Here is a 70,677-nt window from a genome sequence, read left to right on the forward strand (position 1 = left end):
AGCACATTTGTACATATGTTATCATCATCATTCTTAAAACATTTGCTTTCTACTTGAGTTCTTGGTATCAGCTCCTCACTTTTTCCCCTCCCTCCCTGCCCCACTGAGGCAGTTAGGTTATTGTGCCAACCTGGCTGATAAACACATGTGGGGTTAATTGAATGGTGGACAGATAAATAGCTCAGTGAGCCTCACCTTTCTAGTTCTCGGGTCTCTTGGTTTCTGATGGTCAGACCAGGGTGCAGCTGCCTTAGCCATTTCCCTGCTTTAGCTGGCAAGGCTCATTTCCTGCAAGACATCCCCAAGGAGAAGCCGCATGGACCTACCTTGATGCAGCCCTGGGTGCTGGAGCAGCCGTGTGGAGACCCCTGCCAGCGCTGAGATGATTACACGTTCACTGACTAGGCTTTCCTCCTGCAGTTGGCATCATTGCGTTTGTTTTGTGAGATGGAGGAGGACTTTGTGGATTGGTGTCGGGCACATGGGTAAATGTTGGACTTGTGGGCTTGGGCAGCACTGGGTTGGGATGTTTTCTTGATGTGCACTTACCCTTTACATAAAACTCTGTCTTATACATGAGTTTCTATGGATTTGTTTTTCTAAAGTACCATACTAACACACACCCCTCCCTCATGAAGCCTTTATAAATTATTATTTGTTTATGTCTTACACTGTCCGATGTCTCCCTTTACCCACTTTTCTGTTGTCTGTCCCCAAGGGAGGGGGGTTATATGTAGATCCTTGTAATCAGTTCCCCCTTTCTCCCCCACCTTCCCTCCACCCTCCCGGTATCGCCACTCTCCCCACTGGTCCTGAAGGGTTCATCTGTCCTGAATTCCCTGTGTTTCTGGTTCCTATCTGTACCAGTGTCCATCCTCTGGTCTACTGGCTGGACTTCTTCCAAGACAGATTTACTTGTTCTTTTGTCACTCTATGCCACTCTTTTCCCTAACCAATTTTATTGGCATATAATTCACCTATCGTACAATTCACTAGTTCAGCCACATCAAGAAGAGTTGTGCAGCTATCACCACAATCTGTTTCAGAAAGTACTTTCAGTGTTCACCAGCACCTTAATTCAAATGCGTGGATTCTTCCGTGGTCTTCCTTTTTCAATGTCCAACTTTCAGATGCAATAAAAAATGCCACGGCTTGGGTCAGGTTCATCTTAGTCCTCAAATGGACAGTCTTCCTTTTCAACACCAAAAGAGGTCCCATGCGGCAGATTTACCCAATGCAGCCCATCCTTTGATATCTTGTCTACTACTTCCACGAGCATTGATTCTGGATCCAAGCAAGACAGAAATCCTTGACAACTTCACCTTTCCCCCATTATCATGATGTTACCTACTGGCCCCATTGTGAGGATTTTGGTCTTATTTACACTCAGTTGTCATCTGTGCTGAAGTCTGATCTCATTAACAAGTGCTTCAAGTCCTCCTCACATTCAGCAAGCAAGATTTGTCATCTGCCCATCACAGTACGGTCCCCTCCCGTCCCTATACCACATTCTTCTTCATAGAACCCAGCTATTCTGATGATTTGCGCAGCATCCAGAGTGAAGAAGTAAGGTGAGAGGATACAACCCTGACACACAACTTTTCCTGATTTTAAACCATTCAGCATTCTCTTGTTCCGTTCACGCAATTGCGTCTGGATCCATGGACAATTCCACATAAACACAGCGAAGTGTTCAGCATTCTCATTCCTGTCCAGGCTCTCCACAGTTTGTTGTGATCCACACAGCCCAATGCCTTTGCGTAGTTAATGAAACACAAGGCAACAGCTTCCTGGCATTCTCTGCTTTCAGCCAAGATCCATCTGACATCAGTAATGACAGCCCTTGCTCCATGTCCTCTTCTGAATTCAGTTCCTTGACAATGTACTGCTGCAACTGTTGTTGAATTATCTTCAGCAAAATTGGTATGCATGATATTGTTGTATAATCTCTATGTCCTGTTGGGTCACCTTTCTTTGGAATGGGTATAAGTAGGGATCATTTCCAGTCAGTTGGCCAAGTAAGCTGCCTTCCCCGTCCTGGGATAGAAGATTCTAGTCACTAGAATCTAGTGCTTCCTCAAATTGTTGAAACATTGCAATCCTCAATTCCTGGAACCTTGCTTTTGGCTAATGCTTTCGGTGCGCCTTGAACGTCTTCCTTCAGTGCCACTGGTTCTTGTTCCTGTGCTGCCTCTTGAGATAGTGCCGTGCCCACTAGTTCTTTTGGTTCAGTGACCCCGTCTATTCTTTCTACCTTCCTTTGATGCTTCCTGAATCATTCAATATTTTTCACATAAAATCTTTCAATAGTTTAACTCCAGGCTTGAAGTTTTTCTTGAGTTCTTTTCAGTTTAAGATGTGCGAGCGCCTTCTTCCTTTGGTTTTTCCAACTCCAAGTCTTCGCACATTTCATTTTATACTTGGCTTTGTCTTCTCAAGCTGCTCTTTGAATTTTTCTATTTCTCCTTTTTTTTAGAAGTCATTTATAGTATTTATTTTTTAAATTATTTTCTTCTTTTTTTTAACAATTTATTGGGGCTCATACAATTCTTTTCACAGTTCATACATATACATACATCAATTGTATAAAGCACATCTGTACAGTCTTTGCCCTAATCATTTTTTTCTCCTCTTTTCTTCTTTTACATTTTAATAGGGACTCAAACAACTCTTATCACCATCCATACATATACATACATCAATTGTATAAAGCACATCCATACATTCCCCGCCCCAATCATTCTCAAGGCCTATTTCTCCTTTTGACGTCATCATTTCTTCCATTTGCCTTAGCTACACTGTGATGAAGAGCAGTTTCAGAGTCTCTTATGACATCTACTTTTCTTTATTTCTTGTCTTTTTAATGACTTGCTTTCTTTATGAATGATATTATCTATATACATATCATAAATCATTTTATAGGGGGCTTTTACAGTTCTTATAACAATCCATACATCAACGGTGTCAAATAATTTGTACATATGCTGCCATCATCATTTCCAAAATATATTCTTTCTACTTGAGCTCTTGGTATCAGGTCCTTTTCCGCCCCCCTCCCATCCTAATGAACCCTTGATAATTTGTAAATTATTATTTTTATATTTTACACCATTTGCTGTCTCCCTACACCCATGTTCCTGTTATTCGTCCCCCTGAAGGGGGGTGGGGTTGTACGTCGATCCCTTCTCCACCCCCCCCCCTTTCCTGGATTCTGTGTGTTGACAGCTCTTCTCTGTACCCGTGCACATGCTCTGGTCTAGAGGATTTGTAAGGTAGAACTGGGATCATGATAGTGGGGAGGAAGCATTCAAGAACTAGAGGAAGGCTGTGTGTTTCCTCGGTGTTACACTGCACCCTGGCTGTGCGAAGGTCAGGGGTCTTGCAAAGTCCTACCATGTGATCTCCAGCTTCGTGTCTATCTCCAAGACCATATTTTAATATTTCATTTCTATCACCAACACTGTCTTTTCCAACTACTGCTCCTTTCTTTCCAGCAATGGACACTTCCCTCCTTAGACAGCTGCCTCCTACAAAGCAGATCGGATCCACCTCTGCACGCCTGGTTCTTGGGTGATTTACTTACTTTCTCTTCCCCACTGTTTCCTTCTCTGTAAAATGGAGTAAGCACTTCCTGCTCTAACCTAACTTCTACGCATTTGTGAGTCAATTTAAGCTTCTTGTAAGAAAATCACTACATGCATTTGATGTAGCATCAATATCACAGTTTTCTCTAATAATATTCTGCTACTAACCCTGTTTCCTGGAAGGACATTTATAAGAATTTCATGTTCATTTATAACACATTCTTTTCTTTTCCTGCACTTATCAATTTGAAGGGAATAAAAAAAAATCCCCCAAAAGCCAATAAATTCTTTCTCATGAACATTGCATAAAGGCCTTTTATTTTTTTTAATTTTTTTTATTTTTTTTATTTTAACAATTTATTGGGGCTGATACAATTCTTTTCACAGTTCATACATATACATACATCAATTGTATAAAGCACATTTGTACAGTCTTTGCCCTAATCATTTTTTTCTCTTTTCTTCTTTTACATTTTATTAGGGACTCCAACAACTCTTACCACAATCCATACATATACATACATCAATTGTATAAAGCACATCCACACATTCCCTGCCCCAATCACTCTCAAAGCATTCGCCCTCCACTTAAGCCCCTTGCATCAGGTCCTCTTTTTTCCCCCCCTCCCTCCCCATTCCCCCCTCCCTCATATGCCCTTGGTAATTTATACATCGTTATTTTGTCATATCTTGCCCTGCATAAAGGCCTTTTAAACTAAAAAATAAAAAGCCAGGAATATCATTAAAACAGTATATAAAACAAAAACAAATGATAGCTTACTCTTAGTTAAAGAATATTACTACACACACACACACTCACACACACTCACAACTCACACACACACACACACACTCACAACTCACACACACACTCACACACACACCCCCACACACCCACACTCACACACACACCCACACTCACACACACACTCCTCACACACTCATACTCACACTCACACACACATATACACACACACACACACTCACAAACACTCACACACACACATACACACACACAGAAGAAACGCAAGGAAAGGCCAGCCCCAGAATAAGCTACAAGAACACTAACCAGCTTGCCAGGAGCAGTAGCTGGGGCTCTGGCTCACTGTCTCCTCCTAACCAGAGATGTGTGAATTTGACTTAGGAAATGTTCACTGGATTTGAACATAAAATATGAAACTGTTACAGACACACAAGTTTGTTTGATGGGCGTGTGTAAGAGCAGCACTTTCTTGACTTCAAACATTTTCATTAAAAGTACTCTACAGCGTCCTTCTCTCCTCTGGGTGCCAGCAAAGCCAAACCTAGAGGCTCTGGGCTGGGATGGGAGGGAGGGACCCCGCACAAGCCTGTGCACAGGTGCACATCTGATAGGGTGCTTCTGACAGCATTCTAATGCAGCTGTACATTCATCGGATTTCCTGCACAGCAGTAATGTGAGCGTCGATGGCACTTTCAATATTTATCCCGTCTTTCTATTAAAGGAAAGCAAATCTCTCGACATTGAAAGCTCTTCTTCCAAGGACACCAATGAAAGACATGTTTTTGGAAGCTGAGTTCAGGTTCGTAGACTAGGCAAGGGTCTTTGGTGGCACGTTGGTCAGGTGCTCAGCAGTGAACAGAACTACTGGATTTTGAAGCCACCAGCTGCTCCATGGGAAAGAGACCACAGTCTGTTTCCATGAACACTAAAGCCTTGGGAATCCGATGAAGGCAGTTCCACACTGTCCTCTAGATCGCCAGCAGTGGGGATCGACCTGGCAGCAGTGGGGCGGTTTCTTGGTGTATTAGAATCTAATAATCTGGTCATTCGATAACGGCACAGACTCTTTTAGACAGGAAGGGAATGACAACTGTTCCCCTCCAGGGGAGCCACTGACTCAACAGACGTTCCGAGTTGTATCCGTGCAAAGAGCATGTACAGTGGGAGAAACAGAAGAACTGCAGAGACGATTAGGAGTTAGCGGACTATGGAATAGTCCGGATCAGCCTTGGAGAAGTGCACCCATCACTTTCATTGTTTTCTACCCTGGAAATGTGCTAGCACTTATGCAGAGGGCAGGCAGAGGCTCAGAGCTGAACAGGTGGGGGTGCAGGGATGCCGTGTCCTTGCTGCGTGACTGGCAGATCTGGCTCCTTTGAGCCGCAGTTTCCCATCTGCCCAGTGTGAATCATGTAAGTCCAGTACTTCTCTCAGAGAATCTTGGGAGGATTCGATGAGCTAATACACAACAGTGCATACACAGAGCTGGTGGCTATGAAATTTTAATCCCTCAATTGTACAGACAAAGAGTCTAAAGCCCGGGAAGGCAAGCTAGCTGCCCACAGCACACAGCTTCTTGTCCTGAGTCACAGCTTAGTCACTTGTCCTACAGTGTTATGTACATTTGCCCTCATTTTGAAAGGATTGAACAGGTAACAAATTCTTCAACATAATCGCCTTTTGCTTGCTGTGCCGGCAACTTTCTGAATGATTGGGAACAATCTAAGCCTTTTCTTGTGCTAAAGGCAGGCCCAGTGAGAGGCGCCCACTCTGACTTACAGATCCCACTGAAAGACACACTCAGGAAAGGATCTCATCCATAACCCGGGGACAGACTGTATCATTTCAGCCTTCATGCTTGACCTTCTGTAAAGAAACCCATGCCAATGTAATGCAATATCATGGAATAAGGAAAAGGAAACAAATGTGCTACTTTGGGGAATTGGGGTGAAGGGAAAGATTATTAGTTCTTTTGTGATAAAATTATTGCATTTTGATGGCAAAACTTTCTAACAGGGGGGACCGAACATGAAATGAGAACCTCAGCTGTTGCTGTCCCAGTCCCCAGAGGTCAGCTGTTAATAAGCTTTCGTGCCTGCTCCCAGAATTTTCTATGCATATAAAGTACTTCACGTTTTGCATTAATTGGTTACTGCTGTCTGTAACATTATATAACTAGCTTTTTTTTCAGTGTGTGTGTGTGTGGAGGACAGCATATTTCCACAAGTTGCTAATTTGTAGATCTACTCCTTAGTTTTAGAAGCTGGACAAAATATGATTATGTGGATCTACTATCTTCGGCCAGCCTTTTTGATGGGCATTTGGTTGTTTCTGGATTTGGGTTGTTGGAAAGAGGCTGACATGAGCCCCCTTGCATTTGTCTCATTATATGAAGGTGTGTCAAAAGGCATTGCTATAAATCATAGAAACCTTTATTAAACAAAAGTATCAAAATGTGAAGCGATTCTTTCTCAAGGTCACCTTCATCTGCGTCTATACCAGTGGTTCTCCACCTTCCTAACACCGTGACCCTTTCATAGAGTTCCTCATGTTGTGGTGATCTCCCAACCATAAAACTACTTTTGTTGCTACTTCATCTCTGTAGTTTTGCTACTATTATAAATCTGGCAACCCCTGTGAAACGGTCATTCGACCCCCAAAGGGGTCGCAACCCACAGGTGGAGAACCGCTGGTCTATACGCTTCTGTAAGTGGCATTTCCATCTCTCTCATCCTCCCCCAAAGAATCTTTCCATCTTGGATTCGATTCACACTGCCGCAAAGCAGCAATTTTGTCATGTTTATGGGACTCAAATCCCATTCCTTTTCAATGTTCTTTTGTGCTTAGGGACTGGAAAGAGGTCCTAAGGGGCAAGATCAAGGATGTAGGGTGGATTCAGTGGGATTTCCCAATGGAATTCTCATAGGACAGCCTTTGCTGCCCAGGAAGAACAGGCAGGATCATTGCTGCGCTGGCCCGAATCCCTCCGTTTTCCTGCAGTTGTTCTCCCCTAGCAGTTTCCAGTTTTCTCAAAACCTCTTCTTCATAAGCCCCCATGACAGTCCTGTGTCCTTCAGGGAAACTTGTCCAGATCACCCTTCGAAGTCGAAGAGAGCACCAGCCATCCCCACTGAGCTGACCTTGAATTTAACTGGCCCGGCCGACCCTTCAGAAGGTACTGTTGTCATGGGCTCTTTCACTGGAACTTGTCCTCATGGGGTTGACACACGTGTGTTCCCGGAAGAACTTATCTGCAGCTAGAGACACGTCGAATGGGGTTTGTTCTGGATAGACCTGTACATGTACATGACCTGGAATCCCACTAGCACTCCTTCTTGGCCCACCTTCATGTCTTTCTAAGAAGGTACCTGGAGGAGAAATGCCTATCTGGAAGCAGAATTGCAGAACCTGAACAGATGTACGTGATCAATTTCACAGAGAGTGATGACACACTGTCACCCTGTGAACCTAGGGGCAATGCACACAAGCTTTTTAATATACTGACTGGCCTTGGGCTCCATCAGTCACTTTTATTGTTAACCAGTCTGGTTGGGAAAACACACTGCTGACTTGTTTGGGGTTCGATGCGTTCTACGGCTAGTGTCTTTGTAGAACCTCGGCTCGTGGGAGTTTACTATTTTCTCTCCAGCAACCGCAAGGGGCCTAACCAAATGACCACGGAGCATTTGTATAATCGTGGGATTGCATTGGTCTTAATTTTTACAATACTTGGTCTTAATTTTTACAATACTTTATTTGAAACTAACAAAAGTTGAACGTTCATACTTCTTAAAAACTACGCCTTCTTTATTTAATAGCGGGTGAAATCTTTCCAGAAGGTTGGGTGGGAAATGCCCAATGTTTTTTTTCACATCTATGCTCTGCCTACAAAGGAAAGCTGAATGAAAGACAGCATACTAAAAAATAAAGTCTTTTAAAGTGTTTACCTTTGAGGTGTGTGGGGGAGGTGACCTCTTCCGGCTCAGGTGAGTGGTGGCTGCAGACACTGAAGGACACTGGCCGTGGGATTTGTGACTTCGGCAAGATTGGAATTGTGGCAGGTCCAGAAACTGATACTCATTTCCAGTTCACTGATACTGAAAAATATTTCCACTCTTGAACTCTCACTGATGTAATGAATGGCGTACAGCCACATACAGGGACATTGTTTCACTTGCCCCGTGCTTCAAGTAAGGTCGACAACACTCCGGCTGTGGAAGCATCCAACATGGATTCTCAGCTGGCAAGTCCTCATGCCTGGAGAAGAGACTGTCAACTCACTGTGTGATGCTCAGTTTTATAATAAATTATGAGCCTGAAAAACACCCCAAAACATATTGTCCTTGGCAAAAGCTTAATGACCAATTTACCTACTTGCTTTTAAAAGGATGTAAATCTAACAAGAAATACAAAGCTCTTTATGGATTAAAAAGCATTTAAACAAAAGTTATTTTTAAAAAGGCCTAAATAAATATTACTCAAGACTGTAGATTCCATGAGAACACACGATTTTTTATTATAAATCATTTTATTGGGAGCACTTATAACAAACCATCCATCAATTATATTGAGCAGATTTGTGCATATGTTGTCATCATCATTTTCAAACCATTTTCTTTTTACTTGAGCCCTTGGTATCAGCTTCTTTTCCCCTTCCCTCCCCCACATTCCCACCCTTGTGTGCCCTTGATAATTTAGAAATCATTATTATTTTCATATCTTTAAAATTGTTTCATATCTTACATTGTCCGCTGCCTCCCGTGACCCATCTTTCTGTTGTTCGACCCACTTGGGTGGGTGGGCGGGGGTTATATGTGGATCATAGTGATCGGTTCTCCCTTTCTCTCCCCACCCTCCCCCTACAGTCATGGTAGGGGTACTCTCATTGTCCCTGAGGGGTTTATTTAGAGCACCTGCTTTTAAAGTTGCTGTATCCCTCAGTACTCAGAACAATATGTGAGGTAGTTAGTTTATTGTGCCAACCTGGCCGATAAACACATGCGGGATTAATTGAAGAGCGGAGGGATAAATGGCTCCATGAGTCTCGCCTCTCTTGTCTCTTGCTCTTTGATCATCGGACCAGTGTGTGGCTGCTTTGCTTGTTCCTTGTCTCAACTTGCAAGCTACACTCCCTGTGGGACACCTAACCCGTGAACTATGTCGCTGTAACTCGAGGTTCCTTCAAGACCTGCATCGCCACACAATTGGAATTTACATTTCTTGAGCTGGGGACTGTCAGACCCTGTCATCTGGCTGACTGTTGGTGACCTGCCTTGCTGTTTGCTGCCTGTGCCCGGATAGCCTGAATTGCTCTAAACAGGATTACCTGGGGGCCCTCAAGACTTGAAGGACTTCCAGTTTCTCACAACTGTTTCACAGGAGTGAGTTGCACTGAGCCATTTGTACTGCTTTATAATTTAATTAACTGTTTATTTCTTATGTATGTATGTATCTGTATAAATATGTATCAAATTATTAGCATTCTGGTTTTGTTTCTCTAGAGAACCCTGTCTAACACAATATGTGTACATAAAGGATACTCCAGAAACATATGCTAAATGATTGAGTGCATATATATATATGAAGACTTAATATCATATAGATATTACTTGTCACCAAATTTGTGTGCAAATTGAATGTGATGTTACAGTCTCAATAGGATTTCTCATGGAATAAGACAAATGTTCCAAAATTCATAAAAAAGAGAATAAATATGTAATAACGTTGAAGATTCTTTTGGAAAAGAATGAGGCAGAAATCAAAATATCTTATAAAACTATGCTCATTTCAATAGTGAGGTATGTATCCAGGAACTGACAAAACATCTAGTAGATTAGTCGAATAATCTGGCCCCCGCACATACACACGTTTCTGAGAAATGGTGAACATAAGATCTCCATTCAGTGACAGGATAGTAGATTATTCAGCAAAAGAACTGGGATAGAGGATTATCCACTTGGGGAGCAGTGTGGTTAGATTCCTACCTGGCACCATGTCTTAGTTATCTTGCGCTGCTGGAAGGTAAATCTCCACAGGTGAGTGGTTTTAAAGAACAAATGCTGATTTTCTCACCATGTCAGGGGCTGGGAGACCAAATTCAGGCTCCAGAAGAGGCATCCCCCCATCTCCGTGGGCTCTGCGGGAGGTCCTGGCCATGAACACTAATGACTCTTCCCCCACCTCTGTTTATTTGTGTCCTGGTTTAACCCACTCTTTTATATTTTAAAAAAAGATTGCCTTAAAACATACCCCACACCAACACTGTCGCATTAGCGTAATGAAACACACCCCAAATAGGAGTATAGCTATCAGTGTAGCAACATCCAACCTAGAGAGCCCTCCATTGGCTTTCCAAGATTGTGGCTCTTCACAGGATCAGGCAACTTCTTTCTCCTGTGGAGCAGCTGGTGTGAGGGAACTGGCCTTTCCAATCGATGCCTTACCCCCAGAGCCACCAGGCTCCCTCCACCAGGAATATTGTGTAATGTTTGAAAGCATCCTCTAAGAAAGCCACAGTGGTGTACCGTTTGTGCTGGACTGTGAACACAAAGATTGGCTGTTTGAAGTCACCCAGCAGTGCCATTGACCAGTGATCTGGAAACCTACTTCCCCAAGGTGACAACCAAGACATGGTCCTCACGACAACTGACGGACAGCAGGCAGAGCTCCAAGATATGTTACTGCATGAAAGAAGCATGCTGGCAAACAGTATGTATTATGTGGTGTCATTTGTGAGCAAAGGGGTGGGTGGGAGGAGAACCACATATTTCATATATATATGAATGGATGGAAGGATGGATGTAAAACAAAGCATTTGACAGGTGGACACAAACAGGTAAGAGGAATGTTGCCGTCATGTGTCAGGAGTGGAGGGAGGCACTGGAATTGGGCATGCTGGTATAACCTAATCTATTCACCACCACGGAATCGGTTCCGATGCATGGCGACTTTCTATAACGTTTCCGAGGCTGTAAATCTTTACGAGAGCAGACAGCTACATCTTTCTTCCACAGAGCAGTTGGTGGGTTTGAACTGCCGACCTTGTGGTTGGCAGTTAGGAGCTTTAATTTAATCTGTGATATTTTAATTCTAAACAGAATCCATCCAGTTATTGCCTGTAAAACTCGAAATTCATTGTTAACAAATGTAGGGAGAGAAGACAAGGTTAGGGTCTGGGCACAATTGGCATGCTTGGGGAGTCAGGACCCTCCCCACTCCCCAGTTTCAAGAGCCTGCAGCGGTGCCTCTGTCTCTCCAACATACAGGAAACCTGGCTCTAACGGAATTTTGCCCCAAAGAACATTAAGAAAGAGCAAGTTGTTTGCAATCAGCAGCAGAGAAAACCCGTTGTCCCACCGGATGTCCCGCAGTTGGACTTCACCTTGGGGGTAGGGATGTTTGAGAAGAGTCAGTGGGGTCATGCCCTTCGCGCGGCTATTGACTCTGAGCTGTAACAGTCCTTCCAGTGCCTTCTGGAGGCTGCTTCCAGGAGGAGGAGCTGGAGGGTAGCATGTGGGACAAGCCCTGTCCCATCCCAAAGCCATGTTCTCCTTCTGATTCACAGTCACTGTCCATGGTCACCCACAGCAAGCCCCTGGCACAGCAAGGCTGGAAGGATGGTCGTCTCTCTCATGGGCCCCCGGGCCACCCTTCCCAGCAGGCGATGGCATCCTGGCCACCTTCCTCAGGTGCGGCCTTTCCTTCGGTCCTTGGTCAAGGTGTAGTCTGGGTGTGGGAGGCAGGGGTGAGCAAGGAGAAAGTGGCTGGAGGTGAGAGGTGTGTCTGGGCCAAGACAAGCCTTGGTTGGCATTTGCCCAGCTGCCTGATCGCCCAGGAAGGTAGACGAGCAGCCTCATAGGGCTGGGGTACTTTTCCTGTGTGAGCACAAAAGGCCTTGGCCGGTCCCCTCCCTCCTCTCTTATTTCACAAAGAGCCTCAAGTGAACCCAAATTCTCTCCACCACCCTGATCTGCTTCTAGAGAGGCCCTGGGTTTTGTCATCCGCCTCACCACTAACCACAACCAGCCCTGCTCTGGCCCGTTTGCTGAAATCCAAGAGCAGATGGTGGGATGTGAACACAGCTCCCGATCAAAAACGAAAAAGGGAGGTTGGGTGGGCGAGAGGAAGTTCCCTGGTCCCGAGCCTTGGAGTCCTCCTTCCTGTGAAGCCCAACGGTCTCTTGTCAGATTTCCTGCCCTCGAGCCCTGGATGAAACATGGGGCTGCCCACCGGGGTGGGTCCCCGGCACAGGTTACTGTTGGACAGTGTCCTGCTACTTCTCGGTCATCATCAGTCCTGGCCAGCTACGCAGCCCCACCCCCAGCCCGCCCAGAGGTCCTCCATTCCTCATTATTCCTTAGGCTGCTTTGGTCCCTTTCAAAGACACCCTGGGAGCTCTGTGCACCCAGAATTTGTGAGGACTTTACCTGTTTATAAGAACCTTCGGGGCGCTGGCCCTACTATGAGACATGATGCCCCTCAGTGACCAAGGGCGATACAGGGGACAGCACCGGAGACACAGTGTGGGAATTGCACCTGACCTGATCCCACCACACCGAGGCAAAGCACTGGGGGAGTGCAGGGGAACAGCAAGGGAATGGAGTGGCAAGGTCCCCAGGGAATGCTGAAAGTGGACTTTGGGGCCAGGGCGTGGTGCCCCAACAGACTGGACTGGAAAACACTCTTACGGGCCAGCAAATGATCCTTGAACGAACTACAAGCCTTTCTTTTGTGAAAAAAAAAAAAAAAAAAAAAAAAGAACCTTCGGGGCTAAGCACACAACGGGGAAACCCTGGATTAGGGGAGCTGTGTTCAAAGCCTGGGGACACCTCTAGGGTCTCCTTTCCTGACTCTCCTTCCCCATCTGTGCCTCTCTCTTCGCACCCCAACCCCAGTTGTGCTTGGTTCTGTTTGGTGCCCCAAACGGGGTGAGATTCCATTCATATTGATCCCGTGTAACCTAGTAGACCTGGAGGAGGAGAATTCAGTCCTTGGGGGCGGGTCTTCCTCTGCTCCACCTCCCCTTCCAGCTGGGTAGACATAAAAGCCCAAACTCAGTGGTGAGGTGTGTTAATACCAAGGGAGCTGCAGGTGGGGTTTTTGGGACCGGGTGATTGCAGCTGATGGGTGTGGGGCGGGGGCACGGTGAACCCCTCACTCAAGGAGGCCTGGATTCTGGGTGGGTGAGGTGGGAGCAGGCTGCGGAGAGGGGAGGCGGAGGGGACTGTGGACTTGGGGCACTGACTGGGCTGCGGGGCTGCTTGCAGAGATGAAGCTCTTCCTGGCCCTGGCGGGGCTCCTGGCTGCTCTGACCATGCCCCCACCCGCTGAGGGCACCGCTCCAGGTAACGGCTCAGTAAGGAAGGGACAGGTGGTTTGGGGGTGGTTCTGAATCTCTGAGGCTCCTCTCCTCAAGGCAGGCCTCCTTGGCTCTGGGCTCTGCATGGGGGGCTTTGGATCCCCCTGACTGCCTGACTTCTGCTCTGGGCAGCAATCCCAGGGCAGCTGGAGACCTCGATGGTGCTGCGCTGCATGGAGGAGGCCAAGCAGCTTGTGGACAAGGCATACAAGGAGCGGCGGCAGAGGTGGGGCCAGCGCTGGGCCTGGGCCTTTTGGAGCAGGAGTCGCCCTTGGGAGCAGGAGGGTGGGGCCGATGTGTCAGGGGAGGCCTGGCTGGGCTGGTGCAGGACCAGGGGACCCTCTGCCCGTCTGTCTGTCAGTTCTTGGGTTGCTGGGTGTGAGAACTTCTCCCAAACTGGCCCTGCCTGTCTTACCGACACCGTATTCTGTGAGTACATGGAACCCATATTCTCTCCGCCGGTGGGACCTCTCTGGGTTGTCTGGGTGGTCACCCTGCACTCTCCCTTTCTGGGCAGCATCAAGCAGCGGCTTCGCAGTGGCTCGGCCAGCCCCATGGAACTCCTGTCCTACTTCAAGCAGCCGGTGGCGGCCACCAGGACGGCAGTGAGGGCTGCGGACTACCTGCATGTGGCCCTAGGCCTGCTGGAGCAGAAGCTGCGGCCCCTGTGGCCCAGGCCCTTCAATGTCACTGGTACCGGTGCCCCCTCCACCCCAGCCCTGCTCTTCTAGTGACCCTTCCTAATGACTCCGTCATCTCCCACCCATGGACCCCCAACTCCTCTCTCTGGGGAACCCCTGGGGCTTCCTAGGATTCTCTCCAAGTCCTCAGAGGCTTCCCCCCGCCCCAGGGTCTTTGAGGTACCCAGCCTCCCACAGTCAAGCCTGGCAGGTGAGGGGGTGGGGGTCAGCAGTTCTCAGTTCCCACACCTCTATCCCTTGGCCCACAGATATGCTGACCCCCTCGCAGCTGAATCTCCTCTCCAAGACCAGCGGCTGCGCCTACCAAGACGTGGGGGTGACCTGCCCAGAGAGGGACAAGTACCGCACCATCACCGGGAAGTGCAACAACAGGTGACTCCTGCTGGGGAGGCCTTGGGGTCCAGGGTCCTGTGGGGCACCACCCCGTGCTAAGCGCTGTCACATCCTCCCACCCTCTGCAGACGAAGCCCCACGCTGGGGGCCTCCAACCGCGCCTTTGTGCGCTGGCTGCCCGCGGAGTATGAGGACGGCTTCTCCCTGCCCTTCGGCTGGACTCGCGGGGTCAACCGCAACGGCTTCCCAGTGCCCCTGGTGAGCCCTGGCCAGCGGGCGGAGGGCTCAAGGCCGGTCCTCCAGCCACACGGGGTCCCCTGACACTCTGTCCTCTGCAGGCTCGCGCTGTGTCCAACGCGATTGTGCGCTTCCCCACGGAGCAGCTGACCCCGGACCAGCAGCGCTCGCTCATGTTCATGCAGTGGGGGCAGCTGATCGACCACGACCTCGACTTTACCCCCGAGCCGGCGGCTCGCGTCTCCTTCATCACTGGCCTCAACTGCGAGACTAGCTGCCTGCAGCAGCCGCCCTGCTTCCCGCTCAAGGTGCCGCGTTCTCCCGGGCAGGTGGCCTCGGCGTGGGGAGGAGGCTGGCCCTGAACCCACAACCCACCCCTTGGTGTTCAGAGCCGGTCTCACCTACACACCTACACCCCCCAGGGACCCCCAAGGGATCCCATGAGATTCCTTCCTCTCACAGGCAAGACAAAGTGACATCATCAAGTGGATTCTATTCTGACTCGAAATCCTATAGGACAGGGTAGAAAGGCCTCTGTGGGGTTCGGAGAGGAACTCTTTAGGGGATTAGAAAGCCTCCTTTTTCTCCTATGGAGCACCTAGTAGTTTCGAACTGCTGACCTGGTGCTAGCAGCCCCTCCTTAACCCACTACACTACTGAGGTTTTGCGACTGCTTCTTCGGGGCATGGTTTTGAATGGGTTGTGCAAGGTGGATGGGGTGGGGGAGGCATTCTACTTCCGTACGGAGTTACCATTTCAGAAAGCCACAGGGGCAGTTGAACTCTGCCCTGTAGGGTCACTAGGTGCCAGAATTGACACCATGGCAGTGGGTTTGGGTTTGAGTTAGGTGACAGGGAGCCCTGTTAGGCAGACAGGGCTGATTATGCGCTGGAATTCACTCCATGACAGTGACCTGGTTTTGCTGTTGTTAGGCGGGGCAGTAGATGCTGGGGAGGGGCCTCTTCCCAGGGTCCCCATGCCTCCCCTAGAGGGGTGCCTTTCCCTGCCTCAGCTTGCGCAGAGCAGAGTCCAGGGGTGTCCAGGGGTGGGTGAGGGAGGCATGGCTGGTCTGAGGCTGGTGCAGGAGGATGAGTGAAGACAGGGGGGTGAGGGGGAAAACGAGGAGACTGCAGGGGGAGCCAAGGGAAAGGGGCAGGGAGACGGAGGCAGGAAAAGTGAGGAGGAGCCAGAGGGAGAGGAACCCTGGGAAGAGAGAGGAGTCAGAGGATGGGGGAGGGATGGGGAGGGCTCCGAGATTTAAGGTCTCCTTTCCCATCTCCGGTCTGGACTCCAGAGCTGCTTCCTAGGTGGGGGTCAAGACCCCCAATAGCACAGGCAAGGGTGAGTGATGATCCTGTCCTGGCCCTCCGTGAGTGCCCTGGCCTCTCTCTGTGCCTCAGATCCCGCCCAATGACCCCCGAATCCGGAACCAAGCCGACTGCATCCCCTTCTTCCGCTCCTGCCCGGCCTGCACCGGGGGCAACATCACCATCCGCAACCAGATCAACGCGCTCACCTCCTTCTTGGATGCCAGCATGGTGTACGGCAGCGAGGACCCCTTGGGCAGGGACCTGCGCAACCTGACCAACCAGCTGGGGCTGCTGAAGGTCAATGACCGCTTCAGTGACAACGGACGGGCCCTGCTGCCCTTCGATAACCTGCACGATGACCCCTGCCTCCTCACCAACCGCTCGGCGAGCATCCCCTGCTTCCTGGCAGGTTAGCTGGCTCTCCTCGCTACCTTCCCCCGTGGGTGGGGTGGGCCAGGACTTGGGGGGCTCATGGGGGCCAGGGGGGTTCCCCTGGTGGGGAATGCTCAGGGGAGTAACAGTCAGCCTGCTGTGAGCACTTGTGCATTTCTGTTGAGAGAGACTCGGGCCTCACCAACTTCACCGTATTCATCAGTTGCCTTGGTGACGAGGTGGCTGGAGCCAGAAAGGCCAAAAATAAAACTACAATCCCAAGACAGAGACAGAGGCATGGTTGTGGCATCTCTGTCCATCTGTCCACCTCTTTCTCTGTCGTTGTTTCCTCTCTGGACTCTGGAGGCAAAAGGGACAGGGGCCTAGGCGGACGGAGAGCAGCACCACGCCATCACCCGCTAGAGCCACCCATCCAGTAGGGTAGCCCCTAGCCCGGGTAGCTAGTTTAATTGATATGAAATTAAAATGTGCTCTAGGCACTATTTCCAGCACTCAACTAGATCCGCTCCCGTCAAACCAGCTCCCACTCACAGCGCCCCTCGGTCAGAGTAGAACTGACCCGGAGGGTTTCCAAGACAGCAAACCTTTGTGGAAGCAGACGGCCACACCTTCCTCTGGTGCAGCCATGAGTGGGTTCGAACCGGCTGCTGAGCGCTTTCAACCACCAGGGCCCTTTCATCTGGCCGCTGGGTCCCGATGGGGAGGAGGCTGGCCCTGAGTCATGCCTTGGGCATTGCAGGCATGATGGGACTGTCTCACCATGATGGGACTGTCTCACCCTCCTACCCACATTGATTAGGAGCTCTACTGGCACAGTGGGTTAAGCACTGGCCTGCTAACTTCAAGGTCAGCAGTTTGGAGTCACCAAGAGCTTGGAAGGAAAAATACAAAGATTTACAGCTTCCGGGGCAGTTTTACCATGTCCTATCGGGGCACGGCGAGCCACCCCCAACAGCAGTGGGCTTGAGTGTGGGTCTAGGTTGAACCTTAGTAGCCACTAAGGTGATGGTAGTGGTCGTTCCTGGAAATTTTCCAATATTTTCAAATGGGAGCCTCCTGGGAAGGGGCTGACCTCCTCTGATCTGCCTCCAGCCTCGTGTAGAAACGCTGAACCTCCCGGGTCTGTATCCTTGTGACTTCTGGGATAGAGAAGCCGGGCTCAGCCTCTTGAGCTGGCTTGGACTAAACTTAGTGTCCATCTAAAGTGGGTCCCTTTCCTGGGGGGACAACAAACATCCTATGTCCCTGCTCCCTCCTCCAGAGCAGGCTGCATGAGTAGCATGCAGCTGGGCTAGAGAGGGCAACGCTGGTCAGACGGCAATGGCTCTCTCGCGGCCCATGCTGATGAGGATTCCGAAGCACGACCAGGTTTAGCAAGAAAACATGTTACGGCCAGCTAGCCGCACCTGAGGGGAGCGTGGAAGTAGGGAGTGTCCTCCAACATGCTGTGCGCGGCCTTCCCCGTAGCCAACTATTGTTCCCGGTCTCTTGCTTTGTAGAAGGCCCTCACCGTGGGAAAGCCTGTGTGTGTGCAGGAAGGGGGTCCAGGTGCAAAAGGGCATAAGCCATGATCCTTGTCCCCAAGGATCTCCCAGCCTCAGGTATGGGAAGGTAGCAGAGCCTGTGTCTGATGTGATTCCGATGACCCCAGCTTGCCCAACAGTACTGAGCTGGAGAAGTGATTTTGGCAGACTGGAGCTGCAGGGGCCACTTCCAAGAGCCGTGTGGTCCGGGAAGAGAGGGAGGGAGAAGTGGCGGGTGTGTAGGAGAGGTCACTTTAGGCCTTGGCTGGGGAGGGCGTTTCCATGGAGCAAGTCCTTCCTGGCATGGGGGCCTTAGAAACCGTGGTGGCTTTTGCTTTCCCAAGGGGACACCCGCTCCAGTGAGATGCCTGAGCTCACCTCCATGCACACCCTCTTCCTGCGGGAGCACAACCGACTGGCCACAGAGCTCAAGCGCCTGAACCCCCGCTGGACTGGAGAGCGCCTGTACCAGGAAGCTCGGAAGATCGTGGGCGCCATGGTCCAGGTGGGTAGTCCTGAGCACCAGGGATGCCAAGGAGCAGCACTGAGAGTGGGGAGGGCCCAACAGGCCTGGGATCCAAGCGGCCTCTGCGGCATCCCAGCAGGATAACCTTGGGCCTCTAGCGCCTCCATTGTTTCTCCCAAGAAGCTGTCAGGGTTCAGGGACACATGTGAAAACACCTGGCAGGTGCCACGTGCCCAACAAAGGTAGCTCTCCTTTCCTCGCCGGTGCCCCAGGCTTGTTCTTCTTTCTTCTCTGAGATGGGTCCAGGCTCGGGGTTGCTCTGGTCACGTCAGCTATGACGCAGAGGACTACGCACAGCGGGAGCCGCTGCCCCGTCTCACGGCATCCTCACGATGGTTCCTAGGGTGGAGCCCAGTGTTGTGGTCCCTGTGTCGATCCAACAACCGAGTGCTTTGCTTTTCGGCCGCCCCTCCACTTTACCCTGCATGATGTCCCTTTCCAGGGACCGGTCTCACCCGATCACACGTCCAAAGTACGAAGTCTCGCCATCCTTGCTTCTGAGGAGCATTCTGCCTATATTGCTTCCAAGACAGATTAGTGGACTCTTTTGGTGCCTTGTGGTGCTGTCAATGTTTGCAAGACTAGAGCGAAGGACTCGGCTCTCCATGTCAGAGGAATTAGCCACTGAAAACCTTATGGGCTGGTGCTGGGAGGGTTAACTGGTGGGTCCAAAGTGGCTGTTCAGTGAATGCCTCTCCCTTGATTTCAGAATCCTGTTTCATTCCTTCACCCACTCACCTCTTCCTTTGGGCTGTGTCGTGACTCACCTAGCCCCCAGAGCCAGGTTGATTCTGGGGCAGTGCTCCTGGTCCATTCCCCACCTTTGATGATTCAGCACCCCTACTACACACACACACACACACACACACACACACACGCCCCTTTGTAACCCTTTTTGACCCTGGAGGAAGAAAGGGTGTAGGTGCTGAGGACTTCGGATTGGCAATAAGAACTTCCATGAGATTCATGGGAGCTTCAGAGACAATTCCAGAGTCCAGAGTCTAGCTTGATGCTGTGGCATGCCTTCCCCTGTCTCTGGGATAAACCAAACGACCGTGGCCCCTTGTTCCTTCTGAGTTCCCGGGCCACAAGCACATGCTGGGCTCTACTGTGCTCACTCCAGCGAGCCCGGGTGGTGGAGTGGCGCTGTGTTGGGCTACTAACCACAGGGTCAGCAGTTGCTGCTCAGAGGGAGAAAGACTTGGCTTTCTATTCCCGTCAAGAGTGACGGTCCTGGAAACCCACGGGGGCGGTTCTACCCTGTGCTATAGGGGTGCTATGAGTCAGCATTGATTTGATGGCAGTGAGTTTGGTGAGCCCTCCGGGAAGTCCTCTGTTAGTAGGAGAGATGGGACCTGAATGGCACAAGGGCCAGGGAGCTGCTGAAGTAACTCACTGTGCAGTCCTTGAAGGCAAAGGCTCAAGGGGTGCTGGTGGTCCCACGGAGAAGCACGAACTGGAAGGTCAAACTGACAGTGGAATGTGGGAGAAAAGACTTGGTGATCTGCTCTCTAAGCAAATCTAAGAAGACACAAGACACCAAAACCAACCCTGTGGCCAGCATGTCCATTCTGACCGATAGCAATCCCATAGGACAGGGTAGAGCTGCCCCGAGGAGTTTCTCTGATCTTTAAGATGCAGACTGCCACACCTTTCTTGCTCGGAGCTGCGGACGGGCTTGAACCACTACACCGCTGGGTTCGCAGCCAGACACTTAACCACGGATCTCTAAAGCCGTGGTTCTCAACCTTTCTAAGGCCCCCACCCTTTCCTCCAGTTCCTCATGTCGTGGTGACCCCTCAACCAGAAAATGATTTTGTTGCTGTTTCATGACTGTAACTGTGCTCTTGTTATGAATCGGGAGACCCCTGTGAAAGGGTTGTTTGACACCCCTCACCCCCAAAGGGGTCGTGACCCACCGGTTGAGAACCACTGCTCTAAAGACTGCAGCCTAGGAAATGTCTTACAACAACAACCACAAGGCTGCAGGCAGTGTCACGACCCTTTATTTACATCCGAGGAACTGGCCACGGCTAGCCGTGGTCACACGGCAAGTATTCTTCCCAGGAGGGAGTGGGAGAGGGAGAGCACTCCGAGTGTCTTTCCTCAGGTCATTACCTACCGGGACTACCTGCCCCTCGTGCTGGGGCCAGAGGCCAAGAGGAAATACCTGCCCCAGTACCGCTCCTACAACGACTCGGTGGACCCACGCATCTCCAACGTCTTCACCAACGCCTTCCGCTACGGCCACACCCTCATCCAACCCTTCATGTTCCGCCTGAACAACCAGTACCAGCCCATCAGCCGAGTCCCACTTAGCGAGGTCTTTTTTGCCAGCTGGAGGGTGGTCCTGGAAGGTGAGCTTGGCTGGGCCAGGAGAAAGGACCGTGGGCATCGGAGGGGGTGTGGGGCGGGCTGGGCTCTGGGGAGAACTAGGGAGAAACCACCTTTCCTTAAGCCTCTCAGGATCTCCCCTGACTTTGCTTTCTAACCTCCTAATCAAGGGTTCCTTAGGGTGGGGATGAGCTAGCTCTTCTATGGAGCCTCTTCCTTCCCGTGTGCTCTCATTCTCCGGGGAGTCAGGTGGTCAGAAGTGGGGAGTCCCAACCTTGCTAGTCTGAAAAGCCTGGTTCCCTGGAACCTGGAAAGCCCTGGGCCTGCGTGGGTGGGGCCACCGCAGCCCCTGGAGCTGTACCTGTCCAGCCCTCTTCTCTGATTCCCACCCTTGTCCTGGACTTGCCCCTGACTCCAACTGGAGTTCTGGTCCTGAGCCAGGCCCTACCTCCCCCTGGCCCGTCTCGCCCCCAGGCGGCATAGACCCCATCCTCCGGGGCCTGATGGCCACCCCTGCCAAGCTGAACCGCCAGAACCAGATCGTGGTGGACGAGATCCGGGACCGGCTCTTCAAGCAGGTCATGAGGATCGGGCTGGACCTGCCGGCTCTGAACATGCAGCGCAGCCGGGACCACGGCCTCCCAGGTGTGGGGTGGCGGAAACCTCCACCCTCCCTCCCTGGGTCACCTCCTAGAGGGGAACGCTTGCTCGAGGGCCTGCCAACTCCTGTTCCCACTGGGACCCTTGCTCTCAGGCCCCCACTTCTCCCTGGGCCCACTGGGCCAGCTCCTCCTGATGACAGTGTTGCCGCCCCTGTCAAACGTGGAGCACCGTGGTAACAGCCACAAGCCCCTGCACAGCCACGCAGCCTGTCTCCGCCCCTCCTTTTGCTTCATTTTACAGAAACTCTCTGGGGTGATCCTGTTGCCTCCGTGTTGCTCATGAGGAAAGTGAGGTTTCCAGCAATTTAGCACCTGCCCAGGTTCTCCTGGCCAAGCCAGTGGCAGAGCTCAGATGTGGACACATACCCAGCCTGCCCCTGCCCTATGGACACATGCCCAGCCTGCCCCTGCCCCATGGACACACGCCCAGCCTGCCCCTGCCCCATGGACACACACCCAGCCTGCCCCTGCCCCTGCCCCATGGACACACGCCCAGCCTGCCCCTGCCCCGTGGACACACGCCCAGCCTGATCCCGCCCTGTGGACACACACCCAGCCTGATCCCGCCCCGTGGACACACATCCAGCCTGCCCCTGCCCCGTGGACACACACCCAGCCTGATCCCGCCCTGTGGACACACACCCAGCCTGATCCCGCCCTGTGGACACACACCCAGCCTGATCCCGCCCTGTGGACACACGCCCAGCCTGCCCCTGCCCCATGGACACACGCCCAGCCTGCCCCTGCCCCATGGACACATGCCCAGCCTGATCCCACCCTGTGGACACACACCCAGCCTGATCCCGCCCCGTGGACACACATCCAGCCTGCCCCTGCCCCGTGGATACACACCCAGCCTGATCCCGCCCTGTGGACACACACCCAGCCTGCCCCTGCCCCGTGGACACACACCCAGCCTGATCCCGCCCCGTGGACACACACCCAGCCTGATCCCCATGCTGGCTCCCACACACCCTCCACACCTCTCGGCCGGCCGGAGACAGAGCTGTAGGGCTGCCCCAGAGGAGGACCAGAGGAGGTCGTGGGCCTGGCAGGCATGACGAGGACAATTGAGGGCTTGTTTTAGAGTGTTGGGGTGGGGGTGGAGGAGACTGACAGGGTTCCTTTAGGGTTTCCATTCTGGGCCGGCCCTTTTCTGCCCTTGTGCTTCCATGGATGCCCCGACTGTAGTGGGAAGGTGGGCTTCCTGAGTTGGTGACAGGGTTGTACGTGAATCTCCCCCCAGCAGTTCCCAGGGACTTACCACCCTGCAGGGGAGCAACCACACAGCTGCCACCACCTTCTCACCCGCCCCCTCCCGACACCCGCAGGGTATAATGCATGGAGACGCTTCTGTGGGCTCACACAGCCAAACACACTGGGTGAGCTGGGCACGGTGATGAAGAACCTGGACCTGGCTCAGAAGCTCATGGCCCAGTATGGCACGCCCAACAACATCGACATCTGGATGGGCGGGGTTGCCGAGCCGCTGCTGCCCAATGGCCGGGTGGGTCCACTCCTCGCTTGCCTCATTGGGACCCAGTTTAGGAAGCTCCGGGATGGTGACAGGTGAGTGTCTGTCCAGGGGCTAAATTCAAGGACTGGAAGGCATCCGTGACACCCTCACTACCCTCCCCCCCACCCCGGGTACTCTAAGGCCATCCCTAAAGTGCCCTGAGCCTGTCGGGGCTACAGCCAGGTGGGCCGTGGGCCATGGGGTGTGGCAGAAGGATGACAGGGACGATGCCACCCGAAGCTCAATGTGCCAGTCGGTACTGAGCAGCCGAACCTTTGCTTTACCAAGAGTCCCCAGGCCCCTCCTCCCCCACCCCACCCCACCCCCAGCCCATTTCATCCTGATCCTGGCCTGTGTTCCTGCTCATGTCTCATTTAGCATAGACTGCACCATTGGGAAACGGGAAAAGATATCCCTCTTTGAGTGGACGGACTATAAGGTTCTTCCCCCAGCCTGACTGCAGCCCCAGAAGGGGGAGCAGAAGGTAGAGGTTGGTGGCGGCTCACCTGGGGCTGCCACCAGATGCCACCAGGATTTCTGGTGCTGGAGACGGCTGGGGGGTGGGGGGCAGGAGGGGCCAGGTAAGTTTCATTTGGTACTGGGAGTGGGGTCTACTGGTTTGAAGGCCGCTGGACGATAGAGTGGGCAGACCTTCTGTGTCCAGAGACCAGCTCAAACCAGCTACGGTCTCCTGAGCCCCTGCTGTCCTCAGGCACAATGCCCTTGTTCCCGTGCAGGTTTTGGTGGGAGAACACGGGTGTGTTCAGCACGAGGCAGAAGCAGGCCCTGGCCAAGATCTCCCTGCCCCGCATCATCTGCGACAATACGGGCATCACCACTGTGTCCAAGAACAACATCTTCATGTCCAACACGTTCCCGCGGGACTTTGTTAACTGCAGTAGCCTCCCCAAGTTGGATTTGGCCGCCTGGAGGGACAGGGCCTAGGGGCTTGGTAAGGGGGTGCCCTGGAGTGGGTGTGGAGCTGGTTGGGCTGGTCCAAGGCTGATCCCATTGGCCACGAGCAGCCATGCATGACACACAAGTTGTGTGTGTGATGTGTACAAATGGGCATTTCTCATGGTGTGTTGTCTGTGAACGTGGTAGTGCTTTGGCGGCAGCTGTGTGTGCAGAGTTGACCGAGTGTCTGCTTGCTGTTTAGGTGAGTCTCGTGTGTGGCAGGCAGCAGAGTGGATTGTGAAGGGGGTTAGCTCGGGCACCAGACTGCCTGGGTTCAAATCCTGGCCCTTTCGTTCATGAGCTGTGTGACTCCGGGCGAATTGGTGGTGGTGTTAGGCACCGCCGGGTTCATCCTGACCCAAGCGACCTGGCGTCTAACAGAAGGAAACACTGCCTGCCGGGTCCTGTGGCGTCCTCCCAGCTGCCCATCAGCCACAATCAGCCGTGCTCCCTAAGCCTGGGCTTTCTTTCTTGTCAATCCCCACGGTCAGGGCTCCGCAGCAGCCTGGTGTGCAGCCCCAGGCGCTTCCCTGAGGAAGCGCGTTTGGCTGCTAACTGCAAGGTTGGGGTTCTGAGTCCACCCTGAGGCACCTTGGAAGGAAGGCCTGATGGTCTGTTCTGGGGAACCAGCCTTGGAACCCCATGAAGCAGGTCTAACCTGACTCACACGCGGGTCCCACCAGCTGGGATCGACTCTGCCAACTGGTTCATTTTTCACTATGGGGCCCACACGATGTGCCAGGCACTGTGCCAGGTGCAGGAAACACACGCAAAGATGCCATGTGTGTCCTTCTGGGGCTGCCTTCTTTACCATGCTCCACTATGGGCGCTAACGAGGTACCCCTAGGAATGACCCACTAGCAGCTGAGTGGCGGTGGAACTCGGGGTCCAGGAGAGCTGGGCTCAGTCCACGGCCCTCCCTTTCTCCCTTACCCTGCTATCTTGCTTGTCCACAGGAGCCTGCCTGCAAGGAGCCAGCCCACCAGCCCTCTCTACCATTCTTTGTACTGGATGTTTATGACAATAAAGCACTGTTTCCAGGGGCTCTGCTGTGTCGTGTTGGGGCTGGAGGCCCAGGAGGAAAGTCCTCGGACTCTGGCCCTGGAGCCACGGTGGTCTGTGCCTCAGGGTCCTGGGGCTTCCCCACAGGTAGAGGGCAGTTGGTCTCTAGCTTGGCTAAGCAGACCCGCAGCCTCACTGACCATCACACACCATCCTGAAGTGCAGGAACTGTGGCCGCTGAGCCCCCAGGTCCATTCACCGCTCTGGGAAACCGAGGACACGCCGCTGTCCTGCTCCCACGATGCACACGGTCCAGTGGGAGGAAGCAGAGGGGTGAGCAGGCAGGGCACTTCGGGGGCCTGCATCCCTGCAACCTGACCCATGGCTCAGGGCCTCCTACTTGCTCTGGCTTCACCTGGCATGACTCCCAGAGCAGAGACAGCGATGGCTGGGCCAGGGGAAGGACAGGGCCAACGCTGAGGGAGGCGCAGAATTGTAACTTTCTAAAATCGCCTTGCCTGAGCCCGCAGACTGATGGCCATCCCGTTTCCTCATGTCCAGGCGGGGACTCCTGCTGTCGGGGGCCTGAAGGTGTGTGAGATGGGAGTGGGGTGGGAATGGACCCACAGAGGTGAGAAACAGGACAAACACGACCCACCCGCATTTCCCTGATGATGATGAAGGGGAAGGGGGTCTCAGAGGGAGGAGGGGGCTCCTCGGAGGTCACGGAGAAGAGGTGGAGTCAGGGCCACAGCCCAAGTCTGCTGGCTCCTAGACTCTTCCCACAAGATGGCTACATGTTCCTTACCCTCCCAGTTGGGGGACCTCGAGCTTCCGTCTGGCTGGGCTTACCCAGAGGGCCATTTTAAAGGAATGACCCTCACCACAAGGAATGTTCTGGAGCTTCCCCTTCAGACAGGAGCCCAGTGGTGCAGTAGGTAAATGCTCAGCTGGGGCCGAGCTACTCTGTCTAGAGCAGTGGTTCTCAACCTGTGGGTCGCGACCCCTTTGGGGATCGAAGGACCCTGTCACAGGGGTCACCCGATTCATCACAGTATCAAAATGACAGTGATGAAGTAGCAACAAAAATCATGTTATGGTTGGGGGGTCACCGCCACCTAAGGAACTGTATGAAAGGGTCACGGCATGAGGAAGGCTGAGAACCCGGGCCAGAATCGGCTCAAGGGTAAAGGGGTTCGTTTTGCTGTTTTTGACCCCTTCCCAGGCCTTGTAGGCTCCCGGAGGACCCAGTAGGAAAGGATGGTTCCCGGAAGAGGAACTCAGTTTGGCTGTGATCCAGGCGAGGCGTTCCTTCTTGTGTATCTCCTGACACCACCGCTCGTAATCCCAGTCCCCCACCCCAGTACTCCACAGCCACCGCCTCTTTTCCTAGTGTCCCCTTTATGTCCTCGCCTTCCTTGAGAGTTCTGTGAAACCCTGCCAGACCATGCCCGCTCACCCAGAGATTCCATGTCCACTCACCCGGAGACCCAGTGCCCACACATCGGAGCAGTCTGACCCACCTGGACTATAAACACCTATGGACTTTCTTGGTGCTGATTCCAAAGCCTGGCTTCAGGGAGGGGACAATGCCATGTGTAGGATCTTGAGTCAATCAGCACGTGTTATTGAGCTCTTACTTGAGCCGAGCACCAGGCTGCAAGTCATTGTGGACACAAAGAAGTAGGCAGAAGGCCTCAAAGAGGTTATAATCTGATGGGAGAGGACAGGGGACAGAGGCCACAGCTTCAGCCAAGGCTGGCTCAGGGGACAGGAGGAGCCCGGCTGGCTAGACTGGAGGGACAGTTCTGAGGACGCAAGTCTTTCTAGAAAGGAGGCTTTCCACAGGCAGCCATGCTGGGGCTGGCGCAGGGGGAGTCAAGGGCCTGGACAGCAGGGGATCCTTGCTGAAAAGAAGGGCTGGCGTATTTAGAATGCACAGCTCGAAGGGACCAGGTCATTGAACTTACTTAAAATGGCATGGACCAGAGGGGCCTGTGGCATCAGGCTCGTAATTTTTTGCCACGGCCCAGGGTGAGAGGTCGAGTTCATCAATGGCTGAGCACTCCACAAAGTCTTGGGGGTAGCTGTTGGCCTGGAATGGCTCCAGGGGGACCTTGGTGATGTGGGTGTTGTCACAGATGAGGCGTGAGAAGGACATTTTCTGCAGAGCGTCCCTCTGCTTCTTGGTGAAGACGCCAGGGTTTTCCCACCAGAACCTGCAGAGACAGAGCAGAGTCTCTCCAAACGGCCCAGAGTCGGCTCCTCCCCAACCTGTAGGGCAGGGAGCGTCCCCCCCGAGAGCCTCATCAACTAGCCAGAGTCTGTCCGTGCCAATCTTGAGAGGACAGAGGGCTGACCTCACCCAGGGGATGATGATCCCAGTGAGGAAGGAAGTTTTGTGGGAGAGGAGAGAAGCCCACTCATACTGAGGTCTGGGGTTGGCCCAGACTGAACACTGGGATGCCCAGCTCACAGAAAGGCTCTACTCGCCAGGCCTGGTCCTGGGGTGCACGTACCTGTCTCCATCCCGGATCTGCTGGAACTGCTTCCCCAGAAGGCAGGCCAAGAGAGGCCCCACCCGGCCTCCCTCTACCATGGGCTCCGCAGTGGCTCCCACCCAGAGGTCGATGTTGTCAGGCGTCTTGTAGAGATCCAGTAGCTTCTTAGCCAGCATCTTGTTCTTCAACACAGTGCCCAGCTCCTTCAATGTCTTGGGCTGGGAGAGACCACAGAAGCCTCTCCAGGAGTTGTACCCTAGGATGGGGAGGTCGAGACTGTATCACCCCAGGGACTTCCTGCTGACACCCCTTCTTGGAGACATAACCTCTCTCGTGTCTTGAGCCCCAGAAAGTCTGGGATCCTAGCCTTTGGGGATGAAGGAGGCTTTGGGACCATCCACAGCTTACGCCTTGGATACATCCGTCTCCTGAGGCTGACAGGACGGGTCCGGCCACCATTCTAAGCCTAACACCAAGACTATAAATGAAAAAACAGATGCGGAGTGACTCCCCTGGTGGTCCAGCCAGTAAATGAACTCGGGCAGCCTGGGCCAAATCCTCCTACATTACAATACTTTTCATGGGCACCGAAGAAAGGCCCAACATCATTTGCTTCTTTCTAGTCTCCTTTAATTAATCTTTTTTTGTGCGTATGGTGGTGGTGGGGGGTCATTAAACTGGTGTACAAACTGGTGGCTCATTGCTTTTTTACTTGAGGTGTTTGAAGGCAGGACCAAGCATGTTATCCTGTCTCTGCTCTAGGAAAAATGGAAGATTCCATTTCACGGATGAGCAGGGAGGCTAATGGCAACCAGGGTCCTTGCCTTCTATTTTAGAACCGAGCCTCAAGACTGCAACCAAAAGCGAGTGTCCCCAGGAGAGCCCCCCCCCCCCGCCCCCAAAGTAGCTGAAAGATCCCCGGGACCAGGTTCGTGCCGGCCACTTACCAGGCAGCCCATGGTCCCGGCCTCGCTGTATGTTGATGGCGGCAAGGTCAAAGCCATGAATGTGGTGGGGTGGCTGGAACAGCTTGTTGCGTAGTTCTCCTGTCATCATTTTATTCTGCTCCATCAACTTGGACTTCTTGGCCAGCAGCCCCCGCACCAGAGGGTCAATGCCACCTGCAGGGGGCGCCCAGAGGCCATCGTGGGAATGGGAACACCTTGCACTGTTGGCCCCGCCCCTCCCGCCACACAGACAGGATGGAGCCAGGAGAGAAGAGGACACTGTAGTCTTTGCAGGGGGTGCTGGGCAGGCAGAGGGCATCCCAGCTCTCCGGGAGGGACGCCAAGGGCTGATGTTACAGACATAAGCTTCAGGATTTTCTCCAAGCTGTAGTTCGTGGAGCTAACTCCTTCTCCTCCCTGATGTTCTCCTGAAGGAACGTTGCCGCAGGAGAGAGAGACAGCATACTTGTAGGAAATGGGGCTGACTCGTTGGGCCTTAAGTAAATCAGGTCTCAACAGAGCCCAGCCCGGGGATGAAGGAGAATTGAATCTAACTACTGGCACCTAACGGAGGTGGCAGAAAAGAGCAATCTTATCTGCCAAGCCCTTGAGTCCTTTCTACAAGGGTGACAGCAGTCTAGAGAAGGGAGTAGGGCATCCTAGGCATGTTAGAAGCCGCCAGGAAGGAAGGAAGGAAGGAAGGAAGGAAGGAAGGAAGGAAGGAAGGAAGGAAGGAAGGAAGGAAGGAAGGGCCAATTTTTACTGACCACTTTCCGTGAGTCAGAAACCCTTGTAGGATGCTTGCTACAGGCATCCCATCTAATTATTGTCGATATCATTGCAGCGAGATAGGAAAGTGGGTTAAGAATTTGGCTGCTAATTGAAAGGCTGACATTTTGGGAGGAAGATGAGGCCGTTTGCCTCTCTAAAGAGCTACAGCCTCGGGGACACTAGGCTATAGTTCTTCTCTGCTCTATAGTGCCATTATGAATTGGTGGTTTGGGGTTTAGTGAGATAGGTACTTTCATTGTGCCCATTTTACAGATGAGCCTCAGGGTCACATGGGAAACCGGGAGCCTGAGTTCCAAGCAGGCTGGACAGTGGGAGGGCGGGCTGACAGCGCGTGCCTCCCGGGACATACCGTCTTTGACAATCCTCCAGGTGTTGAAGAAGAGCGTGTGCAGGGAAAGGTCTGGCTCTGGGCCCCATGGCTCGTAATCCTCATCCAGACGGGACACTGTGGAGGGGATTTCTAAGTGGCCGAAGCGGAAGGCGAAGGTGAAGACGTTGGAAATCCGGGGATCCACAGACTCGCTGTAGCCTTGATAAGGCGGGATCTTTTTCTGCATCTCGTCACCCAGCACAATGGGTAAGTAGTCCCTAAAGGTGACAATCTGGAAGGAGAAAGAGGACTTAAATCTCTGCAGAGGGAGGCTGGCACGGAGCTGTGGCCAAGAGCTTGCCGGAGTAGTCAGAAACCAAGGACAGCAGCGGCTCCCCTGTGTGCCTCGTCCCCCTCTGGACAGCCGCGGCAGACATTGCTTATCCATCACGGCAGCCTTTGTGCGGACGCGCTGACTCTTCTCAGCATAGGTGTGATTCGGACTCGGCGGCTGAGATGCGTTCTCTTTGCCATGTTTGTTCTAAGTTTAGGCCTTGGTGCTAATGTGGCAGTTCTGGTGTGTCCCTTTAACTCAAGGCTGTCGTGTTTGAGGCTTACTATATAGCTATAGCAACCGGGCAGTGTGGTCATGTAGGAAGAATAAGCACAACACAGATTAATGGACTAGAATAAACAGTCCCCAGATAGACTCACACAAATGTGCCCAATTGATTTTTGGCTAAGGGGGTGAGAGTGATTCGATGCAGGAGGGGCAGGCATTCCAGTAAGGGGCACTGATGTAATTGGGGGCCGTCCATAGGGAAAACAAAACCCTAGACCTAAACCTCATCCTTTATGCAAAGATAAACTCTAAATACAAAGGATAACATTATAAAGTATCCAGGAAAAGGAGAGAGTTTTTGGGATCTAAGACTAAGCAAAGAGTTCTGAAACACACATATGAAAGGAAATGCTCATCAAACTGAAAAATGTAATGAAGCACTCTTATCCTGCGAAGGGCCCCCTTAAGGGGCTGAAAAGACAAGCCAGAGTGGGAGAGACTATTTACCAAGGACTCGCCGGCAAAGGACTCGTGTCTAGACTATATGAAGAACTCTCAACTATTATGTTCTTAAAAATCCAACTCGGAAACGGGAAAAGATCTCCACAGATGTTTCTTGGATGAAAACATGCAGATGGCAAATAAGCACCTGGGAAGATGCAAATCATTCTTTCCCACTAGAGGAGTTCAGGTGAAAATCCCGATGAGACAGCACTGCACACCTCCCTCCCTACCAGCCCAGCTAAAATGAACAGCAGCGGCGACACGGAATGGAGCAGAGAGTGCTGAGGAAGGGGAGCCTGGGGACACTGCTGGGGGGAGGGTGGGGTGAAACGCCTAGCAGTCCTAAACTGAACACGGGCGCGCCTTGGCAATTGCCCTCGTGGGCGCATGTCCCAGAGACAAGGAACGGTGCTTCCATGCAGAATGTGTCCTCAAATGGGATCGTAGCTTTTTTCAAAAGAGCCCCAACCCAGAAACCACCTGGCAAACCGAACTGCGGAATAGCCTCATGAACAACAAAAAGGGACGAACCATCGGCACAAGCAGCAGTGGGCTGAGCTTCAAGGAGAGTAAGATGGATGGAATCTTTAAAAACCTCTAAAGGCTGCACACTGCATGGCTCTGCATTTTGTGAAACAGAAGCTGCCGAGGTGGAGCAATGCCACTCGTCTGTCACACGTGGAGTGGCCGCCACTCAATGGCAGTGGGTAGCTTCGGGTGGCTGCCAGGGGTGAGGGGTGGCATGCAGACCTTGTGTGGGGATAGCGTGGGTGAATACCTTCACTGTGACGGTGGCTACATGACGCGAGTGTGACAAAACTGGACACTCACACACACAAACGACTGCATGTATCACTGGTGAAATCTGCCGCAGTCTTATGGTTTGTGCTGATGTCGGTTTTCTGCTTTGATGTCCTCCCCCGGTTCTGTAAGACTGGGGAGGGCTGGGTGAAAGGGGCATGGGACCTCTCTGTACAATTTTAGGGCCCCTTCCTGCGAATTTAGAGTAACTTCAAAATAAAATGCTTGAAGACCATGTGCATGGCTAATACTAACATGTCAACCTCCAGTCAATCCGTCAATCACCAGTATCCACTGAGTACTGCTTCTGCCTGTGACATGTAGCTCAGGAGGAGAAAGTCAAAAAGGAATGGAGTCCCATCAGAATAACTGGTATGTGTCAGTCCTGGGAGTGATGGAGCCTCCAGGCCTGGGCAGCCATACCCACGGGCCCAACTCACTAGCGCCTCTCTGGTGCTCTGCCCCAGGCATGCACATAAGGACCTGAAAGCTCCAGAGGGGAAAGGATGGAGGGCTCAAATGGGAGGGAAGCAGCGGGAGGAGAGGAGGGGGAAATGGAGGAGGTAGCAGAGGGCTGAGCTGGAGCGGGGGAGGCAGGCTGGGTGTGAGGTGGGTCTCCGTCCCTCTGACCTGCACGAAGGCTCCCAGGATTTTCCGGGTTTCTTGGTAGAGCACCTCTCCATCCCAGAAGGGGTTGATTCTCTTCAGTTCTTGGGCCAGCCGGTTGTGCTCTCGGAGGAAGAGGGTGTGAGACACGGCCAGCAGGATCTGCTCGGAGGCGCGGGAATCTCCTAGAAGCCCGGGAGGCAGGCCGGTTGGCTCTCCCTGAGCCAGCCGGGCAGCACAGGGACTAATGGTGTCCCCAGGGACCCTCCCTCCAGTTGATTTAGGGGCGTTTTCAGGAGTCTAAGAGGGATGGGCTCAGATGGGGATCTAGAGGGTGGAATGCCCGCTCTGCCATCTCTGGATGGTGAGCTTGGGCAAGTTACTTGGCAAGCTTATTTATGAGCCTTAGGGAGCTTCTCTGGGTGCGTGGGGGGCGACCAGGCTTATCTCACAAGATTGTAGTGACAGGGACACATTAAAACATAAACTATTAACCATCCTCCCACTGCCTTCTGAGAATGGTGCAGATAGATGTTTTGTATCATCGAGTTGATTCTGAAGCCTAGTCCCTACTCCATAGAGCTTCCTGCGCTATGGGGTTGGAATTGCCGCCGGTCCCTCAGTAGCCGAACACCAAGTTCTTATGCCTCCAACGCTCCTTTCACAAACAAAGGGCTCTTTATCCTGTTAGAAAGAACCCTCTGGGCATAGTGGGTTCCACGTTGGACTGCTAACCCTAAGGCTGGCTGTTCAAATCCACAGCCGCTCCACAGGAGGGGAAAAGAGGCTTCCTCAAGGAGGCAGTTCTATTATGTCCTATGGGAGGCTGTGGGGGTGTATTTTGTTGAGCAACTTTGGAGGTTTGGGGAGGTGCAGTTTTGAGGACAGGCTCCTGAGGGGTACTGCCCCCCTCCAGAATACAGAGGGAAGACTGGAGCTGGGGGACGATCTGGGAGGGAGAGGAGAGAAGGCGGAGGGCAGGAGAGAATGCCTGAAATGACGGGAGACGCTGTGTTCCACAAGATGAAGTCTTCCTGTCCCTCTACTCATTAGGTCCATCTGCTAACGCCACAGACACTGCAGTTTAGTGGGTATTTCTGGGAAGCAGAGCAAGGGCTGGGCTGGGTTCTGGGTCTGGATTGGGAAGAGGTGTGTGGGGGATGCTGAATTCCAGGGATCTACTGAGATACTGGCCCAGGGGCCAGCCTCCTGCTATGTCTGGTGGGGTCTTTGCTTTGTCTTGAGGGCAGGGGTGGGGAGTTGGGGGTGGGGAGGGAGGGGGAGGCATGTGCCCCTGGAAGGAACAGCACTGAAAGCAGAACTCTGGTGGTCCACCACATTGAGGGGGCTTTGTACCAAGTTTCTTAAAGTCTTGAAACTACACATTCCTCTTAATTTGGAAATTTCACCTCCGGAAAATTAGGTTGAGAAATGTATTAAAATATAGTAGAATCCTGGTACTAGACCACATCAGTACTCAATGTAATTGGATTTCAACTCGAAATGTTGAGAAGATTTTGCATCGGAGCTCAAACAAAACATCGGAATGTGACCCAACGCATGTGATTTTTATAAACAAAAGCAGCTTGTGTTTTGGTCACTCGGTGCTAGCTGGTGACATTTCTGTGTAATGTTTTGTATAAAAGGCAAGGTTAGGGTAAAAACTTGGTGGTTGAGAACAGATTAATCCATTTAAAGTTGTTTCTTATAGGAAAATTTGATTCAGAACTCGACGCTCCTTCTAGAACGGATTAGCACCGAGGCCTGGGGTTCTACTGTATACAAGACGGATGGTCATCTACAGGACAAAAGCAAAACCACACCTGGAAAAATCAAGAAATAGCCTGCTGTGTGTGCGAGTTGATGCTGACTCACATCGACAGAGTCAGCTGCCCCAAAGTGGTCATCTTCATGGAAGCGGCCATCTTCGTGGAAGCGATCATCTTCGTGGACGTGGTCATCTTCGTGGACATGGTCATCTTCATGGAAGCGGTCATCTTCGTGGAAATGGCCAGCTTCGTGGAAACGGCCATCTTTGTGGAAGTGGTCATCTTCGTGGACATGGTCATCTTCATGGAAGCGGCCATCTTTGTGGAAGCGGCCATCTTCGTGGACGCGGTCATCTTCGTGGACGCGGTCATCTTCGTGGAAGCGGCCACCTTCGTGGACGTGGTCATCTTCGTGGACATGGTCATCTTCATGGAAGCGGTCATCTTTGTGGAAACGGCCAGCTTCGTGGAAGCGGCCATCTTTGTGGACACGGTCATCTTCGTGGACGCGGTCATCTTCGTGGAAACGGCCAGCTTCGTGGAAACGGCCATCTTTGTGGAAGTGGTCATCTTCGTGGACATGGTCATCTTCATGGAAGCGGCCACCTTCGTGGACGTGGTCACCTTCGTGGGAGCGGTCATCTTCGTGGACGCGGTCATCTTCGTGGAAGCGGCCATCTTTGCGGAAGCAGAACGCTCCACCTTCCTTCCGTGGGCTCAAACTGCCCGGTTTGGGACGTGTAGCCGAGAGCTTAATCGACGCGCCATCATGGCTTCTTAGAAATAGTACCGTGTCCCCAAAGAGGGCTGACACAATACAGTGTCACAAAGCAAGGGTGCTTCAAAATGTTCCGTGGCAAGATGGCATGAGAGGGGAGTGGCATTTGTCCCTGGACTTTTTGAGGTCCCCTCGTCTGTGCCCTAGAATACCAAAAAGCCATTACAGCCACTCTATGGACGAGCAGTGAGTGAGCCAGGAGCTAGTGAAGGTCAGGCCGGAGAGCATCCGAGCATGACGGCAATGACCTCAGAAGACAAGGTGGAGAATGATGTCCAGGACAGAAAACAACACTGGGGAGATACTGTGGGTTGAAACCTGCCCTCCAAAATATGCATGGTAAATCGAAAATGTGTGCTGTAAACACCTGTAGCTGGAGCTCTGGTGTGGGGGGTGGGTCTCCCCCTGGGCTGTTAACTGGGAGGAGTCCCAGCAGGGGTGCTCCTCAGGAGAATGAGGAGGCTGGCTGTAAAGCCTGGGGACCTCAGAGGGGCAGTTCTGCTTCATCCCAGAGGGCACCAGGAGTGGGCACCACTTGAGGGCCATGAGTGTGGTTTGGTTACACGGATGGTTGCCATCCTGTGTGAGCACTGGGCTTCCCCCGCTTTGTTAATAAGGCCATGTAGGTGCAGGATCCATCTGGAATGGGATCAGGCACGGACGAGTGAGCAGAGATAGGAGATAGATGCCAAGCCACATGAAGCGCTCTCTCCAAGGAACCAAGGGGCAGAAGCTGCAGCAGAGTCGACAGAGAGAAAGGTGTCCCCGGAGCTGGCATCCTGGTGTCAGACTTCTCGCCTCAGGGACTGTGAGAAACACTGTCTGTCTGCGTAATGTTGCTGCAGCGCTAGTGAGCCAAGACTGATCGGCATCACAGGCAGGTGGGAAGTTGTGTACACCTTTTATGCTTACGTCTATTTTGGTGCATTTCTGGAGCTCCCTGATTTGTCACTTAACAATGATGTCTTACAGCAAGCATGTTTTTCTTAATTCTGTCCTGCCCTGGGCCAGAGCCAGGGCGAGCGGTGCTTTGGTACACATTCTCCCCCTAAGAGGACGACAGGAGCAATGGCAAAGGCTCCCTGGACATTGCCTGGTGGCCGTGGCAGTGCTTAGCCCCCCTCTCTGCTCGGTCCCCAGGGAAGTCCCCTTGTCCGTGGACACCCCTCTATTCCCCACCGAGACTCACCTGCCAGGAAGCAGGGCACTTTGGCGGTGGTGTTGATGAACTCGCAGGGGCTTGGCTTCTTGCTGTCGAAGGGCAGATAGGGCAGCCCGTGGTCGGAGAACTCCTGGTTGACAGCCAGGAGGCCCAGTGGGCTGCTGAGGTTGAGGAGGCGTCTGGCCAGACTGGGCTCTGGCCCATACACAAAGCTGGCATCCAGGAAGGAGGTGAGTGCGTTGATCTGCTCTCGGGCCAGGGACTCGTAGGGTGGCGTGGGGCAGACAAACCCGGCTCGAAAAAATGGCAAGCACTTCCCTTGGGTCTTCAGCTTGGGGTCCTCGGGTGGGAACTGTGGAGAGGGGGTGTGTGTGACTGGGCAGGGGTCAGACAGCTGGGCCCTGGGGACCTTTCTGTAGCAGAATCTGGATGCAGCTGGCAAAGATGCTGATGGCATCAGACACTGACCCTGGCACCTCCTGTTGACATCACACACTCAGTGTCACAAAACCCTGGCGTTCATCCCACCTCACTGTGTCCGAGAGCGGAGGGGGCTGTTAGTCTTACACACCTTGGGCTCTGAAATTTGGGTGAGGTGGAACCTGAGATCCCTGCATAGGGAAGTTGGACACGAGATGAGGAAGGGTTTGGTTAATTACTACTACTACTACAACCCCACTGTCGTTAGTGGATCCCAACACATGGGGTTTCCGAGACTAAGTCTATTTCCTTTTTTTTTTTTCTTCCAGAAACATGGACAGCACTGACAGTCAGTTCTCCTGGCCCCCGCAGAATCCAGTGCTGTAGATTTGTCTTCTCTCTCCCCCTTTAAAAAAATCACTTTATTGTGGCCCGTGCAGCTCTCATCACCATCCCTCCATCCATCCATCCATCCATCCATCCATCCATCCATCCATCCATCCATCCATCCATCCACAGTGTGTCAAGCACATCTGTGCATATGCTGCCATCACCAATCTCAAACGTTTTCTTTCTACTTGAGCCCTTGGTATCAGTTCATTTTTTCCCTCTCTACACCATGAACCCTTAATAATTTATAATTTTTTTTCATGTCTTACACTGACCACTGTCTACCTTTACCCACTTTTCTGTTGTCCAAGACTAAATCTTAATGAGAGTAGACAGTCTCATCTTTCTCCAGGGGAGCAGCTGGTGGATTTGAACTGTCAACCTTGTGGTTAGTAGCCCAGCTCCTACAATGCTAATGATCACACTCACTCACTGCCAGGGACTCAGTTCCGACTCAAAGGGACCTTTTTGGACAGAGTAGAACTGCCCTTTTGGGTTTTTGAGACTTTTCAATCTTTATGGGGGCAGGCAGCTTCCCTGTTCTCCCACCAGTGGCTGGTGGGTTCGAACCGCTGACCTTGTGGTTAGCAGCTCACCACACCACCAGGGCTCCTTGTGCTAATGATAGCGACTGTTTATTTATTTGGAACCTCCTGTGCCATGCATTACATAACTTTACTTCACAAAACTCTGCAAAGAAGACAGCTGCATCCCATTTTCCAGGGGAGAAGACCCAGGAAGGTCGAGGCACTTGCCCAAGGATTTACAAAAACGTAGGACTCAGATCTAGATCGGCCTCCCTCTCCACCCCACGTTCCTTGCACCACGGCTCACAGAAGGAAGAAGTGGCTCTCCAACGGTAACATCCACAAAGAAGAACAGGACCATCGCAAACTCCTCCCCCTTTCTGCTGGCCATTCCCGGAAAACCCTGCTGGCTCCCTCGGACTCATCCGGACAGTGCCAGCTCCTTCTGGGAACAGCCTCCCTTGGCCCCAGGATGGCGCAGAACCTCTCGGCACCAACGCATGGCACGTGAGCCAAATCTCCTGGGGACCTGGGAACGCGTAGGTTCTGTTTCTGAACGTCAGGGTGGGACAACCATTTTGCATATCTAATAAGCGACTAGTCAGTGGTTCTCCACCTTCCTCACGCTGCCACCCTTGAATCCAGTTCCTCATGTGGTGGTGACCCCCAACCGTACAATTCTTTGCATGGCTACTTCAAAACTGTCATTTTGCTACTGTTACGAATTGGGCGACCCCCTGCAAAAGGGTTGTTTGACCCACCACTGCACTAGGTGAAGCCAGTGCTGGGGAGACTAGGAGTCAGGCCACCCTCCCCCAGCTTCCTGATTTCCTCATTAGGGGCTTGTTCACTTCCCTCTGGCCCCTCATCCAGGGGTGTGAGCGCCTGTTAGTCACCTTTCAGCTCGCGGTGTTCAGTGCACTGCCTGCCGAGGGTAGTGATGGCGTGTGCTTACTGAACAGATGGATGAGTGAATGAGTGGCTGGGCTGGGCTCAGGGATTCTGGCTGACACGCGGTCTGTGTCCGCTCCATCAGGGCGCGCAAGGGCTACCCACAAGGACCTACCATGATGGGGAAGCAGTTGCCCCCCTGGGCACAGTGTTCGACACACTGGACTTTAGAGTACTCGCTACTCCCCAACTCTGTGTCGGGGGCGAAGTCCAGGTCGTGGTCCACAATCTGACCCCACTGCATGAAGAGCAGGGATGTGCGTTGGTCCAGGACGCCCTCCTCATTCAGGTAGCCCAGGATCTGGTTGGACACCTCTCGGGCCTGTAGAAGGAGAGAGAAGGGCGGGGTGCAGGGGTGCTGGAGGAACAGGTGGTCTGGGGATTCGGGCTCCATTGCAATTTCCTGAGTACCAGCAAACTGGCAGGTACAGTGGACTCCCCAGGGGGTGGCATTACTCCCATTTTGTGGACGGAAGACTGAGGACACGGGATCCCGCAGCTCTGAAGGAACATGGTGGGGTTGAAACCAGGCCTGTATAGCTTCGGAGGCCATAGCTCCTTCCACCCCGCAGCGGGAAAGCAAAGGCAGGCTGCCTCGGGAGCCAGTGCCAAGGAGGCACCAGGGGCCCTCTGGGCAGGAGCTGCCAACGCAGAGGAGGCCAATGGCCGGGACCTCCAGGCCAACAACAGCTGAAGCACCCCGGGGGCTGGGGCAGGGTCAGGGCGAGCAGGAGGCGGGGCTAGGAGGCCATCTGTCGTGGGACCCCAGGGTATCTGGCTTGCGGGCAGCTGGGACGCGACCACCATGTGGCTGGACCCGGGACTCTGCTGACTTCTAGCGGCACTTTGGGGAACCGCGCCAGAGAGCAGGTCCCCGGGAATGGGGGGTGGGTGGGACGGGGGCGTGGATCCCCCGCCCCTGCTGCCTTCCCGAGTAGGAGGCGCAGTGCCCCCGCGGGCTACCCCCACGACGCGGGCCTCGCCCAGCCTCTCACCTGCGGGACCTCGAAGCCATGGCGCGTCTTCCCCGGCGTCCACCCAAAGGGCAGGGAAAACCCGTCTTCGTACTCGGCGGGCAGCCAGCGCGCCAGCGCCCGGTTGGCAGCTCCCAGCGCTGGCTTCCTCCTGAAACCAGGCGGGACCAGTCCTCAGCCCCTGCCGCCTGACCCCCGGGGAGAAGGCGCCCCTCAAATGTGGGGTTTCTGCATCACGGGCCCACTGGGGAAAGGTGGGGGAGTGGTGGTCGCACGGGAGACTGCTGGAGCCGCCCGAAAGGTCTGGAGGGTGGGGACGTGGGGTTGGGTGGGGTGGGCAGCTTTCCGCCCAGCAGATTCTGAGTGGTCCCCAAATCCAGGAGGGCCAAGCAGTGGGGGTTCGGCCTGCAATTAGCCAGTGATGAAGCGCCTGACTGGGCCGCGCAGTGGGGTGAGCCTGGTGGTCCTGGGAGGGTCGCCATCCTACCCCACCCCCCAGTCCAGTCACCTGTTGTTACAATCTCCCGTAATGGTGCGGTAAGGGCTGTCCTGGTCGCATATCGGCGCCGGGCCAGGGACCCCGCAGCCCACTTCCCGGGAGAGGAAAGCCAAGTCTGTGAAACACAAGAGTCCCCACAGGGGCTCCGTTTATTTCTCCGTGTGCAGAGAAGGCTGGGGGTCGGGGGAGTTGATGGGCGGACATTGTTTCAGGCCCACGTTACCCAGAACCCCTTGGGCAAGCCCATCTCCTGCAAACAGTCCTAGTAAATGACCCCTGGTACAGGTGGCTTAACTGCCCGCCACCCAGGTGAGCCCGTACCCTGCGGTTTGGGAAGCAGACCTATCATTGGTTGACTCTGGGGCTTTCCTACGGGGGCGGGGGGGGGGGTGTACAAAGAACACTCATGCCCCCCACTGGGAGCTTGCAGGGTGACCTTGCAGGTCTGAGTTCCTGCCTCTGGCTCCTCACTGGGGTGGCCTGTCTACAAAGGGTTCCAGGAAGGGAAACGCAGCCCTTGACAGCCTTGTCCACTAAGCTGAGGTTTGGAGGGGCTTGGACCCCCGTCAGCCAGGAGTACTGCAGAAGGGATCTGTCCATCGACTTCCACCAAGGTGACAGCCAAGAAACCTCCGTGGTGCGGAGCGGGACTCCGCAGTAGCACCTCTTTCTCATGTTTGTGTTCCGTTGTCTCCTGCCAGTCAGGGGCTGGTGGGTTTTCTGTACCTGTGGCGTTGGCCCAGGGCATGGCGTCCTGCCTCAGTCTCTTTAAGGACTCTTCCCACACCTGCCCATTGCGGATGGCCGTGCGTGTCCGCCCTCTGGCGTGCTTGAGATATTCTACGAGGTCCCGACTGGTGGGAGACTCCGAGGTCATGGAGGTCTTCAGCCTGCAATCGAGAGCAATGGGGGCGTCAGGACGGCACCCCCACCCCAGGTGCCGAGCTTGTCCCTGAGGGTGGGGGTGGGGTTGTGGGCAGCATATGAAGACAGGCATTCCTTAAGCTCCCAGAACCTTGTCTTCATATGTTTCCTGCTTCCTGGGAAATCTCTTCTGGAAAGAGGAAGCAACAGTGTGCCTCTCAGCTCTGCCAGGCACTGTCCAGAGGGCAGTCAGATGGATGGGAACCAGGGGGTCCTGAATCTACATCAGAGCTGCAGCTGGGCTGGTTCTGTCAGAACCAGCTGGGGCAGCTTCATGAGCACACAGTTCCCAGGGCTTACTGAGTCAGAGCTGACCCAGCTGGCCTCTCTTCAAGTCCTATGGGCTGATAAGAGGAACAAGAGGCCTATGAGCCTTCTGCCCAGATGAGGCACCACTGGGGCCTGGGCGGTGGCGTCCTGCCGACTGCCGACCCAGCCCGGGACAAGAGAACTAGCTTATTGCTGAGCCCTCCACCTGCGGCATGAGAAGCAAAGCCCCGCTCTGCCCAGAAGGGTGAGACCACGCAGCAATGGCCCTCGGCATGGCACTGCCCCTCCACGTGAACGCTCTGCCACCTCACCGTGCCCCAGGCTCCTCAGTGTGAGATAAGGAGGTTGGGCACAGCCGGTTGACTGCTCAGTTGCTAACCAAAAGGTTGGCAGTTCAAACCCACTGGCTTCTCCACAAGAACAAGATGTAAGGATTGGCAGCCACAGAGATTTAGAGCCCTGGAAACCGATGGGTTAGTCCTACTTGACCTGTAGCCTTGCTAGGCTGAATGAATCCACAGCAGCCAGTGTGGGAGCTCGGGAGCAGACTAGCTGGGCTGGGCTCTTAACTTTGGGCAAGTTACTCAACCTCTCTGTTCCCCAGTTTCCTTCTTCGTCGAATGAGGAGAACGATAGGAATCATGCTCTCTGATCACTTTGTTACCTGAAAAAAAAAACAACCAAACAACTGTCCTGTCTGGTTTGACCCAATAGTTGTTTTTTGCGGGTTGGACTGTGGCCCCCCTAAAATATGATCTGTAATCCCAACCCCTATTCCTGTGGGCATAACCCTGTTTGGAAAGAGGGTTTCAGTGTCACGTTGGACCCGTGTGGAACATGCCCGAAACCAGTTCGTTTCGGTGATAGAGGAGGAGTAGACGAGGTACAGATGGCAGTTGGAGGAGGACAGAAGCCTGCCAAGATTGCCAAAGGGCTGAGGAGGGCTCCTCCCGCCCCGTCCCTGCAATAGAGAGAGAGAAATGCCCTGAATTTGGAATTGCGAAACCGCAAGGAAGTGAGTTCCTGTCACCTCTTGTGAACTCCTGTGGGGGCAGCAGGACGAAGCCAAGACACAAGGGCAGCCAGGGCTGTCTCGGGCACAGTCAACACGCATGTATTAGCAGGAGCAGCAGCAGCAAGGTCTGGAAGCAGCTGATGCAACCTCCCCCATGCTGAACACAGGAGGTGAGTCAGGAGGTGAGTCGCAGGGTTTCCCCAGAGCAATCTGAGAGACCTGCAGAGCTTCTGGGTCCTCTCCCTCCTTCCGTCCCGGGCACTTCAGGGTTCCTCGCCTACACTCTGGCTTGCCAGGGACTCCCCTCCTGCTTTGTATCAGGGCTGGGCTCCATTGGAGCAGGGACCCCTTGTCCTTCCCTACTGCCTCCACCCTAGGCCAAGTCACCCCACCCCCAAGCCTGGGCCACCCAGTAGCCTCTTCCTGGGCTCCCTGCTTCTACTCCTGTCTCCCTCCCATTCCTTCTCCACACAGATGCCTGGTGAACTTGTAGAATAGAAATCACACTGCCAAGGCCCGGGTAGAACTGTGTTGAGCCTTGTGAAGCCCATTCTCTGCCACTGACCTCCTTGGTTAGCAGAGCACCACACCTCTTTCTTGCCTTGGGGCTTTACCATTGCAGTTCCTGTCCCTGAATGCCACCTGCTCCTGAATGCTGGCTCCTCCCCCTCTCCAGCCCCCAGTCCTTCCAGACATCTGGCCTACTGCGTGCCTGTGCTCCGGCAGGCTCTCTCCTTTCTGTTATTGGCCCAATGCTTAACCACTGCGCCACTAGAGCTCTGAGGGAGAAGATGAGGCTTTATTCTCCTAGCAAGAGTCACAGCCGGGAAACCTATGGGGCAGTTCTAACATGTCCTATAGAGTCACTGTGAGTCTCAGTGGACTCGCTGGCCATGAGCAACTGGAGCAGCGTACCCATCCCCTCTACTGTCTTCATGGTCAGTGGCTGGATTGTTGCTTGTGGACTGTAACAGCATACTTCATTGTGACTCGTTCTATCCCTATGAGGCCCCTAAATCCAAAAACTAAACTGTGGACATCAGTATCCCACATTCCAAAGGCAGGCACTGTCCCCTACCCAACCCCACAGGACTGGCAAAGGAGGTGGGTGAACATTGATTTTGTGACTTTTATTCACCCTGACCTTGGGACTACAAAAACATTGCAGGGAAGCGATGCCACCTAGTTGCTAAGATGGTGGACCTCCCTCGACCACCACTGGGCCTGCCCTTCACCTTCATTTCAGCGGGAAGCATCTCAGAGGGCTGACCCCAAGAAGGAGGGCGTGGCATGTGTCCTGGAGTCTTGACGGAGTTTGAAAGCCCAAACAGCCCATGACTCTTGAGTTGGTTCCAACTCACAGAGATGCTCTAGGGCAAGGTAGGGCTGCCCCATAGGGTTTGTACTTGGCTGCTAACAGAAGGTTGCCTGTTCAAACTTGCCAGGGACAGTCAACTTCTGTAAAGATGACAGCCTTGGAAGGAAACCCTGTGGGGCAGTTCCGCTGGGTGGCAATCTACAGCGTAGGCTTTAGTGACCCTGTAAAGGAAGTCACTCGTGACTTCATTCATTAGTCGAATGTCTGAGGGCCATCTCCCAGGTGGCCCTGAGGCTCTGGAATGCACCGCCTGAGGAACCTGCGCCATGCAGCCGTTCAGGAGGTCAGGTGTGGGCTAGTACTCTCTTACATGCTGCATACGTTAGAGGGCATGGAAGAGCGAGTTTGTCACTGCTTCGAAGCACTGGCTTGTCAGGGCTGGCCTAGGAGCACTTGTCGTCACCGAGAAACCTGTGAAGGTTGTATGAATGTGTGTGTGTGTTTCACTTACCTGGTTCTGGAATCCAGGAAGGCCTTGTTAACTTGGACCTTGGCCTGTTTCACAGCATCAGAGATGGCGGCAGCTATGGTGGTCTGGGCTTGGACTGGGAGAAGCAGGGAGCAGGGTGTCAGATCCCATGCCTTGGCGATGCCCTGGGCCTCTGCCTCCCTCTTGTAGCTCAGCCACCACGCCCTCCCCTCAAATCTGAGAAGGCAGGGGACAAAAGTGAGGACACGTCTACAAGCGTCCCAGCACTTTAGGAGAGACATGCATACTGAGAAGAATACTCTCCAGGGCCCAGTGTCCAAATGGCTCCTGCAGGAGTCCACCGAGGTGACCAGGGATGGTCTGAGAGTGTGACCACTCACACGGGCTGGCCCCTGGGGGGTGGTCCCACGGATCGTTAGACAAGCCCAGCAGAGGGCTTACCTAGGCAAGGCCCCAAATAGCTGACCTGATGGGGGGGTAGAGGTGCAACTCCTGTTGCACTCATACTGGGGCGTGGGGCACGGGGGAGGGGGCTGGGGGCGATGCATGCTCTGAACAAGGGGAATGTGGGGGTTGAAAAATACTGTCCTCTAAAATTTCATGTTCATAGGAACCTCAGAAGGTAATCCCATTTGCATCTTTGCAGATGTAGTTAGTTAAGATGAGGTCATCCTGGATTAGCCCATTGTCATTGAGTTAATTCTGATTCTTAGTGATTCTATAGGACAGAGTGGAATAGCTCCTTATGGGTTTCCCAGGTTTGGTAAATGTTCGCTCCCAAATCTTTCCATTGGCAGCCCCTGTGCCACCAGGGCGCCTTTACTGGATCAGGGGTTGGGGGAACTCTCGATTCAGTGACTATTGACTTTCTCAGACACACAGAAGGGAAGGCCACGTGAAGGCTGAGGCAGGGCCTGGAGTGACACAGCTTTAAGCCTAGGATTGCTAGGAGCCACCAGAAGCTGGGAAGAAGCATTCTCCCCTCAGGCCTTCAGAGAGCAGGGCCCTATCGAGACCTGAATGTTGGATTTCTGGCCTCCTGAACCGTGAGAGAATCCATTTCTACTGGCTCAGCCACCCACTATGTAGTACATTGTGACGGCAGCCACAGGAAGCTCACCCAGCAGATACTTACCACGTGCCACGGGCACTGCAACCTGGAGCACAGTCAGAGATGCCAGGAGGGCGGGGAGGTGGAGGAGGATCCTCATGGCTGAAATGAGACCCCAGACCATAGGTGTGATATGCTGACGCCCCAGGGGCAGAGATTGGATCACACCAAAGTGCTGGTGATGCAGAGAACACTCAGGGAGTACCAAACACGCTGAGAGCGGGAGAGGGAAGAGTAATCTAATGATAGCTCCCCCTTCCGGCGGTGTACGGGAAGAGCTGAGTTGGGGGCGATGGGTGGGGGAGCCACAGGTTTTGGTCAGGCTACACTGGTGTCTAATGCTGCACGTCTCTCACTAGCTCCACAACCTTGCCCAGGTGATGGGACCTCCCACTGAGCAAAGGGCTCAGACCAAGTGATTCACGAGGTCAGATTCTGCTCTGAGTTCCTGTGACTCTTGAGCTGCCTGTGACCTACTATCACCAACCCTGAACTTGTCTTTGGATCCCCTTCCTCCTTCCACGTCGGGACCCAGTGCTCTTTGGGAGCCTATGACAAAGCTCAGAGTGACCCCGAGACCCGAGTGATGACCCAGGCTGCTGGAGCGATTCCTGCCTGACGTTAGCCCTTAATCAGGAGCTTCACCTCTGGGCCCAGACCCCAGCAGCTTCGTTGGCTGACGAGGGGCTTTGGGGCTTTGAGTGCCCATTGCCCTTGGTGGAGTCAATCCGAAACGTCTTTTGTAGAAATTCTAGGCCTCCCGTCCCAGCCCCCACCTCTACCTGAGAGAAATCACAGTCTCCGTTCTGCACCTGGGCACACCTTTCATGCTTGCCTGGCGTGGGAGAGGACACCAAGGTAGAAACCTGTCCCAGGTCCCAGCTGACTTTGCAGGTCCCGGGGCAGCATACATGATTCGATCTCAGTTACCTAATGAAAGGCTGGCAGCTTGCATTCACCCAGCAGCTGCAAATGGGGAGAGCTGTGTGTGCTGGTGGTAGGCAGGGGACAACACCTGGAGGAAAGACCTGGCCACCCATCTCTACAGCATTCATTACAGCCAAGGAACCCGCAGGGGGCAGAGCGCCGCCCAGTCAAGACCCACGTGGAGTCACCCTGGGTCACAATTGACCATTGATGGCCACGTTTTTGGTTTTATTTTTTTTGGGGGGGGGTTTCTTTGGACAACTTTCCTGGTGGGGGATGACATGGAACAGAAAGTAGAGCCTGGCAGACACGGATGGCTCATGCCACCAGAAACGGGTGCTCAGAAAAGATTGCGGAGGGGCACTGTCCACAGTTGGAGGTCAGAGGGCACAGGGCAGTGCCCAGGGCTTCCTGGAGGGCATAAGAAGCATCCCTGAGGTTGGGATATTTACACACATGCTCATATTTACACACATGCTCATATTTACAACATGCTCATGTTTATACACACGCTCATATTTACACACATACTGGAAGTGGGATGCACACCTGAGCTCGGAGGCTGAGCCCCAACCACCACCGAATCCCAAGAATCCCCAGCAGAATGGAGAGGCCGTATGATCCAAGCTGGCCTCCAGCACACCACCCAGAGCCGAGGCTTCCTATCGTCCTTCCACCTGCAATGTCACTCTAGACACCCTAGGCTGCTGATTTGGTGACCCAGTTTACACACACACACACACACACACACACACACACACACACACACACACACACACACACACACACCTTCTTGCCTCACAATGAATGTTCTCTTACATCAAATAGGGATAAACCTGCAACCAAACCAAATCTGGAAGCAGAAAAGCTTGATGAAGGCAAGTTCAAACCCAGTACTAAGATTTCTGAGAAGCCTCTAAGAAATCTCATCAGGTGCTTTGGAGAAACCAGGAAGACGACAGTTTCCCTGGCTTACCTGCCAAGTGCCGTGGCCTCCTGTGGCATCCAGGGAGTTGTTCTGCTCGGAGGAGCTGGCCTTTTATATCTTCTGGCAAGAATTTCCTTCTGGGAAGGAAAAACTTGTGGGGCTGATGTGGCTTGGAAGAGACGCTCAGGTTCAGCAGGAAACACCCAATGAGTCCAGGCAGAGGCACAAGGAAACTACTGGATGTCAGTGATTGGTCATGCGATGTTGGTGGGCAACTCCCTGTCTAATTTTCCTGGTTCAACACAAGCCTTACTCTCTTCAGGAAGGCAGGAGTCCAAGGGCAGAGCGCCGCTGTTCATCACATACCTGTGGCGACGGCATCGAACTAGCTCCTAAAATTCAGAACCCTCCATGTCTTCACTGCCCTCGGGTCCCTCTCTCAGCCTTTACCCATCGATTGTGAGGTCCAGGGAGCTCATCTTTTTAATTGCAAGCGATTAGAAACTATGTACTCCCCCTAGCCCCCTGATTTCAAAATACTGTCTTTTTTATCTTGGCCACCACAGAGGCGAGAAGAGCCTGGGACTTTCAGTGCAGTGGTGAGTCCTGGCCCTGCCTTGGTTAAGAACGGACGGAGCAAGCGGCCTCACCTTCTTCTGGGCCTCAGATTATCCTAGTTGTCAAGTCATTGGTTAGTCTAGATAATTATGACCACTTGAAGCCTAGGTGGCATAGTGGTTACAAGTTTGGCTAATAACAGCAGGGGCAGCAGTTCAAAAACACCAGTCGCTTCATGGGAGAAAAAGGGGGTTTGGACTCTCATAAAGAGTTACAGCCTTGGAAACTCCCAGGGGCTGTTCTGCCCTGTGCTATAGGGTTGCCCTGTGCTATAGGGTCGCTATGAGTCGGCGTTGACTTGAGGGCAGTGAGATTGCTTGGTGGTAACTTCATGCCATCTACAAACGACCCAATGTGTGGGGGGATTTTTTTTAAAAAGTAAGGATTAACCTACAGCCAAAGTATAATGTTCTAACTCAGAGATTTTGAAAAGTTCAAGTTCATTAGAAGGAAGGAAACAAGATTCAGAGGGAAAAAAATTATGAAAAAGTATTTTGCAAGCCAGCCAAAACATAAGCCTCTAAGAAATTACAGTTGGGGTTGGAAATGCTCTGAGAGACTGTCGGAAATACAGCGATGAAAACCCAGCTTGTTGGTCTATCTTAGACAAAGTGCTAAGGCGTTTTAAGTCAACAGAACAGAACTAAGAGATACTTACTTCTCTGGTAATGAATCAGCCAGCAGCTTCATGTGGCAACTGCGTGGAAACGTGAGTGAGGCGCCAGGCTAGTCTTCATGTCCCGCATCTCCCTAGCCCAGCAGTGCTTTCTCTGCCTGACCTGCCGCTGAACTTCAGAGCAGGCTTCTCAAGATTTTTACCTCAGGATTTCATGCTTTATGGATGCATGAAGTTTGATCTATTGACGGGTCTCGGCCTAGTTAGTCCCAAACGATGTCAAGAGGGAACTTCCTTCTAGAAGACCCTCTGCGAGAACAATAGCTTCTTCTGTGCTCCAGCCAATGAGCTCCTGGAGTCAGAGTAACAACAACACGCAGGTGTGCACTGGGTCTTCACCATGTGATGACAGGATGTACATCCTGGATTTAACCTTTACGAAATAGGCAGTTCTGTGAAACTCAGCCTTGCCTGGCCCTTCCTTCCTTTGGCCTTGGGAGGAAACCTACGTGGGGGCCGCCATAGTGGACATGCCACTGCTGGTAGTGAAATTGCATTTTCAGAGCTCTGCTGACGTCTCTTGATCACATCTCAGCGCAGCCAGATCTGCTCAGCACAGTGAGATGCCTCCCCACTAGGGAGTGACTTGGAAAATGGAGACGAGAGGGCAGAAAGTGCAGTGGAATGCTAAAAAAGGACAGCAGCGGCTTCTCCTGGGTCAGCACAGCGATTCCAAGCTATTTCACCAACAGCTGCAGCAGGAGGGCGAGCTCCTTGAAGACCAGACTCCTTGCGTGCACATGGGCACACGTCTGTGGGCACACTCCAAGAATTCACAGTGTGTCAGGGATGCTGGCCTGAGCCATGATTGGCTCCGCTCCATCTCTGCCCAGAAGTAGAATGGTACATGGTGCCGTATAACCTTGGGCTGATCCAGTGACCACTCTGTATGAGTTAATTGGATTTCTCACGAGGGGATATGGTCTCCTTGGAAACCTAGCCAGTCCCTTTCTCAATTGTTTTCAACCCCCCTCCCACTCACCCCCTTGGCTGTCAGCCCCAACTGGGGAGGTGATTGTTCGGCTTCACCTGGCCGGAACTCATTTCCTCTTGTTGCTGCCCCAGAACACACAAATGAACTGCTTGTTCTGAGGGCTTCAAAGCCCAACCTTTGCCTTCTTTGGAACGACTCCACTTTACCCACTACAGAGAAGGGAGGCACCGGGTGCTCTGGCCAACGCCACCCCTGTCCTCTTTGGGGGGGTGTGTGTGTGAAGAGGACAAAGCCTCTCTGAAAGGTGTCTCAAGGTGCACAGATCACGGGCAGGGGTGGGAACACTGACAGGCACCCCCCTTTAAGATAGGGGGGGGTGTTGGGGTGAGAAATAAATGTCCAGATGGTCTGTGTGTCTCCTTCAGCAGGCAGGCAGAGGTTCCCTAGTATTTCCAGTGGGAGAATTCATTTGAATGTTTAGTACCTTTCAGGTGAGACCAGCATAAAGCTTCTGTATGAAGACTTTGGGTGGTGTGAATGGTGAATGTACTGAAAAGGTAAGAGGTTTGAATCCACTTTGAGGTGCCTTGAAAGAAAGGCCAGTGGTCTGCTTCCAAGCTGTCAGCCATGGAAAATCTTACGGGGTTGTCATGAGTTGTAATCAACTGGTGGGACCCTACACCTTTCTGAGTGTCAACGATTGTCTCTAATTGACCATGGCATCTTGGAGCCAGATGCGTGGTGCCATGCTCAGGTCCTCCCAGGAGAACAGCCTAGTGCAGGTCAGACTGCTATCCCTCCCTTCTTCTCATGAAATGAAAAACTCTTTTGTCAAAGCCATCTCCCCGTCCGTTTCCACTCTTTCTCCTTTGCTGTTCTTTTCCCTCCTTAAACACGCCCTGAGCCTCTAGTTCTATTCTTTTGACTTGTCCATTTCTTGTTCCCAGTCCTCTCTCATCCCAATCAGTTTACCAATCAGGAGTCTTGATAGGTTTGCTTAAAACAAAGTCTTCAGATTTGCTTCCCTGCCTTGTAGGGTTTATGTCCAGGTGGGGCTGAAAAAGGTGAAGGGGCTTATAACTCAGCCAAGACACTTTGACCCAAAACAACACAGAAATAGAGATGGAGATGATCCAGTGATCAGATCAGCCACAAAGAAGCAAGACTTTAGGCAAAATGTACATTTTCTTTATTATTATCATGTGGGGGAAGGTCAGATCCTTGCAGGCATCTTCCCTGAAGGCGATCAGTTGCCAGACTGCAGTGCCCCCCCCCCCATCCCCTGGTGTTAAGGACAATGGACAGGCCTGCAGTCACCTATTTGGTTCCTGTAGGTGGGGTTTGCACCCTATTGATCATGCTTCCTATCGAGATCCAGAGAGCAGGTCAAAATTAAGCTGCCATCCTGACTCTAGGATCCGCCCATCTTGTCACATGTGTACCCCCAATCCCTCCTCTTCCTATTGCATGGATGTCCCTAGACCACCCCCCCTCATTGCTGTATAACCTATAGTGCAGCCCCTTCCTGTGACGCATGTCTTTACCTGTAATCAGTGGGCTTGCATGCCCCCAAATACATATAGGCCTGGTGGGTTAGCAATAGAGGTCCCGTGCTCTCTCGGCTCCTCCCTTGACCTCTCCTGGGCTCCCTCTTCTCCTCTGTTTCCCTTTCCCCTTGTCCTCCTTCCCTTTCCATTCTCTCCACGTGGACCATCAAGCAAGTCTGAGGTGAGCATGCTACTGTGAAATGTGTCTGACTCTGTTAGATAGCTCTAGTGTAGGGATGGGGAATGTCCATTAACGAATGCCCAGAGAGCCAAGCATGGAAACAAGGAGCGGCGCATTGCACATGCTCAGAAGCTCAGGTTTCCAACGGGTAGGTGTGGGTGGGCGCTAAACCTGGATTGGCCCACCTGGGCCAGGTGAATTCAATTTAGCTAATGGGGTTGATCAGGGGTCTTCCACCATGCCTCCACGTGGAATCCTTAAAAAGGCAGGAGCTTAGAGTTAGAAGAGAAAGAACTTTGTCTACTTGATGCTGAGCAGCCTCCACAAGGCTGCATGGTCGGGAGGAGTCCTTTGGGTGCCGTGTAAACCTGAAACTTCTTCTAACTCTCATAAAACTCACTTGGATCACGAACCAGGCTTCGGTATGAATTCTTTCTCCCATGGAGCCAAGGACTGAAGTACAACTTTTATCTCCAGAGAGATCTAACAACTCCATTATTACAATATCTCTTTTACCCCTCATGCTAACAATGACTTTAATATAATATATATTTTAATATATATCTCAACCATACAATTGTGCTTATCAAACCCATGATTAGTGGCGTGGGAGGGCTGACACCCCCCAACTCAAACCACAAATGGCGCCCAACATGGGGCAGTATGTGTTATACCCCGTGTAACAATTGTACGGCCCCACCGGAATGTAGAGTGAATTGGAAAGTTGTGTGAAGTGAGGATCCGGTGTGGGGATTGGCGGATAAGTAGTGGAAATAGTGAATGAGTTTTTAAAGAAAACAATGGGGCAAGGTAAAAGTAAAGCTGAAACTTATGGTACCACTCTCATCTGCTTACTGAAAAGACGATATAAAGGTAATGAAGAAAAAGATGCAATGTTTTCTAAAAGTAGTAAAAAAGTATACTCCATGGTTCCCACAGGAAGGAATTTAAGCCAATTTTTGCTTCCTTGCATTCCTAGAGTAAAAATGTGTCCCTGAAAGGAAGGAGTACTTGAGAAGTCTGACCACCCTTTAAATCAAGGGGTCTTCTGGAATGCTGTTGTCGGGAAACAACTGCACCCCCACATGGAATTAGAAATGGGAAGAAAAGGTTTTTAAATTTTGGATGTGGGGTCATTTCTTTAGGACAATCAGGAGGGCCTAAGACTCTCCCACTAACTTCCTCTAAATCCAGCTTGGTAGGAATGAGTGAAGTGATTGCAAGATTGTAAAATCATACAGTGTGAGAAGCCTGAAAGGCAAAGCGGCTTAATTGAGCCTGCAACCTTATTGGTAAATTTGGAGGAAAAAAATGCTTGGTAAGTTACTTCAAGAAGAGCTGTACAAATTTTATGAAGAATTTTTTCAGTCTTTCAGATCATCCCGAGTTAGTTAGCTCTCTAAATCTCCAGGAGCTAGGAGCCGAAATTTACATGTTAGCCCTCTGGCTTCTCTGAGAGCTAGGAGCCAATATTTACATAACAATGAAGGCTATCTAACTAGTCCTGATACTGGCTCAAAGCCTAGTAAATGAACCGAGATTGCTAGGGGTGCTTTGGAATCTGAACTGGTAAAACAGAAGGGGGAGAAGAGGAATCTTATGTATGACAAATTTCATTTATTAATTTTAACCAAAAATTTTTCTCCCTACTAAAAGCTTGTAACAAAATTAGGGCAGTGTATTAGACAGGGTTCTCTAGGAGATAAAAACATTGCTGATAATTATATATATATAGTTTATTTATTTATAAAGATAGATATATAACATAAGAGATGATCAGTTAAATTATAAACAGATAGATATATAATACAAGAAATGAACAGTTAAATTATAAAGCAGTACAAATGGCTCAGTGCAATTCACTCCCATGAGAGAGTTGTGAGACACTGGCAGTCCTTCAAGCCTTGAGGGCCGCCAGGTAGTCCTCTGTAGACAGAGAGAGCGCTAAGCTATCCCCGTACAGGGAACAAACAGCAAGGCAGGTGACCAACTGTCAGCCAGGTCACCAACCGTCAGTCCCCAGTTCCAGAGATGTACATTCTAATTCTCTGGCGAGGCAAGTCTTAAAGGGGCCTCAAATTACAGCAACACAGTTCACAGGTTAGGTGTCCCACAGGTAGTGAAGCTTGCAAATCGAGGCACAGCACAAGCAAAGCAGCTGCACACTGGTCTGATGATCAAAGAGCAAGAGACAAGAAAGGCGAAGCTCAATGAGCCATTTATCTCTCCGCCCTTCACTTATTCCCACATGTGTTTATCAGCCAGGCTGGCACAATAAACTAACTCTCTCAGGCAGATAAACACGTTTTCACTTCTACAGAGAAAATTGATCCTAAGAAATGCCAAGATGATGGAAACTGTTTGGGATCGAGGTCCATCTCAGCTGGAGAAAGGCCCTACGCAGTTATGTTTTTGCAGAATAAAGCTGATGCACTCCCTGTAGAAGGACGCAACCACGTTTGGAGAAAGGTGGACACGAAGGATCGAAGAAACCACAAAAGCGTAATCATATTTCCTTTTTCAGGTTAATGACACCCTGAGGAGAGGGGCTATTTGTTTATATTTTGACAGGCAAAGGAGATAGATGGATTTCTCTTCAGCCAGCAAGGCCCAGAAGAAAGCAGGGAAGCTGACCTGACCATCAAGCCGACCTCGCAGATTCCTGAGAATGGAGATTGCTGACTGCTGAGATATTTCTTCCATTGCTGATGCTGTCTAAGGGACACCCTGGGACTCTATCAAAGTTGAACATTCTATACAATAGTGACTGGGCGATTACTACAGACTGTTTTGCTGAAAGATCAAGATTTTGGACTTGTGAATTAATGCTATAATGTGATTGGATGGTAACTGATTTCTGTGTAACTCCTTACCTATACAATGTAACATTGCATGATTGGGATTTAATTAGGAAACGGTTGCAAAGGTTTTGGCGAAACATTTCCTTAGATGTTGATCAGCGTCATAAGGATATTTGCTATATATTCAAGGGTGGATTTAAGGCATTCCACTAGCTGAGCTATTTAAACAAATGGTGGTTGGCATAGAGAGGGGCTGGATCCCATGTGCTTGGGTTCAAAGCATTTCACATAGCGTAAGTTCCAGTCTGACTGTGTTGCTTATTCATCCTAACTTGGGTGCTTGCAGTGTCGTGTTGCTTCCATAGGAAGCTAAGAGATGTGAAGAGAGACCATGTTGCCTCCGTGTCACCATTAAATCTTAAACGTAATGCAGGAAGGGGAAATGTGGGATACTAGCACTGAGGGAAATAGAATTGGGACTTATTCCCTGACTGATAGGAGGGAATCTGGAAGACGAGTATTCCATGGCAGGAGGATCGCCACTCTGGTAGTTGGAGATACAGTCTGAGTACATTTTCCTGCAGTTGTCCATTGTTTTCACAGCTTCTCCCTTAAAGCTGTGCTGCCTCAAAGTGAGCACTCCAATAGCATATGGGCATAGGGGGGCTTTGTTCCCAGTGCCTGAACTCAAAATGTTTGCCATAAGCCTGAATTTTTGACTATATTAATTGGAACATGAAATTTTGTGTTGACAATTTTTAATGTATAGAAAATAACCATGTCACCCATGTATCTTTTGAATTTTATATATAAAACAAAAGGGGGACTGGTGGGGGAGGTCAGATCCTTGCAGGCATCTTCCCTGAGGGCGATCAGTTGCCAGACTGCAGTGGGACCCCCAACCCCTGGTGTTAAGGACAATGGACAGGCCTGCAGTCACCTATTTGGTTCCTGTAGGTGGGGTTTACACCCTACTGATAATGCTTCCAATGGAGATCCAGAGAGCAGGTCAAAGTTAAGCTGCCATCCTGACTCTAGGATCCGCCCATCTTGTCACATGCATACCCCCAATCCCTCCTCTTCCTATTTTGGGTATGTCCCTAGACCACCCCCTCTCATTGCTGTATAACCTTCCTGTGATGTATCTCTCTACCAACCCCTTCCGGTGATGTATGTCTTTACCTGTAATCAGTGGACTTGAGACCCCCCAAAAGAGATATAGGCCTGGGTTAGCAATAGAGATCCTGCGCTTTCTCAGCTCCTCCCTTGACCTCTCCTCAGCTCACTCTCATCCTCTGTTTTTCTCCTTTCCTTTCCCTCCTTCCCCCTCTCTCCATGTGGACTGTCAAGCGGGCTGAGGTGAGCATGCTACCATGAAATGTGTCTGACTCCTTTATTGCAATATCTCTTTTACTTCTCATGCTCTCGATGACTTTAATATAATAAATATATATATCTCAGCCATACAATTATGCTTACCAAATTTGTGATTAGTGGTGGGGGGCTGGCACCCCCCCAACTCAAACCACAATCTTGTGAAGAATATTGATGAAATACGTGTTGTAGTGACGTAGCGGGTTCCATGCTGGGCTGCTACCCCCAAGGTCAGCAGGTGAAAATGACCAGCCTGTCTGAGAGAAAGATGAGGCTTTCTACTCCCGTAAAGAGTTAGAACAGCCCTGGAAACCCAGAGGCAACTCTCCCTTGTCCTACAGGGTCTCTGAGTTGGAATTAACTCAGCAGCAATGAGTCTATCCTATTGCGCCCAGCATTATCACACATCACCTCTCTACCAAACTCTCCATGCAGCCAGTAACCTGTGCATGTTTCCCCAACGCAGCATGCACATTCTTCCTCTCCCTCTCTTTCTCCTTCAAGCTTAAGAGCTGCCTGCCTTGGTGAAGCCTTCCTTGTCTGCTAGGCTCAGGAAACGTTTTATTGAGCCGGTCTCTTTGACTCTCGTTTGCATTTCCCAGGATCTCTTATCTAATTTGTTGCCCAAATTAGACCATAATTCCTCAGGGGCGATATATAGATTTTATTGGGCAATCAAGAATATATGTTTTGATCATAAAGTTGATGCCCCTGCTGCACAGATTACTCTGGTTTAACACAGTCTCCCGGGTCTAGGTTTTAAAAGCACTTCAGGAGAATATGTCCTAGCTTCACTGAAAGAGGCAGCCATTAAAGGGTAGTTCTCATTGCTGCTGGCACCAGTAGACTTTGACGCATCATGACCCTGCAGGTCAGAGTAGAAATGCCCCATTGGGTATGCAAGACCATGTCGTTCTCCCAAGGATCCGTTGTTGGTTTTGAACCACTAACCTTTCGGTTAGTAGGCGACTGGTGAACCACTGTACCAACAAAGCTCATCACATTGTAGCCAGAGGGCAGGCTCTCTTTCTTTCCCTCTTCCATTTCCCCCAACTTAGAGCTCCATGCCACGAGCTGCACAGAAGCAGAGGGCGAGTGCGCAGCCTGTGAGCCATGGTGGGATCTGGGTCCCTTTACCGTTGAGAGAAGATACAGCAACCTGAGCATCCCTTTTCGACCTTCAGAGGGAACCTCAGCCAGCTTTTTTTTTTTTTTAAAGTTTTATTGGCACTTAATCCACAGATCACACAATAGTTCAATCATATCAAGAAGAATTGTGCAATCATTACCCCAGTTTTAGAACTCCCCCGCTCCCTGGTTAAATCACTTTTTAAATGACTTGTGTAATCACCATTAGTTCTAGAGCTCCCTCGCCCCTCCCACATACATTGTTTGCTCTTCCCCACCCCTCACCCCCCATCTCCCATCCCCACCCCTCCTTTCCCTATACAGTTTGCATCAGTTCTTATCTCTGTGCATCTGAGCCCTCAGCCAAATTCCCCCCACCCCCCAGGGAAGAGCGTTTCAGAAGCAGCAGAATAACTTGCGACCCCAGTGAGGTACAGGGGCTGGGGCTCTACATGGGGATCTCAGAGAGGACGTCCCAGGAGGCAACTCCCCAACTGACTCACCCCTGCCCTAGTCCCTGCATAGTGCCAGGGTGTGCTCATTGGGACTTCCTTCCACTGGCTGAGTTATCACAACTTCCCTCCTGGGTCTCCACCCAGATGACGTGGAGGTGCGGCCCCAGGGTGCTAAGTGGTGGAAACAGAAGGGGGAGGCTAATGAAACACCCCTGCCCCAGTGGGGCTCTGGGTAGGGTTCGGTGGTCATTTGTCTCTCCTGGTCACCACTGTGCTAAGAAAAGGCCAGGCGCCAGGGAGGGGAGTGACAGATTCTGTTTTGTCCTGTTCTTCTTTTTCACAAAGTAAGTACTGGCTTCTCAAGAGGATGATTTAACGTGTAAAAATGCATACTTCTACGGCCTATCCCAGAACATACTCACATTTGCTTTGCTACATTAAATCATTGGCTTAACATTAAACTATGTGACAGTCTCGATTGTACATGTGAAGACTGAGAAATGATGGATGTTTTGTTACACGGAGGCTTCAAAAAGTTTGTGAAGAAATTAGATGAAAAGATAATAGAGAATAAGTTCAGATCTGAAGGAAGAAACAGTATCAGGCTTTAAATTATGAGCACTCCGTTTGTAGAAGGCTGTGGATGACAGTGGAGCCCCCAATCCATTCCTGGGTCGACACATGGATTAAGCTTCTGGGAATCCCCTCGGACCACAGACTGGGGATGTGAGCAGTCCTGCTGACATGCAGAGCACAGTAGTTTTTGTTTTGCTCTGTTCTTCTGCCCCCTTTCCCTCCATTGTTCTGTCTGTGAAATCTGGGATGGGGAGACCGACAGAGACATCAACCACATCTCGTGCCTCCTTAAAATGAGTTATCCGTTCATGATACACACGGATGGCTTCTTGGGGGGACGGGGAAGGCGGGAGGGAGGTGGGGAGCTGGTGACAATGAGTGCACGAGAGAAGCCATTGTTCTACAGTTGACTGTGGGGACGATGGCGTGATTCTCATTAACGCGACTCAACTACCGACTTGTGTGGTACGTGAGCATACGCTACCCAGACGCTTGAAAAATCAATGAAAAGCCAGCAACAACAAAATGAATTAGTGCAGATATAATGAGCTTAAAATGAACATTTCATCATTTGTTTTCCCTTTTATTTTTTTAAATGTTTTATTAGGGGCTCATACAACTCTTAGCACAATCCACACATACATCAATTGTGTAAGGCACATCTGTACATTTTTTGCCCTCACCACTTTCAAAGCATTTTCTCTCCACTTAAGCCCTTTGCATCAAGTCCTCTTTTTCTCCTCCCTCACGATCCCTTGATAATTTATAAATTATTATTTTGTCATTGTTTTCCCTTTTAACCCATTCTTAATTTATTCTATTATTTTCTGCTTTCTTTTGGCTTGAAAAAAATGTAACCAATGTCACTGTACAAGTTATACAGAAGATTCTTCATGAAAACCTAATTGACTGTGTAAACTATTTTTTTGACTGTGTAAACTTTCACTGAAAACATAATAAAGTTTTATTCAAAAAAGAACTGGACTTCTTTTCTCAATATAAGTTCCAACAAGGGCAGGGCTTTTTTTTTTTAATTTTTTAATTTTTAATTTATTGGGGCTGATACAATTCTTTTCACAGTTCATACATATACATACATCAATTGTATAAAGCACATCTGTACAGTCTTTGCCCTAATCATTTTTTTCTCTTTTCTTCTTTTACATTTTATTAGGGACTCAAACAACTCTTACCACAATCCATACATATACATACATCAATTGTATAAAGCACATCCATACATTCCCTGCCCCAATCATTCTCAAGGCATTTGCTCTCCACTTAAGCCCCTTGCATCAGGTCCTCTTCCCCCCCCCTCCCTCCCCAGTCCCCCCTCCCTCGTCAGGGCTTTTTAAAGTGATGACACGAAGCCTATCTCGAAGGAACCGAGGCCACGGAGCGTTAACCATGTCAATGCAGTCCTTTTCAGGTTATTAAATGAAGAAACGGGAGTGGTGACCTTTGAAGATTTTAAAAAAGAAGACACAAAAAGAAACCAGAAAGAGCCAAATCAGGGTTCTCTGGCAGATGCCTAATGATTTCCCACGGACCCTTCACAACATTGCCCTCCTTTGATGAGGTCAATGGGCAGAAGCACCGAGGTAGAGAAGGGTATTCTGGGAAAGCTTTGTTGGGCGTTTCCTTGCTAAGTTTGGCTTTCTGAAAACATACTCAGAATAAGCCCTCCATAATAAGTCAACAAGCCAAATGTCTTGAGCAACCCGCCCCCTCCCCCCAAGTGTCACCATGACCTCTGCTCGCGACGGAACATTTTTGCTGTGACTGGACTACCTTCATCTCTTGGGAGCCATCGATTCGACTGTGCTTTGTCTTCAGGATCACACTGGCAACGAACACTGGGGTTCATCTCCGGTTACACTTCTTCAAAGAACTATTTCAAGATCTTGATTCACTTCTTTCAACCTTCCATCAAAAGCTCTGTTCTTTTCTGGAGCTGATATAAATGTGTTGGCACCCATCAAGTGGATTGTTTGCTCAACTTTTATTTTTCAGTCAAACTTGTGTGAGCCACGAGGGAGAGACAAGCCAGTCAGGGTGCAGTATAGCACCAACGAAACATACAACTTTCCTCTAGTTCTTTAATGCTTCCTCCCCCACTATCATGACCCCAATTCTACCTTACAAATCCGCTAGGCCAGAGGATGTACACTGATACAGATAAGAGCTGGAAACACAGGGAATCCAGGACAGATGAACCACTCAGAACCAGTGGTGAGAGTGGCTATACTGGGAGGGTGGAGGGAAGGTGGGGTAGAAAGGGGGAGCCGATTAAAGGATCTACTTATAACTCCCTCCCTGGGAGACGACAACAGAAAAGTGGGTAAAGGAAGACATCGGTCAGTATAAAACATGAAATAATAACAATTTATAAGTTATCAAGGGTTCAAGAGGGAGGGAGGGGGCATAGGGAGGGAAAAAATGAGAAGCCGATACCAAGGGCTCAAGTAGAAAGCAAATGTTTTTAAAATGATAATGGCAACAAATGTACAAATGTGCTTGACACAATGGATGGATCATGATAAAGAGCTGTACAAGCCCGCCGTAAAACGATTTTTAAAATTGTGTGAGCTGAACCACTTGCGATGTCTAAAATGTTGGCTGTTGCTTCTGCTGTTAATGTGGGTGCTCTTCAATTGGGGCCTGAACGGGAAGATTGGTGTAGATGATCTGCCGCTATAGGCTTCCTCCTGGGCCTCATCTCATCCTTTCTTAAAGGAGTTAGCCATTCACAAACTGCTGAGTTATTCGAAACAGTCTCATAAACTTTTCACACATCATCAATGATTTCACACTATTCCACCCAAGCTTTACCATAAATTTGTTGTTTGCTCTTGCTTCCATTTTTAGCATCATTCTTTTTTTAAAAAATCATTTTATTAGGGGCTCATACAACTCCTATCACAATCCATACATACATCAATTGTGTAAAGCAAATTTGTACATTCATTGCCCTCATCATTCTCAAAACATTTGCTCTCCACTTAAGCCCCTGGCATCAGCTCCTCATTTTTTCTCCTCCCTCCCCACTCTCCTCTTCCTCATGAACCCTTGATAATTTATAAATTATTATTTTGTCATATCTTGCCCTGTCTGACGTCTCCCTTCACCCACTTTTCTGCTGTCCGTCCCCCAGGAAGGAGGTCACATTTAGATCCTTGTAATCGGTTCCCCCTTTCCAACTCATCCTCCCTCCACCCTCCTGGTATCGCTACTCGCACCACTGGTCCTGAAGGGATCATCTGTCCTGGATTTCCTGTGTTTCCAGTTCCTATATGAACCAGTGTACATCCTCTGGTCTAGCCAGATTTGTAAGGTAGAATTGGGATCATGATAGAGGGGGGGGGGAAGCATTTAGGAACTAGAGGAAAGTTGTATGTTTCATCATTGCTACTTCACACCCTGATTGGCTTGTCTCCTCCCGGAGAAACTTCTGTAAGGGGATGTCCAGTGGCCTCCAAATGGGCTTTGGGTCTCCACTCCACACTCCTCACCTCATTCACAATGATATGATTTTCTGTTCTGATGATGCCTGATACCTGATCCCTTCAGCACCTCGTGATCACACAGGCTGGTGTGCTTTTTCCATGTGGGCTTTGTTGCTTCTCAGCTAGATGGCCGCTTGTTTACCTTCAAGCCTTAAAGACCCCAGACACTATATCTTTTGATAGCTGGGCACCATCAGCTTTCTTCACCACATTTGCTTATTCACTTGCTTTGTCTTCAGCGATTGTGTCGGGAAGGTGAGAATCATGGAATGCCAGTTTAATAGAACACAGTATTCTTGCATTGAGGGAGTACTTGAGTGCAGGCCCAATGTCCATCTGTTACCTTAATAGTAAACCTATAAATATATGCACATAGATCTATTTCCCCATCCTCATATATAAATATATTTGCATATGTACATGCCTTTATTTAGAACTCTATAAATGCCCTGTGCCTCCAAGCTCTTTCCTCTACTTCCTTTGACTTTCCTCTGGTCCCACCATCATGCTCAGTCTTCATCTGGGTTTCAGTAATTCCTCTTGGTTACATTACCCTAGATCACACCCTACCAGGCCTCCTACACCCTCCTCATCACCAATTTGGATCACTTGTTGTTCCCTTGTCCCTGGGTTTGTTAACACCACTACCTTTCCCCCCACCTCCCCTTCTCCCATGTCTCCCCGGAACTGTTGGTCCCATTGTTTTCTCCTCCAGATTGTTCATCCAGCCTATATTATTTAGACAGACCTGTGGAGATAATAACATGCACAAAAAACAAGACAGAGCAAAACCAAGCAACAATATAAAACAAACAACAACAACACACCAATGACAAAAACAAAACAAAACACAGAAAGAAAAGCTTGTTAGTTCAAGGACTGTTTGTTGACCTTTAGGAATGTCTTCCAGTCGAGTCTCTTGGGGCACCAAGCCCTGACCCCAAAGTCTACTTTTCGTATTCCCTGGGGTCTTCGTTGCTCTATTCCCTTTGCTGTTCTGTTGTACACCCTTAGTGTTTTGCCTCGGTGTGGTGGGATCAGATTTGGCGGAAATCCCACACTGTGTCTCTGGTGTTGTCCCTGTAGGGCTATAGGTCAGTGAGGAACTTCGTGTCTCATAGTGGGGCTGGCCATGTTGTCTTCTCTGTGGGTTGGCTGCTCTGAACGGGAATATCATCCTCAAGGATTTGAGGGACAGGATGTGCTCCAAGCTCTCTTCCTCCCCCTTCATTTGCTCCCATGTGCGCTGATCAGACGTGTCCCTCTCACAGAGCTGCAGATTCAGTGCTGTCCTCTGAAATAAATTCTTCTGGGGGGAGGGACAGGTGTGCACAAAGTTTGGATTGGGACCGGACCCTCAGACCTCTCCACTGGTTCCCTACTTCATGCTGGCATGTTGCATTCACATCTTGAAGCACTGGGTTGAAGTCTGGTCCCTCGTTCCCTGTGGAGATATAAACAATACCCTTCCCTTGAGTGGGTTAGTGCCCTGTGCCCCCACTACCCATTTTTTTCCTCTCCCCACCTCCTTTTTAGTTGGCTACCAAAAGTATCCCTGGATTTGGTCTGGCCTCTGCCATACTACCTGGTCCTCACCCCAGGAATTTTTGTATACAGTAGTTTTTCCTCTATGCCCCGTTTGCAATTTTTTTAAAAGCTTACCTCAACGGACTCATGTTGTACTTGTCCTTTTGTGCTTGGCTTACTTCGCTTAGCATGATTTCCTCTAGTTCTTTCCATGCAGCGATGTGTTTTATACGTTCATCACTGCTTTTTAGTGATGCGTAGTAGTCCAGTGTATGAATGTACCACAGCTTTTTAATACACTCGTCAGTTGATGGAAATTTGGGTTGTTTCCAACTCCTTGCAATTGTGAACTGTGCCGCAATGAACATTGGAGCACAGATGTCTGGCCTTGGTTTGTTTCTTGCCTCTTCTGGGTATATGCCCAGTAGGGGGATTGCTGGGTCATATGGTAGCTCCATTTTCATCTGTTTTATATATCACAGATGGATTTCCATAGTGGCTGTACATATTTACAGGTCCACCAGCAGTGGATGAGAGTTCCTGTCTCCTCACAGCCCCTCCAACACGTTGTTTTCTGATTTTTTGAATTGGGCTACCTTTGAGGGTGTTAGATGGCATCTCATTGTTGTTTTAATTTGCATTTCTCTTATGGCTAAAGATCGGGAACATTTTCTCGTATGTTTGTTGGCCATTCGGATCTCTGCCCCTGTGAAACTTCTGTTCAGGTCCCTTGCCCACCTCCTCAGTGAGCAATTAGTTTTTTTCTTTTTGGAAGCTAGCAGAGTATTGTAGATTTTAGTAATAAGGCCTTTGTCTGATGTGTCATTGCTAAAGATGTTTTCCCAGTCTGTGGACTCTCTTGTTACTCGGTGAATTCTTTCGATGTACACCGGTGTTTTATCTTTAGTATATCGCATTTGTCAATTTGTGCCTCCTGTATGTTTGTGTCCTTCCCTCTTTCTGATAGCCTGTGTATTCCCTGTGCCAAGGTTCTCAGGTTTGTCCCAATTTCCTCATTGGTGGCCCTAATAGTTTGGGGTTTAACTTCAAGGTCTGTGATCCACCTTGAGTTTATTCTTGTGCATGGAGTAAGATAAGAGTCTTGCTTCATTTTTCTGCAGGTAAATATCCCTTTTTTCCAGCATCACTTGTTAAAGAGGGCATCTGTTTCCCATTTAATATTTTTGGAACCCTTATCAAAGATCAGTTGTCTGTATGTTGATTATTTTATTTATGGGTTTACAGTTCTTTTCCATTGGTCTGAGTATCTGTCATTGTACCAATACCACGAGGTTTTGAGAACTGTGGCTGCATAGTATGTGCTAAGGTCAGGTAAAGCAAGCCCTCCCACGGTGTTCTTCTTGAGGAGTTCTCTGCTAATTCTGGGATTCTTCCCTCTCCATATGAAGTTGGTTATCAGTTTTTCCATTTCTTTGAAGAAGGATAAGGGTAATTGTATCGGGATTGTATTAAACTTATACAGTGCCTTTGGCAGAACTGACATCTTGACTATATTGAGTCTTCCAATCTGTGAGCATGGGATAGTCTTCCATTTGTTGAGGTCGCTCTTGGTTTCTTGTAATAGTGTTCTGTAGTTTTCCTCATATACATCTTTTGTTCTTTTAGTCAGGTATATCCCTAGATATTTCTATTTGTGTTTGGCTATTGTGAAGGTTACCACCTTCTTGATCTTTTCTGTGGTCTTATGTGATGTGTGTAACAGTCTGATGGACTTCTGTTTGTTGATCTTGTATCCTGCCACTCTGCCAAACTCCTCTATTGCTTCCAGTACTCCCCTTGTGGGGCTTTTGGTATTTTCCATATATAAAATCATATCATCTGCAAATAATGATAGTTTCACCTTTTCCTTACCCAGAGGAATACTTTTGATGTCTTTTCTTTGCATTATGCTGTTGGCTAAAAAATCCAGTACAATGTTAAATAAGAGTGGGGACACGGGGCATTCCTTGTCTGGTCCCCTTTTTCAGTGGGATTGTGTTAGTCTTTTCTCCATTGCCTAGTACGTTGGCTGTTGGTTTTTCATATATTGCTTGCATTGTCTTGAGGAATTTTCATTCCATTCCTATCTTCTCAAGTGTCTTAAACAGGAATTGGTATTGGATGTTGTCAAATGCTTTTTCTGCATCTATTGATATTATCATGAGGCTCTTATAGTTTTTCATGTCAATGTGGTGATTTATTTATTTAGTTTTTTAAAACATTTTACTAGGGACTCATACAACTCTTATCTAATGTGGTGATTTATACTAATGGTCTTTCATATGTTGGATCATCCCTACATCCCTGGTATGAATCCCACTTGGTCATGGTGTATTACTTGTTTTTTATACTTTTGTATTCTATTGGCCAGTATTTTGCTAAGGATTTTTACATCAACGTTTTTTAGGGATATTGGTCTGTAGTCCTCGATTCTTGTGGGATCCTTGCCCCGGTTTTGATATCAGAGTTATACTAGCTTCATAGAAGGAGTTTGGGAGTTTGCTGTCTTTTTTTTTTGTGTTCTGGAAGAGTTTGTGTAGGACTGGTGTTAGTTCTTCCCTAAATGCTTGGTAGAATTCTCCAGTGAAGCCATCTGGTCCAGGGGATTTTTTGGTTGGTAATCCCTTGATAACCTTTTCTATTTCTTCTATTGCTATGGGTTTGTTGAGATTTGTGACATCTTTGGGGACAGTCTAGGGAGGGATTGTTTTTCCAAGAATTTGTCCAGGTCTTCCAAGTTGTTGAATACATTGGAGTACAATCCTTCGTAGTACTGTATAATTATCCTTTTGATTTCATTAGGGTCTGTCATAATGTCCCCTCTTTCATCCCTCATTCTTGCTATTGAAATTTGTTCCCTCCTTTCTTTGGTTAGGTTTGCCAGCGGTCTGTTGATTCTGTTTATCCTTTCAAAGAACCAACTTTTAGCAGCATTAATTTTTTCCAGTTTTCTTATTTTCCTTCTCCTGAATCTCAGCCCTGATTTTTATGATTTCTTTTCTTTTGCTATTAGTAGGATTGTCCTGCTGACTCTGCTGTAGTTGTTGCAAGTTTTGTGCCGGTATGTCAATCATGAGTCTCTCTTCCTTTTTCAGGTGTGTATGTATTTCTATGAAACTTCCTCTGATAACTGCCTTTGCTGTGTCCCATACGTTTTGGTATATTGTGTTCTCATTCTCGTTGGTTTCTAGAAATTTCCTAATTTCATCTCTGGTCTGTACCACTATGCACTCCTTTTGCAGTAGAGAGTTATTCATCCTCCAATTGTTTGCTCTTGTTTTCTTTCTCTTCGTTTTGTTGATTTCCAGCCTTATGGCACAGTGGTCAGAGAGAGAGAGAGAGAGAGAGAGAGAGAGAGAGAGAGAGAGATCTGAATCACTTGTTGGGAAGAGTTAGGAGGCCAGTGTGCTATCCATTGCACCACAGAGCCCAGCTTGAGAGAGATCTGTATGATATCAATGTGCTTGAATTTATGTAGATTTGCCTTATGCCCAAACACGTGGTCTATCTTAGAATATGTGGCATGTAGGCTTGAAAAGAATGTGAATTACTTTTGATTTGGATGAAAAGCTCAAGGATCCACATGTGACCTCCTCCCTGGGAGACGGACGGCAGAGAAGGGGGAGGGGGGAGAATCCAGATAGGGAATGATATGACAAAATAACAATCTATAACTTATCAATGGCTCATGAGGGAGGGGGGAGCGGGAAGGGAGGGAGAAAAAAAGAGGACCTGATGCAAAGGGCTTAAGTGGAGAGCAAATGCTTTGAAAATGATGAGGGCAAAGAATGTACGGATGTGCTTTATACAATTGATGTATGTATATGTATGGATTGTAATAAGAGTTGTATGAGTCCCTAATGAAATGTTAAAAAAAATCAATCAGGTCAAATTGTCTAATTATATCATTGAGTTTCTAGCCTCCTTGTTGAGTTTCTTTCCCTGTGATCTATCTTTCTCAGAGAGTGGTGTATTGAAGGCAGCTGCTATACTTGTTGAGGCTGTGATTTCTTTTTTCATCTTTTGGAGTGTTTGGTTGATGTATTCAGCTGGTTTCTCATTTGGGAAATATATGCGTAGTGGTCCTTTGTCTACAGTGCTTAGTGGTTCTTTGTCTACCATTCCCTTGAGCATCATATAGTGTCCCTCCTTATCTCTTTTTATGGTTTGCCCTTTGAGGTGAATTTTATCTGAGATTAAGATTGCAACCCCTACGTTTTTTGAATTGCTGTTTGCTTGGTATACCTTTCTCCAGCCGTTGATTCTCAGCCTATTTTTGTCGGTAGCCTTGAGATGTGTCTCTTGCAGGCTGCAGATGGATGGGTTGTGTTTTCTAAGCCATTCTGCTAGCCTCAGTCTTTTAATGCCTGAGTTCTGGCCATTGATATTCAGGATATTATCTCCATCTGTGGACTCTGTGATGTCATCTTATGCCTTTTGTGTTGGCTGTTTTCCTACCTTCCTTTCTTATCAGTGTGTTGTGCATGTGTATGTGTGTGTATCATTCTTAACTTCTTTCCACCCTTAAACAAGAGCTATCTTAGGGTCTGTTTTCTCTTTATTGCCATCTGGGTGAGGTTGTTCTATGTGGCGGTCTCTTATTTATGCTTTGTGAGTGTTGTTCTTCTGCCCATACTGGATTGGCAAGGTATTTTTGTCAGGCTGGATTTCTTCTAACATATTCTTTGAGTTTTTCCTTATCTGGGAAAACTCTTACTTCTCCATCTATCTTGATCGATAATTTGGCTGGGTAGAGTATTCTTGGGTTTGAGTTGTTTTCCTGCAGTTTTTGGAATATGTTACTCCACTCTCTCCTCTTCTCCGTAGTTTCTGCTGATAGGTCTGAGCATATTCTTATTTGGGAACCTTTATATGCCATTGCTTGTTTTTCCCTAGCTGCTCTCATGAATTTTTCCTTTTCCTCAAAGTTGGATAGTTTAACTATTATGTGCCTTGGTGACTTCTTGGAATTCAGACTAGCTGGTGTTCTTTCAGCCTCCTGAATGGTTGCCTGGTTTTCATTCATTAAGCTGGGGAAGTTTTCCTCCAAGAATTCTCTCACTATTGTTGCAGATGACTTCTTTGTTGTGTCTTCCTCTGGTAATCCAATAATTCTAATTTGTTGTTCCTCTTCATAGTATCAGACATAGCTCTTAGATTTTCTTCAGCTTCTCTGATGATCTTATTAGATTTTTGTTCACGTTTGTTAAAGTCTACTTGGCTGTCCTCCAAGTCACTGGTGCGGTTCTCTGCTTCCTCCAGTCGATTCTCGAAGTCCGTGTGTCTGCTACTGGTTTTTATTATCTCCTCCCTAAGCTATTGTATTTCCTTTTGGTGTATGGACTTTATCTCCTCTATCATTTCATCCTTTTCCTATATTGTTTCTCTCATATCCTTTGTGACTTCAAGTAGCATTCTGAAAATTTCTTTCTGTGGCAGGTCAATGTCTGCTTCTTCTATGCATGTCATTATGTTCAGGACATCTTTTGCCATTGCCACTTGTTTCTCCTGTTTGTTCATTGAGGTCCTTGGGGCTGATGGCTGTTTGTGTTGTGCTGTTTTAGAGGAGCCAGCTGCCATTTTCTAGGCAGTTTAAGAGCACTGGCTCTCTTTCTGGGAGACTTGTAGGAATGTTTCTTCGGACTGCCTACAGCTAATTTCATGATGGAATTAGCCTACAACTTTGTCCTCCTGTGGCTTCTCTCTCAGGGGAGTGCCCCAGAAGGCTGATGGGCGGAATTGCCCTGGTGAGGTATATCATTGTGGAGGTTGGTCAGAGGTTCCTGCAGTAGATTGGAATGTTGGTAAGTGTTGGCAGAGCTGCCTTAGGCCATGTGAGGCACTGAGGTAGGTGGGAGGAAGTTCCCTCAGTCACATGGGATAACCAAGGAAAAATAGGAACTACCCCAGCCACATAAGCGGGAATTTCCCAGTAAGAAGTTGGGTGGAGTATCTCCTGGTAGAGGTCAGCAGGGTTTTCCCCAGCCTCAGGCTACACTGCACAGGGTGGAGCTCACGTAGCTGGGTGTGGAGCAGACATAAATGCCCTACGTTAAGGGGAGTGGTCTGGAGGTAGGCAGTGGAGTGTGAGAAAACAGGAAAGAGACAAAGGGGAGAAAAAAATTTTAGGATAGAGAGAAGAGAGGGAAACAAAAGTAATAATGTAGCTGAGCCCAGATCCTTACATGTGGAGATGCAAGGGTTTAGTCCCTGCCCTGAGGTGGTGGCAAGCTGTGGCTGTGTTTAGATAAAAGCCCCTGCACTGGCTCCAAATAGGTCTGGCTCTGGCAGACAGTGATGGGGGTAAGGTCAAACCCTAGCCAGCCTCCACTGTGGTAAGCCAGAAGCCCCCAGCCCCTCAAAACCTTGTGGATCTGTACCTATTTATCTTTATGATGCTCTTCCTGCGATCCAGCAGTGTTGAATTTCCCTCTTAGTAACTCTCCTGGGCAGATTTCTGCGGAGTCCCTCTGGCATGTGTCACTCAGTCTCCATCTTCCCCATGCTGTCTCTAGCATCATTCTTGTTGCACTGGTAAGAGCTCTTTTCAAACTGCGTGTCTTAACCTGCTTAGCGTCTCAAACTAGATCCTGTTTAGACATAACACGTGAGTATGAGTTTATTTTGGTGCAAAAAAATTTTGAAATCCACACATTGCTTTCTCATAGTACACATTTTCCACAAACTTTTTGAAGGTCCCTCATATCTACTACAACAATATTTATTTAACTCACAGTCATTGAAACAACACCGATTCATGGTTAAGCCCTGGACTACTAACTGAAAGGCTGGAGGTGCAAACCCAGCCAGTGTAGCTGTTAATTTCTTTGAGCCTGGTGGGATGGAGGGATTGCTAGTCATGTTGGCGATCGAGGTAGGGAGGCAGGACTTTGGATGGGGTGCCGTGTGTCTAGCTGAGCTTGGGCCATGGCCGTCCAGCAATGATTACAATGGACTGGAAGCCCTTTTCAGGGCCCAAGGGCTCTACTGTCAGTTGGGGAAGTGGGGACGGCCACCAGCAATGACTCATACTGGGCATTTCACCAGGCTAAATAGATTGGAGCCAGGCTTGACATCATACTATATTTATTTTAGTAATATGTATATTTGATTTAAAATTCACTGGAGAATAAATAGTACACCCACATCTCCACCACCCAGCTTTGCATTTACTGCCCCTCTGCCTGGTCTGCTCTTTCTCCCGCTGTCCACCCAGCTCTGGTCTTCAGTATCGAATAGCCCATCATCTTCAGGTACTGGTGCCCTTAGTGGATTTCCTGGTCAACATTTTGGAACTCTTTTCCTAAAGTTCTTAGCCTCATTTTTCTGCTTTGTTTTAATTCATGGAACTCGTACGATACTGCATGTTTCACTTTATTTTGACTGTCTGTTTGCCCTGACATAACAGAAATTTAATGTACATTGCATCCTTATCAGCTTCAGACAAGAACAGAGCTTTCAATGGAAATTCCTATCAGCTCAAAGACAGTTTAGTCTTCTGCTTATTCTCAGGGCTTAACACCAGGCCTGCGTGTTGAGTCAATGTATGAAGTGAATAAACTAATGAGCTGTGGGGCAGATTCATAACCCCTGCATCTTAGGAGCGCTGCAGGACTGTCGAGAATCCTCACACAGCAATGGGCACCACCACCTGCTTTTGGCCCCCAAATAGAGAGCCAAATGACTATTCTGAGATTTGAGCTAAGACTGTGACTCAAAATTATTGTGTAGACATACCTATAGATCTCAAGAAATTGTTGCTGCGTTTGGAAAAATCAGTGGATTGTAATGGAACCAAACTTGAACAAATTCAACAGTAAACAGAAAGTTCTAGAAATAAGAAAGGGATAAGACTGACTTCCTATTTACAGCAATAACAAGAAAGGGAAGGTGAATTTTACAGTCCCTGGATTTCTGAGAAGGGACCCATGTCATCATAGCCAATATCATCAGAGTTCGACTATTGCCACAAATCTTGACATGTCACACAGGAGGACACTGGGGAAATGGGGCTGCCCAAGACAAAAGCAATGAAAATGATCAGAAGCTGCTCACCTTCCCGACACAACCGCTGAAGACAAAGCGAGTGCATAAGCAAATGTGGTGAAGAAAGCTGATGGTGCCCAGCTATCAAAAGATATAGCATCTGGTGTCTTAAAGGCTTGAAGATAAACAAGCGGCCATCTAGTTTCGAAGCAACAAAGCCCACATGGAAGAAGCACACCAGCCTGTGTGATCACGGAGTGTCGAAGGGATCAGGAATAAGGCATCATTAGAAAAAAAAAATCTTCCCAGAGTGAATGAAGGGGGAAGTGCAGAGTGGAGACCCAAAGCCCTGGGTCTTTGTCGACCACTGGAGATCCCCTTGCAGAAGGGTTTAGGGGAGGAGATGAGTTAGTCAGGGTGTGATGTAACACCGATGAAGAATAGAGCTTTCCTCTAGTTCCTAAATGCTTCCTCCACCCCACCCCACCCCCCACTATCATGATCCGAATTCTACCTTGCAAGTCTGGCTAGACTAGAGGATTTACACTGGTGCAGGTAGGAGCTGTAGGCACAGGGAATCCAGGGCGGATGATACCTTCAGGACCAGGGGTGTGAGTGGCGATACTGGGAGGGTAGAGGGAGAGTGGGTTGGAAAGAGGGAACTGATTACAAGGATCTACATGTGACCTCCTC

The 70,677-nt window shown here is 50.3% G+C and overlaps 2 protein-coding genes across 2 annotated transcripts; one reads left to right on the top strand and one right to left on the bottom strand.

Annotated features, from left to right (window-relative positions):
• Positions 1-13,597: 13,597 nt before the first annotated feature.
• Positions 13,598-24,185, top strand: MPO (myeloperoxidase). Its single transcript, XM_075559282.1, has 12 exons — positions 13,598-13,691; positions 13,838-13,931; positions 14,223-14,398; positions 14,655-14,778; positions 14,868-14,997; positions 15,078-15,284; positions 16,377-16,695; positions 18,547-18,707; positions 20,839-21,085; positions 21,537-21,707; positions 23,056-23,293; positions 23,978-24,185. The coding sequence occupies exons 1-12, from the start codon at positions 13,616-13,618 to the stop codon at positions 24,183-24,185; spliced, it is 2,151 nt and encodes a 716-aa protein (XP_075415397.1). The 5' UTR covers positions 13,598-13,615.
• Positions 24,186-26,835: 2,650 nt separating this feature from the next.
• On the bottom strand, positions 26,836-44,920 carry LPO (lactoperoxidase). Its single transcript, XM_075559631.1, has 14 exons — positions 44,845-44,920; positions 43,731-43,818; positions 40,419-40,582; positions 40,203-40,217; positions 39,702-39,807; positions 39,215-39,344; positions 38,335-38,541; positions 35,959-36,283; positions 32,247-32,407; positions 29,789-30,041; positions 28,648-28,821; positions 27,719-27,956; positions 27,195-27,418; positions 26,836-26,912 (listed from the first exon to the last, which is right to left on the bottom strand). The coding sequence occupies exons 1-14, from the start codon at positions 44,918-44,920 to the stop codon at positions 26,836-26,838; spliced, it is 2,238 nt and encodes a 745-aa protein (XP_075415746.1).
• Between the last annotated feature and the right edge of the window lie 25,757 nt (positions 44,921-70,677).

This window comes from Tenrec ecaudatus, chromosome 10, assembly GCF_050624435.1.
Source record: "Tenrec ecaudatus isolate mTenEca1 chromosome 10, mTenEca1.hap1, whole genome shotgun sequence".
NCBI classification, from domain to species: Eukaryota; Metazoa; Chordata; class Mammalia; order Afrosoricida; family Tenrecidae; genus Tenrec; species Tenrec ecaudatus.

Excerpts from the sequence above, each read along its gene's own strand:
- MPO (XM_075559282.1), top strand. The coding sequence starts at position 13,616 with ATGAAGCTCTTCCTGGCCCTGGCGGGGCTCCTGGCTGCTCTGACCATG. Across the intron at positions 16,696-18,546 it reads CATCCCCTGCTTCCTGGCAG|GGGACACCCGCTCCAGTGAG; the intron begins GTTAGCTGGCTC and ends TGCTTTCCCAAG. Across the intron at positions 23,294-23,977 it reads AAGCTCCGGGATGGTGACAG|GTTTTGGTGGGAGAACACGG; the intron begins GTGAGTGTCTGT and ends GTTCCCGTGCAG.
- LPO (XM_075559631.1), bottom strand. The coding sequence starts at position 44,920 with ATGAGGATCCTCCTCCACCTCCCCGCCCTCCTGGCATCTCTGACTGTG. Across the intron at positions 32,408-35,958 it reads AGTGCCCTGCTTCCTGGCAG|GAGATTCCCGCGCCTCCGAG; the intron begins GTGAGTCTCGGT and ends CCGGGCTTCTAG. Across the intron at positions 26,913-27,194 it reads TTACGAGCCTGATGCCACAG|ATTATAACCTCTTTGAGGCC; the intron begins GCCCCTCTGGTC and ends CTCTCCCATCAG.